Raw genomic sequence first — 72,089 nt, forward strand, 5'->3', positions numbered from 1 at the left:
GAAAATATAAAAATGCAGTAAGTGAAGCAGGCAAAAAGGAATACAAACGTTTCAAAAATGAGATCGACAGGAAGTGCAAAATGGCTAAGCAGGGATGGCTAGAGGACAAATGTAAGGATGTAGAGGCCTATCTCACTAGGGGTAAGATAGATACCGCCTACAGGAAAATTAAAGAGACCTTTGGAGATAAGAGAACGACTTGTATGAATATCAAGAGCTCAGATGGAAACCCAGTTCTAAGCAAAGAAGGGAAAGCAGAAAGGTGGAAGGAGTATATAGAGGGTCTATACAAGGGTGATGTACTTGAGGACAATATTATGGAAATGGAAGAGGATGTAGATGAAGATGAAATGGGAGATATGATACTGCGTGAAGAGTTTGACAGAGCACTGAAAGACCTGAGTCGAAACAAGGCCCCCGGAGTAGACAATATTCCATTGGAACTACTGACGGCAGTGGGAGAGCCAGTCCTGACAAAACTCTACCATCTGGTGAGCAAGATGTATGAAACAGGCGAAATACTCTCAGACTTCAAGAAGAATATAATAATTCCAATCCCAAAGAAAGCAGGTGTTGACAGATGTGAAAATTACCGAACTATCAGCTTAATAAGTCACAGCTGCAAAATACTAACACGAATTCTTTACAGACGAATGGAAAAACTAGTAGAAGCCAACCTCGGGGAAGATCAGTTTGGATTCCGTAGAAACACTGGAACACGTGAGGCAATACTGACCTTACGACTTATCTTAGGAGAAAGATTAAGGAAAGGCAAACCTACGTTTCTAGCATTTGTAGACTTAGAGAAAGCTTTTGACAATGTTGACTGGAATACTCTCTTTCAAATTCTAAAGGTGGCAGGGGTAAAATACAGGGAGCGAAAGGCTATTTACAATTTGTACAGAAACCAGATGGCAGTTATAAGAGTCGAGGGACATGAAAGGGAAGCAGTGGTTGGGAAAGGAGTGAGACAGGGTTGTAGCCTCTCCCCGATGTTGTTCAATGTGTATATTGAGCAAGCAGTAAAGGAAACAAAAGAAAAATTCGGAGTAGGTATTAAAATTCATGGAGAAGAAATAAAAACTTTGAGGTTCGCCGATGACATTGTAATTCTGTCAGAGACAGCAAAGGACTTGGAAGAGCAGTTGAATGGAATGGACAGTGTCTTGAAAGGAGGATATAAGATGAACATCAACAAAAGCAAAACAAGGATAATGGAATGTAGTCTAATTAAGTCGGGTGATGCTGAGGGAATTAGATTAGGAAATGAGGCACTTAAAGTAGTAAAGGAGTTTTGCTATTTGGGGAGCAAAATAACTGATGATGGTCGAAGTAGAGAGGATATAAAATGTAGGCTGGCAATGGCAAGGAAAGCGTTTCTGAAGAAGAGGAATTTGTTAACATCCAGTATTGATTTAAGTGTCAGGAAGTCATTTCTGAAAGTATTCGTATGGAGTGTAGCCATGTATGGAAGTGAAACATGGACGATAAATAGTTTGGACAAGAAGAAAATAGAAGCTTTCGAAATGTGGTGCTACAGAAGAATGCTGAAGATTAGATGGGTAGATCACATAACTAATGAGGAAGTATTGAATAGGATTGGGGAGAAGAGAAGTTTGTGGCACAACTTGACCAGAAGAAGGGATCGGTTGGTAGGACATGCTCTGAGGCATCAAGGGATCACCAATTTAGTATTGGAGGGCAGCGTGGAGGGTAAAAATCGTAGAGGGAGACCAAGAGATGAATACACTAAGCAGATTCAGAAGGATGTAGGTTGCAGTAGGTACTGGAAGATGAAAAAGCTTGCACAGGATAGAGTAGCATGGAGAGCTGCATCAAACCAGTCTCAGGACTGAAGACCACAACAACATGGTATTAGTTGCAGAAAGTGAGCGGACAGTGAATAACGTGCTGAAAGATCTGAATGAAGCTCGTGTGGAATATGGGATGCAAATAAACACAGCAAAAACAAAGAGTATGATCATCAGTACAAGACGCAGACTGTCCAATATTAAAATAGGACAATCTACCTCTAGCCAAGTAAGGGCATTTAAATATCTTGGAAGCACAATAACTGAAGACTTGAGATATCACTAGGAGGTGAAAATTCGAATCGCCATAGCGAAGGAGGCATTCAAGAGAAAGAGGAGAGTCGTATGTGACAAATTAGATAAAGGACTAAGGAAAAGGCTTGGCAAATGTTTTGCCTGGAGTGTGGCACTATATGGGGCAGAAACATGGACGATGAGACGAGAGGATTAAAAAAGTTACAAGCATTTGAGATGTGGATGTGGAAGAGAATGGAGAGAATAAGCTGGATGGAAAGAGTGAGTAATGAAAGAGTATTGGAAAGGGTTGGTGAGAGAAGATGCCTGCCGAAGGTTGTAAGAGAAAGGAAAAAGAACTGGTTGGGACATTCATTGAGAAGAGAGTGCTTGCTAGTAGATGCTTTGGAAGGATTGGTTTGTGGGAGTAGACTGACAGGAAGAAGGGGATACAAGATGATAGACGACAAAAAGGGAAGAGGAAATTATGCAGACCTGAAGAGGATGGCAGAAGACTGGACAGCCTGGAGAATTACCAAGTGAAAACCTGCCTTTTGGCAGAACACTGATGATGTTGACGTAATTCCTCCAGCAGAATTTTAGGTTCTATTTCGCAATATATTTGAGGAAGTTTCGGCCGGTTGTCATGAAAGAGTTGTTCTATGTATGTTTTCCATGTTTCTTTAAGCTCATCTTGTCCAACTATTATTTTTCCTTCATTATTCACCAGCCTGTTTCCTGTCCTTTTTCTGTAATTTCCTGTCACTTCCTTGACTTTTTTATGAATATTTAAACTATAGTGCTTGAATTGTAATTTCTCTGTTCCATTGCACTGTTCCCGTATTTCTCTTTCTTTAGCTTCTCCTATCCGTTTCCTGATCTCCTTGTTGATATTATTGTATTCATCAGGATTACTTTTCAGGTTCTTTCTTCTTTCCATCATTTTAAGTATCTCTTCAGTCATCCATGACTTCTTTTTTGTGACACTGAATTTCAGATGTTCTTCTTTAACTGATTCCTCTATAGAGTTTATGTTTTTAATTTTCTCTTGTGTGCACAATTTATTTGACAGAGACTTAAGTTCATTATTAAGAAGGACCCTTGAATTTTCTCTTATGGAAGATTCTTTCAGTTTGCGTATAGCACATGTTTTGACTTTTTTCTCTTCATTCTGATTTTAAAGACACCAACTAGGGGAACGTTGTCTGAGTTAATGTCGGCACGTGGATGGGTTTTCATTGAGCGACAGCTGTTTCCATATCTTTGATTTATCAAGACATAATAATCTGATACCGGGTAATATTTTCGTCTAAATTTCTTGGGGACTTCCAGGTGTAAAGACGTCTGGGTGGTACTGTGAACAATGTGTAGTTATTACGAATCTCCACTCACCCGTAAATGCTCTGAGTAGTTCGCCTCTCTCATTCACCAAGTCCATAGTGACCTTCAATGTCGCCTTTGGATCACCTTCCTATTTCGGCATTAAAATCTCCCATAGTTATTGTAACATCTTTCTTCGGTAGTTGTTGCAAAACAACTGAGATTTGGCAATAAAGTTCTGCAAATTCTTCATCGCTATGGTCTATTATTGGAGTGTAGATCTGAATAATTTTCGGCTCTGCAGGTAGAGCACTTATTTGCAGTTGCATCACTCTGAAACAGATACACAATTAGTGACACATTCTGCGATTGCTTTCGATACTATAAATCCTACTCCAGACTTATACAATCCATTAGATGTTCCTGAGTAGAACGTTTTGTGTTCATTGATGTAACAAGAACCTGAACCTGGCCATCGAATTTCACTAAAGCCCATGATCTTAATGCTCATTCTTTCCATTTCTTGGATTGCCCTGTTGATTTCTCCAGCCTGAGCCATAGTCTTCACATTCCATGTGCTTATCTTTAGATAATCTTTCAACGATAATCTCCTCTTTTTGACAGCGTTGCTCAAAACTGTCCCCCCTGGAGATCCGATCGGGGGACTTGAAACCCTGGAAAATTTGGTATTGAACACAGCCATGATGTGTGACTCTAGAAATCCATAGGATCATTAATGTGGTGGTTTCTCGTTGCCTTCCACGTTCTGATGCCATTGACCAATCTGGTTCACCCGCCTTCAGGGACGAGTTCGTATCACAAGGACGACAGAGTGCCCAATCCTTTACCCACTCTTCCACCCTCCATGGAGACCGTTGGCCCTTGGTAGAAGGGGACCACTTATACCGGTGGTCACTCAGTTTTGGATGCAGTTTAACGTCATCTCTGGGATGAATAAAGTATGCTAATTCGCCCATCTTGAGCTACATTACTTTTTCATCTCCACCACAACCCCTTTCCTAGGGAGGTGGTTTTTACCAACGTAGTGATTCTCTCCAGACAGTAAGTGATATCTGTACTAAGTTTGGTTTAAACCGGTTCAGTGGTTTAGGAGAAGATGCGGCGCATCCGTTTCTATAATACGTTTGAATTTATACCAATAGTTTTTTGTTTGTTTTTCCTTTCTTTCCCACTGTAGTATATTAGACCAAGGAGGCAGGTGACGAAATAATTTGTGTCCCGCGTACATGTAAGATATATTTTAAAGGCGAGATGAGAAGAGAGATAGGAAATATTTTATAAGATAAAATTTAAATGAAAGTGCAGTGCAGTAATTGTAGAAGTGGTACTCTTTGCTATGCTGTGTGTGTGTGTGTGTGTGTGTGTATTTGTGTGTGTGTCAGTGTGTGTGTGTGTGTGTGTGTGTGTGTATCTGCATCCAGTCTGGTACATCATTTTACATCAAGATATTTGATCTTTAATGGAGGTATTGGAAACCACGCAGCTTCACGCTATTTTATCACAACGTTTTTATATTATGGTAATTAAATTCAAAGTTATGCACATGTATTTTATGTATTCGAGTTTAACAGAAACAAAGCATATATGTGATCTGTACGGCAATTCAAGTGAAGGCTATTCAATTTTTTACTGCATATCTCCGAACTTGACGCAATTTTCGCAGAATAGATTGCCTCATTGTAATACTTCATTGATATTGGCTGACGAGGGAGAGGAGAAGTGGAGAGGGTAAAAACCACAACTGGTCTAGTCCCACCATCTTGAAATCGTTTTCAAAATTTCCCGCTGGCACAACTGGGCTGTCACTGTCATCTTGGATTTAGTTGGCCGAGAGGGGAAAGGGGAGTGTGTCTTCATTGGCGTCATTGACAAGAATGATGTCACAAGAGTTCCACTTCAGGTAGACTACCTGCATTAACATCTACAATTTTCATGACCATGTGGTCGCCGTCTCGGATGCCGATTCAGTACAGCATTTAAAGCTAATGTGTGCTGAGATGCTCTTATATATACTATTTATGGGCACCAACCAAGACCGAAGAACAAATTTCTTTATATATTTATGGCGTTGCTTCTATTTTTATCACACTTAAATACATACTTCATTAAACAATTGCCTGTATTACGCCAGTTTGAAAGGAACTGTATTATGAAGGCTTACGAAAATTTTTTACTGAAATTTAAGGAGATGCAAAGTTAATCGATTCTGGAAACTGGTGGAAGTCACATTATTTGAGGAACATATTCAGTGATGGAAATGGGAAATTGTTACAACATAATCACTTTCACCAATCGCTAACAAATTTGCACTGTGGTTATCCATACCTGTGCGATCGCTGATTAAAATTCCATTCTTATTCGAACATATTTACAGTTGAGCTGGCTCTAGTGCAATGAAACCAGAACGAGTAGTTACGAGACGGACTGGGGACAACAGCGTGGCATGGTGAAAAGGCACGAACTCATTCCAGAAAGGCTTCACCGCGAGAGGTTCGTAGCATTGTTCGACTGCTTCTGACGAATACACATGTGAAAACAGCTGAAATCGGGCATAGGTACACCATGAGTCACTGAGAACAGATTACTGGAAGTTGGACTGAGATCTAGAGTTGCCACACTTCGCTTCCCACTGACAACACGTATGACACCGTACCACACACACATGATGCAATGGGGAGCTGTTATATTTTACAACATGACTGCAAGACACCCCACTGCAACCCACAGCTCAAACCCCTAAGGAATTTATGGACATTTGCCTGACCAGTCCTCTCTTTTGTTACCCTTATTGAATTTTAGGCATGTGATGGGAAGATGTTTTCAGCTAGATGTCTTAATGAACTGACGCAGGATATGTTTCTTGAAGAAGACATTCGGTGGTGGTTTGATTCCCTTGCATAAGGTGTGCAAGATTGTTTTCTTGGCCATGGTGGTCAGACCTGATACTCATGTTGGTGAGAGACATCAGTTTTAGTTGTGTGAAAGTTAAATCACTTGTTATCTGTTTTGTAATGAACATCTCCAAGAAGTCCAGTATCGGACTGATGCTTCATGGTACAGCAGTTTCCATTCTTCATCTGGATTTATGGCGCGGTGACCTCTTAGATCAAATTTTTACCGCACTTGTGGTTTAATGTGGCATCTGTAATACTGAACGGCTAAATCGGTACTCAGTGTCAATTACAGGTTGTCTACCTATCGGCTTACAGAAGAACCAGAAGTTTAATTTGCAATATGAAATGCTGTCATAATCTACTCATTAAGAGGTACAATATTACGTTAGAGGTTTAACACAGTACATTAAGTGTTAACGTTAGTAACATTGTACATGTATTGAGGCACGTAAGATATACAGACTATACTTATGCGATACCGGTATTTGAAAGTGAGAGCCTCTATAATCTTCCAATAAACACTTAATTTCAAACCTTTAAGAGACATTTTCTGTCTCACACTCTACACAAAATAATGAAAGCAATAAGGTTTCTCGAATACTGCAGAATCGCTAGTCAGGCAGTATAACTCCAACATAAGGCATGACGTTTTAATTTACTAATTCTTTACTGCTCACAACACATATTGCAGGCAGTATCGATATATACCCATTGAGGGCCTCGCAAAATTGTATCACCTTTAACACATAGTTCAAGAAATATTAGGTTACAAACTTTGAGATGCGTCAAGAACTAGCTTTTTCTTAGAACGGAGCGCAAATGGTCGGGGTTACTGATCTATCTCCTAACGAAACAGTTGGTTAACGAACAGTATAGATGCGACGCAGAGGTACCTGTAGTGTTGAATTTCAGAACAGTAGTGCAGTATATTGTCCCCAAGCAACAACAGTTGTATCCATTTATTTTGAAATAACTGCATTGGACCTCACAGATAAAGCATTTGCCATGTACATAGGTTAGTACTTAAGGATTATTACAGCCAATCAGCGCTTCTTCTGCAAGGAAAATAGAAGAAGTAAACTGAGTTTGAGGGACTGTTGCCACAAACAGACCAAGGCCAGTTCAGGATTCATCACGCGTAACTGCTTTATCCTGACAAAAGCTTTCTGTTTAGCTTTCTGTAGAATTAGTACAGCATAAGGAGGTTACCAGTAACCTCTAGTCTCTCCAGATGAGTCTGCGTACGTCCTGATATTAAGACACGACACCAGTGACACATGGCGTCGCACGATGGTCCTCACTCTACTACCAAACTACACTCCTGGAAATTGAAATAAGAACACCGTGAATTCATTGTCCCAGGAAGGGGAAACTTTATTGACACATTCCTGGGGTCAGATACATCACATGATCACACTGACAGAACCACAGGCACATAGACACAGGCAACAGAGCATGCACAATGTCGGCACTAGTACAGTGTATATCCACCTTTCGCAGCAATGCAGGCTGCTATTCTCCCATGGAGACGATCGTAGAGATGCTGGATGTAGTCCTGTGGAACGGCTTGCCATGCCATTTCCACCTGGCGCCTCAGTTGGACCAGCGTTCGTGCTGGACGTGCAGACCGCGTGAGACGACGCTTCATCCAGTCCCAAACATGCTCAATGGGGGACAGATCCGAAGATCTTGCTGGCCAGGGTAGTTGACTTACACCTTCTACAGCACGTTGGGTGGCACGGGATACATGGGGACGTGCATTGTCCTGTTGGAACAGCAAGTTCCCTTGCCGGTCTAGGAATGGTAGAACGATGGGTTCGATGACGGTTTGGATGTACCGTGCACTATTCAGTGTCCCCTCGACGATCACCAGTGGTGTACGGCCAGTGTAGGAGATCGCTCCCCACACCATGATGCCGGGTGTTGGCCCTGTGTGCCTCGGTCGTATGCAGTCCTGATTGTGGCGCTCACCTGCACGGAGCCAAACACGCATACGACCATCATTGGCACCAAGGCAGAAGCGACTCTCATCGCTGAAGACGACACGTCTCCATTCGTCCCTCCATTCACGCCTGTCGCGACACCACTGGAGGCGGGCTGCACGATGTTGGGGCGTGAGCGGAAGACGGCCTAACGGTGTGCGGGACCGTAGCCCAGCTTCATGGAGACGGTTGCGAATGGTCCTCGCCGATACCCCAGGAGCAACAGTGTCCCTAATTTGCTGGGAAGTGGCAGTGCGGTCCCCTACGGCACTGCGTAGGATCCTACGGTCTTGGCGTGCATCCGTGCGTCGCTGCGGTCCGGTCCCAGGTCGACGGGCACGTGCACCTTCCGCCGACCACTGGCGACAACATCGATGTACTGTGGAGACCTCACGCCCCACGTGTTGAGCAATTCGGCGGTACGTCCACCCGGCCTCCCGCATGCCCACTATACGCCCTCGCTCAAAGTCCGTCAACTGCAAATACGGTTCACGTCCACGATGTCGCGGCATGCTACCAGTGTTAAAGACTGCGATGGAGCTCCGTATGCCACGGCAAACTGGCTGACACTGACGGCGGCGGTGCACAAATGCTGCGCAGCTAGCGCCATTCGACGGCCAACACCGCGGTTCCTGGTGTGTCCGCTGTGCCGTGCGTGTGATCATTGCTTGTACAGCCCTCTCGCAGTGTCCGGAGCAAGTATGGTGGGTCTGACACACCGGTGTCAATGTGTTCTTTTTTCCATTTCCAGGAGTGTATTACACTATCGTGGCGGGTGCACATTATCTGTCGCGCTGCTTACATATAAGCTGCACGCACTAGTCGAGAGACTAATTGAGCTTCAGCCTTCCATTACCAGTTCAGTACCGTTTCGTTTTTTAACGCAGGACAGGATGGCACATAAGTGCGCCCCACCTCCACCGATGTTTCGACATGGGAGCTATAGGCTCCACTCGTGAATCATAATAGTGTATTTTCATTTATAATGTACACTGGTGAACAAAACTTAAGGACGAAAGTAAGTTTCGCATGATGTGCCACTATCAAATAACGCAGTTCGATGGAACTTGGACCATACACAAGAAGAACTGCTAAGTGTAGTAGAGAGGGTATCTGAAAGAAATACTCAACGAGACGAACAGAAACGACATTTTTATTAAAGGCGGTAATTACACTGAAGTCACCGTGATTGGCGATGGTCGTCCGGACATTAGAAACGGCGGAATATGGTTCTTAGTAGGGTTTGTGGTCACCGCGGTCGACAAAGCATGCTCTGCAACGTGCTCCCAGGTTGGCCTTAAGGTCGATAAGAGAGTCCTGGGGTAGGGCGCCTCCACCATCGTAGTTGACAACTGTTGGATACTCGTTCCCGCATGTGGACGTGCTCAAATATGTCTGTCACATACATCCCACCCTTGCTTTATGGGATATGGGAATTAACATGGGGGAAAGAGTAGGCCAGTCCATCCACTGAAAATCCTCTCGTTTCAAGAGCTTCTCCACATGAGAAATTTGCTGCGGTCGCATATTGTCAGCCTTAAACATAAAGTCGGGGCTGAATGCACACCTGAAAAAAAACACATATGGGAAGAACTACAGGGTGTCCACAATGAGACTCCAACATTTGAACTCATAAAATCTGAGAGGAAACACAATTTATTGACGAACAAATACAGGGAAATCATACAGCAGCTCATCAAGTTTTCATTCACATGTGGACGGTTCAGTACACTTGAACATAGGCGCCACGAGTAGCGCGAAGAATATCAAGTCTGTAATCGATTTTGTGCCATGTGTTGCGGAGCATCTGTTCTGTGACAGAGTTGATGACATTTCTTATGCGCTTTTTCAAGTCTTGTAGGTCCTTTACTGGTGTAGCGTACACCCGGTCTCTCACATAACCCCACAAGAAAAAATCGAGGGGGTCTATGACGGGCGAACGTGGCGGCCAAGGAATTGGACCTCCACGGGCAATCCATGGTTGCGGGAATGTGTCATTTAAAAATTTTCTGACAATAAGGCTCCAATGGGGGTGGTGCACCGTCCTGTTGAAACATCACATTTGGCTGCAGGTCTGTTATCTGTGGCACGGAAAATTGTTCCTACATGTCCAGGTAGATGGCTCCATCCACAGTTGGCTCCTGAAAGAAAAACGGCCCAACAATGCGATTTATCATCAAAGCACACCACACATTAACTTTCGGACCACCGCGCATGTGTTCCCTAGGTGCATGTGGATTTTTGGACCCCCAGATGCGCACATTGTGACGATTGACAGCCCCTGACACGTGAAAGGTTGCCTCGTCAGTAAACATCACGCGTGATAAAAATGTCTCGTCCACGGCAATGCGATCTAACATGACTCTTGCAAATTCTTCTCGCTTTGGTCGATCACAAGGCTCAATTTCTTGCACAACCTGCACTTTATATGCGTACAAACGTTATCGCTGATGAAGCACTTTGTGCACTGTTGAACGTTTTATATGAAGTTCTCGTGCTGCCTGTCGCACTGACTTCTCTGGACTTTGTTCGAATGACCGCCGCACTTGTTCCACATGATGTTCACTGATCCCAGGCTTACCACCACCATGCCCTTTCGCAACACTCCCAGTAGCCAAAAACTGATCACACCACTTCTTTATAGTCTTGAACGACGGGGGCGCTTTGTTGTAAACTCGACGAAAGTTTCTTTGCACTCGGATCGCCGATTTTGAGTCTGCATACCACCAGAGCACTTGTGCACGATCCTTCATGTCCTCCATTTTGCTGAAACAATTGAGTGCAGCCCCACTACGGCCACTTGGCATATCAAATTTGCACACCACAAACTTGTTGAGTTCCTCTGTCTGCCCCTTCAGGATTCACAGCTCCACCATCTGAAATGAGAAACATATATGACATTAAAATGTTGGAGTCTCATTTTGGACACCCTGTACATTGTCACGATAACATTGACCGGAGAGTGTGCCGTATTCAAACGTTTGGCCAGTGCATCCATGCGACATTATCCCTAACAATACGTGTCCCCACTTTTCGCCATATGAGAGTATGTCCACCATTGACAGCTCCTAGATTGCCTGAATCTTCCTCAGGGCTTCCGCACGTCATCCTAGCAACGCTCCAGTCAGCAATGGTTACTCACTCAATCCACCTCCCTTCTCTCCAGATCGCGTCGCTGAGTGCAGCAAGCACCATACATAGTAACAAAGTGACGAGGCACCTTAGGTTAGACACAAGACTTATTCAAGAGGGGAGGAGATTAAATTCCTGTCCGTTCACCAGATTATCCGTAGATTTCTTAACTCATAGAATATTAGACGTATGCCAGGATTGTTTCTTCACCGGGTTACTGCCAATTTCCATGGTCATCGCCGCCATCTCGTCAAGGCAACCATCTGTAATGACCACGATGTAGACAGAGCGTGAAACTTTCCTTACTTTCTTCCTTCCGTCTTTCTTTAATTCATTTTTCTATCCTTCCTTCTTTAACTCTCAGAAAGCTCAGGGGACTTATGTCACAGTTAGTGGACGACAGAATGACTACAGCAAACAAGTTTAAGTCCCTATTAGTTTCGATGGTGATGAAGTGGTTGAAAGAATGTGCAATGAGATAAAGTAATTCATCCAAGTCGTTAACGGAGAGGAAAAATTGGTTGTGCTAGGTGATGGAAATATACACAAAGCTAAATTTAATCATTGCAAACACATGATTAAAGACGGCTGCAAATTTCGAGGAGACCTGTAGACACCAAAGGTTCCCGGTAGACTGTATAACCTTAAGACAGAGACATAGAAAGCAGGTTTTCAACTGAAAGACATATCCGGTGGCAGATGTGGATTCTGGCCATAATTCATTCGTTCTCGAACCGATATTAAAACTGAAGAACTGGGAGAAAAGTTGGGAATTAAGGAGGCGTAACTTAAGTAATCTGAAGGAACGAGAGGTTGTCGATGGTTAAACTGTCACAAAGTAAGAGTAGGAATACCGTACAAATCTTATTATCAGATCAGCTTCTCTAGATGAAACAACGAAGGCAGCAAATGATTAAATAAAAAGAGGACAATGAAAGGCCTTGCTGAAATTCCTCGATAAACTGAATTTAGTTGGTGAAAGGAGAAAATATAGCAAATAACAGTGAAAGAGGTCAAACAGACGAATAAAGAAATTCTCACAATAAATGTAAAATTGCAAAGCAAGAATGGCTAGAAGTGATATGGAAAGATAAGAATGCATTACTATCGGAAGGAAAGTTGCCGCCCATAGTAAATCAGAGACCTTCGTAGAAAAAACAGGCCGTTGTATAAATATTACGAACACGTGACAGTAACTAAACAAAGAAAGAAAAGCTCTAAAGGAGGAAGCAGTATGTAGAGAGACCACACAAACGAAACGAACTTTAAGACAATGTTATGGAAAGCTTATTCGAAGGAGATATGGATGGAATGGTAGCTACGATACTTCGAGAAGAATTGACAGAGCGCTCAGACTGCTAATTCAGAATAATTGACAATCTTAAGACAACATATTATGACAAAATATTTTGCCTGGTTTGCAAGATAACGAGGCAATCGAAATACCATCAGAGTTCAAGAAGACGGTAATAACTACAGTTTCAAATATGTCAGATGTCCACTGATGTGAATATTACGAAATTATCAGTTTAATTATCATGGTGGCTAATTATGCAACGAATATTATTTACAGAAGAATGAAGAAACTGGTAGAATAAGACCACATGGATGATCAGTTTGCGTTCCACAGAAATTTAGGGGTGCATTAGACGATACTGATGCCATGATTTATCTCAGAAGAGAACCTGAAGAAAGGCGATCCGTTTATAGCATTTCTGATCATGGTTCAGGCTTATGACAATGGCCTACACGCTTTTAAATTCCGAAATAAGCAGCGACAAAAGCCAGACTGAAATAATAAGAGTATAAGGACATGAAAGGAAAACACTACATGAAGAGGAAGAGACAAAAACACTATGTGAAGAGGAATAGACAATGTTGTATATTCTCTCCATCTTTTATCAATATGTGTACTGAGCAAGCAGTAAGCTAAATAGAAGAGAAATTTGGCAAAGATATTACATTTCATGGAAAAAATAAAAGCTTTCAGGTTTGTCGATGATATGGTTAATCTGTTACAAGCTGCAAAGGATTTGTCAAAGCAGTTGAACAGACTGGGTCATTTATATGTAATGTAGCTAATTACCTGGCATCACCCGGGTATGCATTTATTCCAGTCTTCTACTAGTCCATCTCTTCCTTCCGTCTCTCTCTCTGTCCATGTCGCCTTCACCCACTCTCAGTCCATCTCTTCCACCACCTCTCTCTGTCCACCCCCTGCATCCGCCCCTCCTTCATCCCCAACTCTCTGTCACCTCTTCCTGCCTCTCTCCCCACCCATCTTCTCCTACCTCAATTTGTGTCCACTTGCCCCCCCCCCTCGCCCCCACTAGCTCCATCTCCTGCTCCCCCTCTCTGTTCATCTTCTCTTCCTCCTTTATCTGCTCATCACATCACCTCCTCCACATCTGTGCCCATCTCCTCATTCCCCTTCACCTGATACTGCACCCTCAGACATTCACCATTTCCGATTTCTATCGGACGACCTTCACGGACTTTCCTTTTCGAATGAAAGCATGCTTCGAGCATGGCTCGAATTGTTCTTCGCCTCAAAACCATGTGATTTCTGCAGTCGCCGAATGGAAAAGCCATATCAGCCTTGGCAGACTACTGTAAAAAGTGAATGAGAATATATTATTCATGACTAAAGTATCTGTAATGTGTATATGTTGTATTCCTTAAATTTGTGGAAAAACGGTATGAACTTACGCACCGACCCAGTATTTAAAACATTTCAGATGCGTTTGTATACGTATTTCACATGTATCACTGGTGAATTTCACACTACAGTTTCATTTTCACGCAGTTAAGTGTTTATAAAGTCGTATCCTAAGATACATGTGACGTACAATGACATAATTCGTAGGTACAACCAGCGACACTCACTATGTGATCAAAAGTATCCGCACCCAGCCCCCCGCCCCACACACACAAAAAAAACATACGTTCTTCATATTAAGTGCATTGTGCTGCAACCTACTGTCAGGTACTCACCTCAGTAGTCATTAGACACCGTGAGAGAGCAGAATGGGGCGCTCCACGGAACTCACGGACTTTGAACGTGGTCAGGTGATAGGGTGTCACTTGTGTCATACATCTGAAAGCGAGATTTCCACACGCCTAAACGTCCCTAGGTAAACTATTTCCTATGTGATAGTGAAGTGGAAACGTGAAGCTACACGTACAGCACAACAGCGTACAGGCAGACCTTGTCTCTTGACTGAAGAGCCCGCCGACAGTTGAAGAGGGTCGTAATATGTAATAAGCAGGTATCAGTCCAGACCATCACACAGGAATTCCGAACTGCATCAGAATCCACTGCAAGTACTATGATAATTAGGCGTGAGGTGAGAGAACTTGGATTTCATAGTCGAGCGGCTGCTCATAAGCCACACATCACGCCGATAAGTGCCAAACGACGCCTCGCTTGGTCTAAGGAGCGCAAACATTGGATGACTGAACAGTGGAGAAACGTTGTGTGGACTGACGAATCACGGTAGTTAATGCGGCGATCCGATGGCAGGGTGAGGGTATGGCGAATGCCCGGTAAACGTCATCTGCCAGGGTGCGCAATGCCAACGGTAAAATACGCTGGCTGTACTGTTACGGTATGTTCGTCTTTTTCATGGCGGGGCCTTGCACACTTTGTCGTTTTGCGTGACACTATCACAACACAGGCCTGCATTGATGTTTTAAGCGTCATCTTCCTTCCCACTGTTGAAGAGCAATTCGGGGATGGCGACTGCATCTTTCAACACGATCGAGCACCTGTCCATAATGCACGGCCTTTGGCCGAGTGGTTACACGACGATAACATCCCTGTAATGGACTGACCTGCACAGAGTCCTGACCTGAATCCTTTGGGGTATTTTGGAATGCCGACTTCGTGCCAGGTATCACGGACCGACATCGATAGCTCTCCTCAGTGCAGCACTCCGTGAAGAATGCGCTGCCGTTCCCCAAGAAACCTTGCAGCACCTGACTGAACGTGTGGCTGCGAGAGTGGAAGCTGACATCAAGACAACACCATACTCACTTCCAGCATTACCGATGGAGGGTGCCACGAACTTGTAAGTCGTTTTCAGCCAGGTATCCTGGTACTTTTGATCACATAGTGTATGTGGCTACTCTTCGCGAAATACGTTGCGATTATTGTTAGGAGCAAGGAAGTAATAAACTAAATCGTCATGCATTATGCAACTGTTTTTACGCATCTCAGTGTTTGTGACCTTATATCTCCTGAATTATGTATCGTGTAATGATATGAGTTTTCTGCACTTGCAGAGGCATGTGTTAATAGTTTCTGCAAAGTACTTCGCGAATAGAATTACTAATAACGAAGTAGTAAATGAGAACTCCGTGCCTCATGAGGTGGTTTTACTGCAGGCACTGTGAAAATACTGTAAACGATTAACATTTTTCCTTTCAATTTGTGGATGGTTCCAGCGATAAAATGTTTCATAAAAGTTTGAAATTATGTGTAAAATCTCTTGCATGTTATTAAGTGTTCCCATTTCCAAATATTGGATGAATAATTTATGGCACATGCCTGTCTACACCACGTTTTTACCTATATATTCGCCTCTTTGAGAGGTACGTGGTTCTTTTAAGACAGTACGTGATATGCTTACCAAGTTTGGTTAAAGTAGGTCCAATGGTTTAAAAGGTGATGTGGAACACCATACATACATTTCTATAATATGAATGGATTTATTGAAGTTGCGGATCACAATATTTTTCATTCGGTTATTAATTTCAGTTTGTGATGACTAACTTTGGATCTGAGTGTGAACGACTTTTCAATGACATTGGCACGATATTAGGCAGTTGTACGAGTTTTTTTGCTCTTCAGTGGTAACAGCCAGAGTAGCGGTTTTGAAAAGAAAAATTTGCTAACATTAAATCTTCTGGGGATTTTTGTATGGATTGTAACTTTGTACTGACATGAAACATAGACGATAAAAAGTTCAGACAAAAAGAGAATACTGGCTTTCAAACGTGGTGCTACAGATGGATGTAAAAGATTAGATGAATAAATCGGATAACAGACGAAGAGGTACTGAAGAAGAGCAGAAATTTATGGCATAGCTTTATTAAAACAAAGGACTGGTTAATAAGATACATTTGGAGCATTAAAAAATAGTAAATTTTGTAATGGACGGAAGTTTATTGGGGCAAGGGGAATTGAGGAGGGAAACCAAATGCTTGCACGCAATAACCACATCCATACGGATGTGAGTTGCCGTAACTACGGCGGAAGTGAGGAGAACTGTACATGTCATGGAGTGAAGACCACAAAAGCAAGAAGGGCTACAATTGCGGTTTTTAGTAACATGTCTGCTTTCATGGGCCATTACACAATGGTGTAACAAAGCAGACACCGGACCGTTGTCTCGTTATTTGCAACGTTTGTAACCAGGCTACAAGTTTCAGTTAATCCTTGTTCTGTGTCTAACTTTTACGAATGTAGGATTCCAAGGCCTGTGACAGACATGAAAGGTATTGGAAGCAATATATATAGCTTGTAGTTTCACGGTGCAGAATTTACTGAAAGTGTGTTTTCATTCTAAGATGTTATTTCAATCCTTCTCCATTCCTAAGCCTTCGGTTTCCTTTGGAGTTAAAATTACACAGATATACTACCAATTCTATACGAACTTCTAAAAAAATTCGTAACCGCTTTCTCTCAGCAATGCAGCAAATTTCGCAATTAGAGGTGAAACTTAATTCCTTTGCCAGGTTCCGTTTTAGGGCTCCACTGGGGAGACCGGATTTCGAGTGATTCCCGGAATGGAGCGTCCGTACGATGCGTGGCGAGAAATTTAATTAATCTTTTTCTGCAGTAGCCTGTCACTTCAAGATGGAAACGGGTGAAGAAAGAGCAATTACTCGTACGTGCCTTTTCGCCGTCCAGAAAACTTGGTCCGCAATGTTTCGCAGCAACTGGACGGAAGCAGATTCTTCGGTGACGGCAGCAATTACTCTGGAACGCACTAAAGAGAATCCTCCAGCCCGTCACAAACTTTCAACCGTAACGAGAGCCATACGAAAGTTTCCAGTAGACTGGATTAACTGACAGCTGCTCCCTAATACACGACTATCTTACTGAGAAGTTCACTTCTTTTGAACTACAAGCAAAAATTTTGGTTAGCAGTGAAGGGAAATGCATCAGCGCTCGACAAACTGCTGCCGCGAATATAGGAAGGGAAAAAGAAGGTTGAATGATAGAACATAAGTAGTCACATAAGCTATCTTTCTTCCAGTAAACTATATACTTTTTCGTATTTCCCCTGGTTTGTACATAGTGGATGCAAATGAAGGCATCGACAAGATTTAATAGCTAGTCTATGTTTCCACCAGACCTCTGGGGAATAACACCGAGTGTAGTCAATAATAAAAGACGGTTCCTAGATAATTCTGATATAAGGTAAGCTGCAAGAATTAAATACAGGCAATGTGTGATTGTTGAAGGTACTGACATAGACTATCCTGAGGATACAGTTTTATTACTTTCGTAGAGATATAAAGTGGAGAACAGAAGATACCGTCCACGATAGGAAGGAGTGTCGAGTTCTGCTACACTATCCGTTACAGAAATTTGAATGTCTGATGCCACAAGTACGAACGGTTATTTCTATTAACTTCATCATCAGTAGGCGATTCTTCATAAGGAACGCACGGATCAGGCTAGTGTAGCGGGATTCGGACTAATATCTCATCTTTAACAAGTTACTTGAATTGACGGCAGAAGAACCGGATTCGGCGGATCATGAGATAACTGAAACACGAACTGCTGACTTAACGGGTGATAAGTTCGAAGAACTGGATTTTTTTGGACGACTTGTACGAACGAGCTCTAAAACTGCTAGATATAAGTGCATGCTCAGATCAGCTGACAGTGCAGATCATTAGGTTTTAGTATCCAGTCGATGAGGGGTTCGCTGTATATGGAAGATTGATTTGGAAGATTTTCTGAGCATTTCGAAACAGGTATTCCCCGATCTCCGGTGGCTCGTTACAGAGCAACTGATTTTTCGTTTCGTTTTTTACTGTCATTTATCTTCATACGTCTGTTGCACAGAAAATACACTCCTGGAAATTGAAATAAGAACACCGTGAATTCATTGTCCCAGGAAGGGGAAACTTTATTGACACATTCCTGGGGTCAGATACATCACATGATCACACTGACAGAACCACAGGCACATAGACACAGGCAACAGAGCATGCACAATGTCGGCACTAGTACAGTGTATATCCACCTTTCGCAGCAATGCAGGCTGCTATTCTCCCATGGAGACGATCGTAGAGATGCTGGATGTAGTCCTGTGGAACGGCTTGCCATGCCATTTCCACCTGGCGCCTCAGTTGGACCAGCGTTCGTGCTGGACGTGCAGACTGCGTGAGACGACGCTTCATCCAGTCCCAAACATGCTCAATGGGGGACAGATCCGGAGATCTTGCTGGCCAGGGTAGTTGACTTACACCTTCTAGAGCACGTTGGGTGGCACGGGATACATGCGGACGTGCATTGTCCTGTTGGAACAGCAAGTTCCCTTGCCGGTCTAGGAATGGTAGAACGATGGGTTCGATGACGGTTTGGATGTACCGTGCACTATTCAGTGTCCCCTCGACGATCACCAGTGGTGTACGGCCAGTGTAGGAGATCGCTCCCCACACCATGATGCCGGGTGTTGGCCCTGTGTGCCTCGGTCGTATGCATTCCTGATTGTGGCGCTCACCTGCACGGCGCCAAAGACGCATACGACCATCATTGGCACCAAGGCAGAAGCGACTCTCATCGCTGAAGACGACACGTCTCCATTCGTCCTTCATTCACGCCTGTCGCGACTCCACTGGAGGCGGGCTGCACGATGTTGGGGCGTGAGCGGAAGACGGCCTAACGGTGTGCGGGACCGTAGCCCAGCTTCATGGAGACGGTTGTGAATGGTCCTCGCCGATACCCCAGGAGCAACAGTGTCCCTTATTTGCTGGGAAGTGGCGGTGCGATCCCCTACGGCACTGCGTAGGATCCTACGGTCTTGGCGTGCATCCGTGCGTCGCTGCGGTCCGGTCCCAGGTCGACGGGCACGTGCACCTTCCGCCGACCACTGGCGACAACATCGATGTACTGTGGAGACCTCACGCCCCACGTGTTGAGCAATTCGGCGGTACGTCCACCCGGCCTCCCGCATTCCCACTATACGCCCTCGCTCAAAGTCCGTCAACTGCACATACGGTTCACGTCCACTCTGTCGCGGCATGCTACCAGTGTTAAAGACTGCGATGGAGCTCCGTATGCCACGGCAAACTGGCTGACACTGACGGCGGCGGTGCACAAATGCTGCGCAGCTAGCGCCATTCGACGGCCAACACCGCGGTTCCTGGTGTGTCCGCTGTGCCGTGCGTGTGATCATTGCTTGTACAGCCCTCTCGCAGTGTCCGGAGCAAGTATGGTGGGTCTGACACACCGGTGTCAATGTGTTCTTTTTTCCATTTCCAGGAGTGTATAATCACAGATAAGTGAAGCGTTTGGAGTCCGTGTAACATGGGACGGGTACACACACTACCGGCAACAACTTGAACATTATGTGATTGCCTTATCATTTAAAATCATTCACTAGTCGAGCAGTCTCTCGGCAACAGCTGCAGTTAGCAAATAATGTTGCGAGGATGTAAAAGGTGAACGTCCTGTGACGTAAAGTGTTTATTGTCGAAGCGCCATCAGAGATGCAGTGAGTTACTGACTTTGAAAACCGCGGCGCGAAAAACGGACAGAAGAAGAACCCTTTTACCCATTCTTTTGATGTACGAGACATTCTCGATGAACTGTTACTCAGTTACTCATTTTTTCTCTTGTCTCTTGCAACTTGTGTCGGACGCGCATGTCTTACCGCCGTATTATCATTGTTGTTAAAAATAATATTATTTTAGTGTAAAGTAAAAGTGCAATACTCCATAGCAGTACATTTACTGTGCGACGTGTATGTGAGAACGTCAAAGGAATTATTTTCATTACGAGAAGAGAAGTGCCAGTCACAACGGCATCCATGTTAAATCCTTCATTGCAGTGTAAGTTCATCTGTTAATTCACATAAATTCAGAGTTAAATCGAACTGGTGTGTGGACTACGTATTCATTATAGAATCTATGTCTCACTCCTTCATGAAGTTATTTAATTTTCTGTATGTTTCTGCCAAATAGAGAGTTCACAGTCACAAATTCTTTCGTCGAAATCGGACGGAAGTTGCATGCGGCGAAATATTTTCTCCGCGCGATATTCTACTGGTAAATGCATGATAAACTACAGTCCCTTAGGAAATTCATGTTGAGCTACCGAAAAAAAATTATATTTTGAATAGGCATTTACTCTCCTCTGCAATGCAACTTCCGACTGATCAGACGATCCAACAAGAAACAGCCGGTCGGCGTTCGCAAATATATTTTCACCGCTGATTATAGCTATATGTTACAGCACAAAAGTAAACATATTGTTATAATTAGCGACTACGAACGGGAACATTTATAACTGTATGTTTATGTATACACATTACGTAAACATATCTATACAGGGTGTTACAAAAAGGTACGGCCAAACTTTCAGGAAACATTCCTCACACACAAATAAAGAAAAGATGTTATGTGGACATGTGTCCGGAAACGCTTAATTTCCATGTTAGAGCTCATTTTAGTTTCGTCAATATGTACTGTACTTCCTCGATTCACCGCCAGTTGGCCCAATTGAAGGAAGGTAATGTTGACTTCATCAACACAGGTTTTCTGTGAACGTTTGGGCAGGCATTGTTGCTGATGTCTTGATTGGGCCCCATGTTCTTCCACCTGCGCTCAATGGAGCACGTTATCGTGATTTCATACGGGATACTCTACCTGTGCTGCTAGAACATGTGCCTTTACAAGTACGACACAACATGTGGTTCATGCATGATGGAGCTCGTGCACATTTCAGTCGAAGTGTTCGTACGCTTCTCAACAACAGATTCGGTGACCGATGGATTGGTAGAGGCGGACCAATTCCATGGCCTCCACGCTCTCCTGACCTCAACCCTCTTGACTTTCATTTATGGGGGCATTTGAAAGCTCTTGTCTACACAACCACGGTACCAAATGTAGAGACGCTTCGTGCTCTTATTGTGGACGGCTGTGATACAATACGCCATTCTCCAGGGCTGCATCAGCGCATCAGGGATTCCATGCGACGGAGGGTGGATGCATGTATCCTCGCTAACGGAGGACATTTTGAACATTTCCTGTACCAAAGTGTTTGAAGTCACGCTGGTACGTTCTGTTGCTGTGTGTTTCCATTCCATGATTAATGTGATTTGAAGAGAAGTAATAAAATGAGCTCTAACACGGAAAGTAAGCGTTTCCGGACACATGTCCACAAAACATATTTTCTTTCTTTGTGTGTGAGGAATGTTTCCTGAAAGTTTGGCCGTACCTTTTTGTAACACCCTGTATATACTCCAATTCTCTGTGACAGGTAGAACCGTGACCCGAAAGGATGGGTGTTGTTCGTGTTAAGTGCTGTTACCAGGCCTTGTTGGGTTTACAAATGGGTGTTAACACCGCCACGTGTTGAGTGATCACAGTGAAGAAGATGCCGCAAACTCGTGTGAAATCCAGGCTAGGTTATTTGAAGTAACGGCGTATACTTGTGGCATCAGACGTCCGTCATTACAGAATTTGACCGATGGTCGAACCGTGCAGTATACAGCCTTTTGGTGCATTTGCATGAAACAGCGGCCCAATTTTGGACTTCAAGTGAAGTTTCATATCAGCGCACACTCCGCTGCAGAGTGAAAATCTCATTCTGTAAACATCCCCCAGGATGTGGCTAAGCCATGTCTCCGCAGTATCCTTTCTTTCAGGAGTGCTAGTTCTGCAAGGTTCGCAGGAGAGCTTCTGTAAAGTTAGGAAGGTAGGAGACGAGATACTGGCAGAAGTAAAGCTGTGAGGACCGGGCGTGAGTCGTGCTTCGGTAGCTCAGATGGTAGAGCACTTGCCCCCGAAAAGCAAAGGTCCCGAGTTCGAGGCTCCGTCGGGCCCACAGTTTTAATCTGCCAGGAAGTTTCATATCAGCGTACACTCCGCTGCAGAGGTAATTGGGGGTAACAAGTGAATTATAATACCGAAATCCTCTGAAAATATTTCTGAGGTGCCTCATAAATGTGTCGTTTACTCAGGGTCACCCTGGCTCCCCTGTGAAGGGGCAGAATAAATTGAGTGATAAAAATTTTTAGTCTTATCAATCCACATTTTGGTTTAGACCAAGGGGCTTAGCTAATATAGGGAGCCGCCATTATGCCAGAGAAGTCAAGCCTGCCTTCGCCGTATCGGTGAGTCTCGACGAAGTGACCGTATTGCAGTGATACTCTTCTATCCCACTTAAAACAGGAATAAAACGTTCGGCTGTTGGAACGCGATGCACACCATGCTCGATGAGTGAGAATTTGCGTTAAATAATTAAGTTCTCAACAATGTGATGAGTACTCACGCACGAACGTAGATGTTCAGAACTGAGTGTCAGTTTAAGACTTTAACGCTAGTAGGACAGGTTTAACACGGGCATTTTACAGAGAAACAGCCTTCTGAGACCCTGCAGATGGCGGACAGGCTTAAACTGACGTCCTTCCTCGGCATAGATAACGCCACCTCACTTCTATTTTAACCTCCTTGTTTAAACACTACTATACTTCACCAGGCGTGGTCTTCTTGGGAGTTCTATGCCCGTGCCTTCCTTCGGCTCAAACCAGCTAGAGTGGAACCTACAGTTTAAAATGGGATCCAAACCATGACGACGTTCCACATTTGTGACATAAACAAACGCAGCCATCAGAGAAAGAAGTGTTAAGGGATAGGCAAAAATACAAGGATCAACCGGAGATAGGACTAGAGTCCTTTGCATCTACAGTCTCACACAGAACCACTGATCCGTCAAGCAACACGACGTGCATTTATGTTTTGTGCATGCCCTTTAGTTTAACCTTTATTGCTACAATTTGGTTAGCGTGACACAACGTTTACGAGTTGAGTTCTGGAGATAATCTCTTGCTATTGAGAACCGACGAGTTCCATACTCTTCGGGGCCCTTTGTGTGTTAGTCGTAGTACGACTGCAGAACGTTTGTTACTTTGGGCGCCACAGGGACGCAGACGTAGACTGATGAAAGTGTCGGTTAACACAAGTGTTTGGTCGTGGAGCTGGCCTTTATCTGCTCGAATCAGTATTGCACTGCGAAGAGTCCTGCGACAAGGGACTTTCACAATCGTCTGTTCAAACTTTGGGAGCTAAAATATTGTACTGTGAACAGTGGTGCGACAAGGGAAAATTCGCGACGGATTGTAGCTCACTATGAAAGTCACAGCGAAAGTCCGCTTATATTTCGTGTGTGAACAGACTCTCAATAATATACATACGTGTTACATGAAAAATGACCTGGTTTAATTTCATAAAATTATAGGAGGATTGGGATTTATCGAACTTTGGTAATAAATTGGCAAAGTCCAACATTGATTTCGTGAAATATTTGGTACTTAATAATAATAAGCAATTACGTGCCGAGACTCATTAACAATTGAAGGATATCTACTCACTTGTTTCAAATTTTACCAGTTTTGCCAAATACGACCACTTCAATACACGTAACTTAAAATTATGTTTCTATTGTTTCAAACGTTACTCACTTTCATTAGCTCGTTTCATTTACTTTAATTTTAAATTGGTGTGGCTGTTTTGTCATTATTAAGGAAAATAATGCACCTGCGTTTGTCACCGCTAGGCAGAAAACGAGTGTATTCGTCATACATTATCCCCCTGCCACAAGTGCTGCAGACGCAAGTAAGCGACTGAAAATAAATTAAATAGTACCTGTCATTTCGCTTAGTAGAAGAAAAGAACTTAAGATTAATTATTCTTGTCATTTAGTTTTCTACTAACATAAACATACAAAAATAATCTTAAACAAAACGATCATGTAGGGGATAAAATGCATTGTGCATTTCAATAGACGTAATTGCGCTGTTATGCAATCAGATTCTGACTAAATCAACAAAAGCCGGTGTTGTGGCTCAAAGAGACACAATCAGAAAATAGTGTACCTCAAAATTAAGGAAAACTACGATTGTGTGCCACGCTGACGTAAGTGATGGCAGTGAGATAATGCTGTGCGACAGTTGTCCATATGCGATCGACGCAGAATTATAGACGAATACCCTTAATATCGGTTTGCTGCAGAATTTTTGAACATATTCTAGATATAATGTAATAAATTTCCTTGACTCGGGAAACTTTCTGTCCACAAATCAATACGGTTTTTAGAAAGACCGCCCTTTTTTGACATGATATCCTGCAAATCATGGATGACGGGCAACAAGTCGATTCCATGTTCCTCTGTTTCCAAGAAGCGCTTGACACCTTGCTCCACTGCAGAGTATTAACGAAAGTACGATCCCACAGAGTAGTTTCAGATGTGTGTGATTAGCTCGAAGACTTCTCAAGTAATAGAACCCAGTACGTTATCCCTGACAGTGACTGTTCATCACAAAAAAGGGAATCGTCAGGCGTGCCCCAGGGAAGTACGATAGGACCGCTATTATTTTCCATATACATAAATGATGTGACGAACAGAATGAGCAGCTCTCTGCGGATGGTTTCTCATGATACTGTGGTGTACAGGGAGCTGTCGTCGATCGGTGACTGTAGGAGCATACAAGACGACTTAGATAAAGTACTTCGAGTGACGAGTGGCAGCTACCTCTAAATGGAGAAAAATGTATTGTAAAACAGATGCTTAGGAAAACCAACACCTTAATGTCCGAGCAGAAAATTACTAGTGTGCTTCTTGACGCAGTCATATTGATTAAATATCTAGACGCAACGCTGCAAAGCAATATAAAATGCAATCAGCGCGTAAGGATTATATTGTAGCAGGGAAGGCTTACAGTTGACTTTGGTTTATTGGTAGAATTTTAAAAAAGTGTGGTTCATCTGTGTGGGAGACAGTGTGTAGAACACCAGTGCGACACGTTCTCGAATTCTGGTCGTGTGGTCGAGATCACGAACAGCTCGTGTTAAAGGAAGACGTCGAAGCAATTCAGAAGTGGGCCGCTATATTTGTTACCAGCAGGTTCCATCAACTGGAATTCGGAAACTCATATGGGAGTTCTTGGAAGGAAACACTGCTAAGAAAAATTTAGAGAACTGTCATTTGAAGCTGAATTTAGAACTTTTCTACTGGCGCTAACATACATTTCGCATAAGGACCACGAACATAAGAGATATTAGGGCTTGTACGGAGGCATGCAGACATTGGTTTCTCGCTCGGCTAATTGCGAATGAAACAGGACAGGAAGCGACTTGCAGTGGCACAGGCTACCATCCGCAACACATCTTACGATGACTTGTGGAGTATGTAGATGTAGAAGTAGACGTAGATGTACACATAGGTGATGTTGAGACTTGACAGATAAGCAGATACTTCACAGAAGTAGTCTGCAGTGATTTCCGCTGGTCGTTCTCGCATAACTTGACTCGTTCCACATTCACGTTCGGTAAAGTCACATCACCACAGCGTCACACGGGCGAAAAAAATTATAATAACTTGAAAATAAATGATAGTTTCATAAGTAATCGTGCGATTAAAATACGTATCAAACACGAGAAACAGCTGTAACTACCAAGGCATTCGCACGGTGCGATGGGAAGAGAGGAAAGATGAGATGGAGGTCACCGACATCCTAAACTAAACCAGTCAGTACATAAGCGATGTCGTCTTACTATTTTGTAGGAATTTTTGTACATTTGAGAGCTGTTGCGAAGGTGGAAGACCTTGACAGATTTAAAACATTCTTTTATCTAACGCTTCATAGTTTAGAGTGATTACACTAACACTGTGATAAGTTAAATAATATAGACAGGTACGTTAGTAAACATTTGATTCTTTGCAAATTTCCTCAGTATTATAGCGCACCCTCGACTAAAGTGCACGAGTCGACCTCATTTTTCTACCTTTTTTTTATCTTCCCAATTAGCATCTTTTCCAACAGCATTAAGATTTGAAAACCAGAATTTGAAAGTTTTCGACCCACACTAATGTATACGTTTCGATGTTATATCATAGCACGAACAAATGAGGTAAGTTACAGCGCTTCACCTGGCTGTCAATAACTTTACTAGCAGAAAAAATGTTCTCATTAGTCATTTCCTCCTTTTGGAGAGATTACGTTGTCGCAGCGGATTACGATGATGTTGGAAGGTGTTCAGGCGCGGATTGCCAGACGCGTATGTGAAAAGGGCGATAGACAGGAAAAATTTAACTTTGTCCTGGAATGAGGATTCTGTGGCTACGGTCAATCCTGGTCCGTCAGTATCTCGAACCGCAGAAAACAGTTATGCACGTTTCCTGCACTTCCTTTCCTGGAGATAAAACGATGACGATAAGGTCTTTCGGCGAGAATGTAACCGAAAATTTCAGATATGCTCTCCAAAACGACGAAAGCTTTCTCCCGTTGCAAGGGTGCGTGGCGTTCAAGATGTGTTTTATAGATTAGATTGAGATTTTCGTTCCATAGATCTGTGCTGAGGAGATCCTCGTGGATGTGGAACTTGCCAATTTTTTTAAAGCTGAAATAACAATACTAATAGTATTAGTATAAACAATACATCATTTTTTTAAAGCTGAAATAACAGTACTAAATGAGTATATGCAATACATCATTTGTTTCTATTAAAAAATTCGTCAATGGAGTCGAAGTTGGCCACTAGTAAGCCTTTCAGGCTCCTTTTAAACTGATCTTTATTTGTAACTAAATTTTTTATGTTTGCTGCCAAATTATTGAAGATGAGTGTTCCTGAGTAGTGGGCCCCTTTTTGAACTAAAGTAAGTGCTTTTAAGTCCTTGTGCAGATCATTATTGTTTCTGGTATTGTATGTATGAACTGAGCTGTTTGTTGGAAAAAGAGGTATATTATTTAGGACAAATTTCATTAAGGCGTAAATATGCTGAGAGGCAGTAGTTAGTATACCCAGTTCTTTGAAAAGGTTTTTACAGAACGTCCGTGAATTTACTCCACAAATAATACGTATTACACGCTTTTGGACTCTAAAAACTTTTGTTTCACTTGAAGAGTTACCCCAAAATATTACACCATATGTCATTATGGAATGAAAGTAAGCAAAATATGCCAGCTTTTCAATTTTTATGTCGCCAATGTCTGCTCTTCTTCATACTTTATGCATATGCTGGGTGGAAACCTCTCACAAGTTCTGAATTGCATATAGTGAGTCTTTTCAAAGTTTAATGTCAGTGAGTTGGCTTTAAACCATTTATTAATATCCCTGACAATATCATTAGCAGATCTTTCTAGAACTTCACTCGACCTACTATTTATTACAATACTTGTGTCATCTGCAAAAAAACCAACTCTGCTTCTGGCGGTGTGACTGATGAGAGATCATTAATGCACACAAGAAAAAGCAATGGTACTAAGATGGATCCTTGTGGGACACCACATGTAATTTCTTCCGATTCTGATGATGACTGATGACTTAATTCACCAGTCCCTCGCACTGACACCCTTTGTTTCCTGTTAGTGAGGTATGACTTGAACCATTTTGCAGCACTGCCCGTGACACTGTAGAATTCTAATTTATTTAAAAGGATGTTGTGTTTCACACAATCAAATGCCTTTGACAAATCACAGAAAATACCTGCTGCTTATAATTTGTTATTTAATGAATTAAGTAAATTTTCATTGTAGTTGTAAATAGCCTTCTCGATATCAGAACCCTTCATAAATCCAAACTTGATAATACGTTATTTGTGGTCAGATGGTTGCAAAGGTGCCTGTACATTACTTTTTCTAAAATTTTTGAGAATGCTGGCAAAAGTGAAATCGGTCTGTAGTTTGATGGTATCTCTTTATCCCCTTTCTTGAATAGAGGCTTAACATCTGCATATTTTAGCCAGTCAGGAAATGTCCCAGTTATAATTGACTGGGTACACAAGTAGCTTAGAATTGTACTAAACTCACAAGAACATGCCTTAATTAACTTTGTTGATATTTCATCGCAGCCACTAGAATGCTTTGTTTTTATATAAGAATATACAGCCTACAGTTAAAAATTGTAAAAAAGATTTCTTTTTAAAGATTTTGCTATGGAAGTTATTTCTTTTGGTGAAGTGAGTGACATATTCATGTACCTGAAGCTATTTTAGAAGGCTAGTTTCAGATATTCAGGGGCATTATTTACTTATCTTGACAATCCCATTCTATCAGTAATGGATATAAAGATCTTGTTAAATAGATTTGCCACACTATTCCCATCGGTTACTAATGTCTCATCTACCCTTAAGGTTATTTGCTCCTGTTCCTTTCTGGTTCTACCAGTCTCTTCTTTCATATATCCCATATTGTTGTTATTTTGTTCCCTGCATTGCTATCTTATTCTCATAGTGCATTTGTTTAGATGTCTGAATTACTTTCTTTAATAATTTAGAGTATTCCTAAATCATCAGCATTGGAACTATTCTTGGTCAACAGATAAATTTTCCTTTTTGTCTTGCAGGAAATCTTTATTCCTTGTGTAATCAATGGTTTTATTATAGACTTCTGTTTAATTTGAGTAACAGTTTTCAAACATGGTACTGACATTGTTCATGAAGGTGTTATATTTTTCATTCATGTCATGAGCACTATAAACATATTTCCAGTTAATATGTTTCAGCAGTTTTCAAAAACACTCGATCTTTGGTTGATTGATGTACTCAAATTTAGCAGTCTTAGAAATCTGCTTAAGAGTTTACATCTAAAGCAAGGACCTGCATGTCATGATCTGACAGTCCATTTATTACAGGTTTTATGATATGATTTTGTTCCTTTGATTTTTCTATAAAAATGTTATCAATGGCTGTCCTTGAGGATTTAGTGATCCTAGTTGGAACGTTTACACTGTGCGTTAGATTGAAAGACAACATTACTAACTGCAATAAATGTTTACTGGAAGATTGCATTAGAATATCCGTATTAAAGTCATCAGCAATCAAAATTTCTTTGTTTCTTCCTGTTAAATAACACAAAAGAGTTTCTAGATGATTTATGAATAGATTATTATTTCCTGCAGGTGCTTAGTAAGTAGTTATTATTATATAGGATCTGTTACGGAACTCAACTTCTGTTGCACATGCTTCTAGATGCTCCTCTTAACAGAATTTATTAATGTCAATGTTCTTGAATTTATGGCAGTTCTTAATAAATGTGGCAACTCCTCCTCCATCCATATCTGCTCTGCAGAAGTAGGGAGCTAGCTTAAATCCTGAAATGTCTAACATATCTATTCCAGTGTTCAATTGATGTTCAGAGAGGCAGATTATGTCAATTTGGTTAGATGAATTCGTTTCATGAATACAAATGAGAAATTCACCAACTTTATTTCTGAGTCCCGGAATGTTCTGGTGTAAAAAGATAACTGATACTGCATAGTAATGGGATTATAACTACTTTGGCGAAGATGATCTGGCAGTTTCTGATTACTTTATGTTAAACAGTGTTTAAATGAAGGTTGTATGCTAAAGTCTGACCATCTGTTTTCTCAAACTGAGTGTGTTTGCCAATCTCTCTTACAACTCGTTCTCTTTACCCCTTCCCTATCCTAAAAAAGGCATCCCTCTGACACATGTGACCACTGGTATTTTATCACTTGTGACAGTGTCCAACCTTAAGTTTTCTGCAATCAACCCAGACAGTTTTCCCTTCCCTTTCCTATTGAGGTGAAGGCTATGCCTAGTGTAGTCCCACCTATATCCATCCACAGGAATCAAACCAATATGGGACCCTATATCCATCCTAAGCAGCCACTCCAACTCCAAGTTCACCCTCCCGACGGAAGAGTTCAAATGAGGCCGATCATGGCGTCTCAACACAGACATAAATCCCACACTCGTATGCTTCGTTGCTGATGCTATCTTCACCAGGTCACTCTCTATGGAATATTTAGAGTCTCTGTCAATGCTATTTCCCGGACCACCCACTATAACAACGGCATCCTCCTTTGTGAAATCCTTGCATAAAGAACCTACATCCTCTGTTACCTGGCCCAGATCTGCACTAGGCTTGAAAAAGTTTGTGACTTGGTATTCTGGACCTAGATTTTCCTGCAGTAGTTGGCCAACACCTCTACCATGGGAACTACCTAAAAACAGAACTTTCTTTCTCTTTACAAATTTCCCTACCTTTTTTAAGTCCTTGAAAGCTTGTTGTGCCCTTTCTACAGCTTCAGCTACATGAGGCTCATCCGATTCTGAGGTAACAGGTCAAATCTATTTTCAAGATTTATGACAAAGTTGTCTGATCCTCTCCTTTGCCTGTTCCCCCTATTAACTGTTGCCACTTCCCACCTCTGTTCACCCTTCTCCCTAGTTAACCTGTCAAGATCCTTCCTTGCCTTGTGTAAATCAGCTTGAAGAGCTGCAATTTTCCCTTCCCGTTCCAGTATTTTCCTATCTCTACTGCAGATCCTACAATACCACTGGTGAGCCTCATTTATGTCCCCATTTCCCACGCCACTACATTCGCCCCAATGAAAGAAACTATAGCACCCATCACACCACACCCCGGAACTAAAGATCCTACGGCATGTCACACACTTCTCACTCATGGCAAAAACATATTATATTGGAAAGGAGTCGTTTTCAAATAAAAACGTTTGTTCTGCATGACTGCGAAAATGGATTTGTATTGGAGTACTTAATATACACGGGTACAATGATACAGTAGCTATTGAATGTTACTTAGAGTAACTGGACACATGGTTACAACACATCTGGAATATTATTTGGAAAGAGGACGCTGACCGTACATTGACGGATGGTATACGAATCCAAATTTGTTACAGTATTTGCATTAGGTGGAAGTAATGAAGTAGGTACAGTTCGCGTGACTGGAAAAATAATCCAAAGTCTCGGGCTCAAGTTGCTCAAAGTACGACTGGAAACTTGAAGTAGCGCTGTGAAAGAGTGGTATATGTGTTGTCTACACGCCGTATGGTTCAAATAGAGCGAAATCAGAGTTCAATTACAAAATACTTTCGAAAAAACATGACATGCTATAAAAATTTCTTTTTATACACTATTTAATCAGTCAAATTACCTTCCATTAGGAATGCGGGTGCACTCAACGACTGTGACATGACTTTCAAATGGTAGAGCACAGCAATCAGTCGTCCCTGAAAGATGACGACTGACCCCGTGTTCCGTCATTTGTGACTATTTAATTAATTCTGATGTTATCACCCGAAATAAACAGTCACTTACAGACTTTCATCTTCTCCGCCCCGTTCACAGTATCCACCTGCTTCTCCCTTTCTCTGCATCCACTTCTTGCTCATCCTTGTAGAATTAAGAAATACAAATAGCTGTACTTAATATATTTTATTTCAATTAGGCGATCAGTTTCGACATGACGTTAGTGTCATATTCAGGCCCGTATGCAAACTGAGTACTAAGACCTAACCCTCTGTGCATTCGGACACGTAACATGTATGTTCACTGGTTCATGGAATTCCGTTTACACGATACGTGCTCTCTAGCCACCTAACAACAGTAGTTCGCACTTCATATTATTTAATATTAATTTCCTATTTATTTGTGCTTTTCAATGTTCTTAGTGACTAATGCTTAGCATGGTTTATTGTTACTTAAAGAATTTATTATGGGCACAATGCAACAGCGCACAAACAGACCCCTATTGTAGCAGACGAGTCACTAAATTTACGAAATGGTTGTGTGCTTGCCCACGGTACAAGATAATGAAGTTTTGATATCCAAATGCTTAAGCTACCCAGTATAGCACACAAGCAGATCAGATGTGCGTGATAACTATTACGCTTTCGAGCAAACAACGACTAACGTCATTTAATATTACTTCAGAACATCGTGTCTCAGAGATATGAAAAAATTAACTCTATGCAAAGGGCTTGCATATACTCAAGTATAAGCTCTTTGTCACTTAAATTTATAGATGATACTCTCACTAGTGAGAGAAACTGTTTGTAAGTCACTTGGATTTACATATAATTAGCACAGAGAAAGATTCCGATCACCTCGTGTCCAACTGAAACCATGAACAATGATCCACTGTCTGTACCTGTTGTTCACATACAAAAAACAACGCGTAAAGGACACGATTTTACGTAACTTCAATGTTATCCGGGTTCCCATTAACAGGAATGCAGCTGGAATGCTCCCTGATTACCGCAACCTCAACATTACGTAGAATATTGCTGGTCGAGTGCTTCTATATAAAACCCAAGACGAAGGCCTGAATACTGTCTGCTACACCGTGCTGATAATGGTGAAGGATGAGACGAGAATCAACTTTGTATTTCTGAAGTAAGACGAAATAAACCGAAGGATGCACTCATCGTGCCCTGATTGGTCTACTCCAGTCAAAACTTTTGCGCTGCAGTCAGAGGGTCCCTGCACTTCCCTAGGCAGAGATGCGTAGCTCTCGCAAACAGAGAAATCAACAGTTGTACGATGCTTCACTGTAGAGCACCCACCTTTAAAAATGAGAACCAAGACCTTTTTCATTGAATAACAGCTGAGAACCCAGCGTTGCCCAGGTATCTATTCATGCATGTTCTATTAGTCTACCTTCACCATCCTCTCTCTCTGCCCATCTTCTCCTCTCACCCCTCTACGTCATCGCCACTTGACCATCTCACTGTTCATCCCCCTTTCCTTTCTATTTTCTCCACCCATCTTCTTGTCCATCTCACCCTCTGTCCTCTCATTCCTTCCCCCAGTCTCTTTCCATCTTCTCCTCAGTACATTCTAGGTCTATTCTCCCGCCCCCCCCCCCCCCCCCGCTTCTGTCCATCTTCCTCCCTCCCACCCCACCCCACCCCTAATTCTGTGTTTATTTCCTCTTTCACGCCTCTCTGCCTGTCTCTTCCTTCCCCCTTCACTCTTCACCTTATCATACCCAGCTAATAGGAAGTTTTTGGTTCTTATTCCTACAGCATTTCTTTCCAGATAGTAAGTAATATGTTTACCAAATTTGGTTGTAATTGAGCCAGGGGTTTAGGAGATGCTCTTTACCCACAGCTTTACCTGCAAACTTACATTTTTAGACTAGTTCCCCATCTAATTGGGCTCGAATTTCCATCCAAGACCTACTTTAATAAGAAATACAACTTCGGCACTTTCATGTTGAATTAGGCAATTGAGCTGTTTAGCACACTGCTGAGATGCTACATCTCCTGTTCCCAGTAAACTACACAAATTTGGAGTGCCCCGTAAGATCATGGAAATCAGAAGGAGACATGATTGTGCAACTCATAAGGTGTAATTAAATAAAAATTACCTGAGGTGGCCCAGCTAAGCACGGAAGTACGGCTAGCACCTTTACACAGACACTTTAATCAAGGGATCCATCAAACTACGAAACATATAACAATGTGGTGCATTGCCAATAGACATAAAGAATTATTTAGCCACTCATTCAAAAACACAAAATTTAAGAAAATGGACAAGAGATAGCAAATAAGAAGCATAGCTCTCGCACGGATGGGTGTATACATAAAAGAAGTACGTAAAATTGTGTCATGAATATGGCCAATGATTTCAGAAAGGATTAGTAACTTAAAAAATGTTCTGGGAAGAAAATGAACGAACACCAATACCCTTCCCTAAGTGCACGGTGGCTGCAATTAGCTGGCTGCGAAATTTAGGTTAGCGAAATGAAACCCTGATGCAAATTAACTGACTTCATGCTCTCCTATTCTCAGTGGATACAATGATGGCACAAGCTTGCCATCATTAAGCTGTGGAAATGTAGAAACTGATTGTAGTATGTGCTTGAAATTCTTTGTTCTGCTCAGTCTCTGTACTCTGCTCGAAGCTGGCGACATTCCTCTCTACAGAGTGTTCCAGATGACATCCTTGAGGCAAGTGTGTTCCGATTTTCGTCTATGAAACATTGCTGGTCCTGCCAGCACATGAATCTTCCACCAGACCCTATGCGTTCTCACCAGCGATAATAAACAGATTTTGTCTTGGTTAATCTGTTTCTCCTCTGGTGAACCGAAGAGGGCAGGAAATACCTCTCACTACATAATGGATATTCTGTCATGGCCAGTCAAAAGACACGCACTTCCACACAGGCAGAAAGTCACTCCCTCAAGCAAAATATTTGCTATGAGCCGAAAAGAGAAACTCTAACTGGAATCTGAACAAACATTCCAGCAGGCTGCGGCTGGGTTTAATGTCTTCCCTCATTCTTCGTAGCCTCTTTTTTCCTCATGTATTTCACATTACTAACTTAGCTAGAAAGGATCTCTTGTCTGTCTCACAAAATTACTTTTTATGGTGAGTCGCCCAGCATCCTCAACGCCTCTGTTGGGCTGTGATGGCTGCAGAGAAAATGGCTTTTAGCAGAAAGCAACCAGACAGCTGTTCCATTCCTCTCGGTGAACTTCCCTTTCGTGAACCAGCTTAAAGACCCAAGGCTGCTTAAATGATGAACTTCCTTAGCGTACCAAGAGAAATGGATGCATAGAAATAATTAGAAATGCAATCATTGGCACTAACAGATATTACTTGTAGTTTTCAGGCAGCGTTATTTATTTGACTTTAGATGTTGTTGGGATCTGCCTATTCAGTTATAGTTAATGGACATTTTGGGAATAAATTGCGATGCAACACATGTTACAGTGTGCTGTGCAGTCGTACCTTTTGATGGAGATGTACCACATTTAGAAGCAACACTGCACTCATCTCTGTAGTGAGATACGAACTGCTTCAAACACTCATGGATCATGTCGTAAATCTTGGCAAGACTGGTCAATTACATGTTCCAGTTCTTCGACCATATCTACAGCAGTATTGTACTCTTCCCCTTTGTAGCGATGGCACACAGAAAAAGTAATAGGTTTGACCTCAGGTGGCCTTGGACACCGAGGTACAGGCCCTTCTAGAATTATCCACCTTGGAACCATATTGGCAAGTTAGATGTCGATTTATACTACTAGTGCTAGCTATGTGGCCGGGCCCCATTATGCCTGTACCATGTTCCCCAACGTTGTGCAAGGCGAGGTAGGTCAAGGGTGAAAATAGATGATCTGCTATAGAAATTTGTATATACTACTTATTTTGAAAGAAGTAACTGTGCATTTACACGGCCACTAGATATATATTTATTTATTATAGTCTTATCTATAGCGCAAGGAAAGGCAACACATTAGGTAGAGAATTTTTTTTGGGGGGGGGGGGGGGATGTTATAGAACTGCCCTATGTGCGTGGTGAACCAATCGTGTTCTATTGTACACCTGATCACATGGCTTTTCTCTTGCTGGCTTTTTCTTCTTGATTTATATATTTTTGTTTCATTTGTCAGAAGTCCATTGTACGACTTTGTTCTTCACGTGAAAGTAATACTTCAGCTTGGCGCCGACTAAGAAATTCATGTACGTACGACTGTAGAAAATCTAGGCACTATTAGGAAAATGTTATAGTTAGGAAAATGTTACAATTACAATAACCTGATACATTATATTTTCACTTGTCCTGAAGCATACGAGGGATGCCACGCGCAACATTTTGTGTGTCTGTTTAAGGACGTATGAGACGTAGCTGGTTAATTGCTCCTGAAGCAGGACCGGAATGATGCAAGATCCGAGTGCTGCATTACAGCGTACAAAAGTAGTCTTGTTTTCGCATTAACCTGCAAGAGAAGGATTTGCCACGAGCTGCTAGGATATGAGTCGCTTCTTCGGCGCTTGGTGCTGTTATATAACCAGAAACCCGTACTTGTGGTATTTCCATTTCGAAAAATTGTTAGGTCGTAAACTCTCGATTATACACATGTCGTAGTAATAGCTGTCCTACTACTCCTGTTTAACACCGCTATAACCGAGAGGGGTATCCTGTGATGGCACAGGAATGCCGTGTGCTTTTTTCATGAAATCGTACCTTACGTACTCATTACTAAAGCAAGTATTAAAACAAAACACGACACGGGTCGGAGCTCTTCGAAATTCGTGCGTAGTTTTAGGGTCCAGAAGGGTGATCTTGGATATGTTATCAGAAATTTAAACTGGACGGTGGCATGTGTCTGCTACACTCTCAGTTACACTGTTGAGCGAGCAAAGCGGAGCTCGTAGACGACGGAAAAGACCCGAGCGGCTCCTTTGAGGTAATCTCATCTCTTCTCCTTGTTATTGTTGCAGTAATTCCTGCGCTAACGGCTCCTAACTGTTAGCTTCTCAATCCCAAAATAATAAATTGCGGAACGCGAATACCACATTTGAGTTGTCCTAACAGTATACACATGGCACTCTCTTTTAGGATATTCCACCGTCATTCTTCCTACTTCTCGTTCTTCGTCATTCTTTCGATATCACCTGGATCTGCTCGTGTTAACAGCTAGTTTCTTCATTTCTGCATAGGCTGACTCCTGCACTACGTATAACTTGTTTCATAACTACTACTCACAGTCTTCTTTAGGCTGTCTTCGTTATGTTCCTTGTAGGTTATGACATTTACTGGGAACTGATTGTGTTGTTATTATGTGACCAGTCCACTAATACTTTCTTCGATCTCTTGTTTCCCTAAATTACGTTTCTTCGGCAGCTTTTTTAAAGGACTCTCTGGTTGCCTGTTTTATCCGTGCACTTTATCTGTAAGAAGCGTCTCCAACACCACACTTTAAATGATTTAAAATGCGGATTTTAACCACCTCTTCCCTCACTTCCATATTTATGTTATATGAACAAACCTTTTTCTTTGATTCACGAATATTTGCTTCTCTAATTCATTGTTTTATGCCTTCTTCTCTGCTTTCGTCTTCAGTTACGTTGCTTCCTAAACACCTCATTCAAATTCCTCTAACTTTGATGTTTATTTCTGTGTAAGTTCTAAGACAATCTTGTAGATTTATTTCCGTATGGAGCTATCTATTCCACATTCAAACCTAAGCACGTGTATTAATCTCCACTTATTTTGACTCATCTACAGTATTCTGTGCAGTCATTGACTGCAAGCTCAATGTAGATGCTGAATAGCAATGGAGACGTTACATCAATGTCTAACACATATCAGAATTCTAGCTTCGATTTGATTATTTCTTATTATGTTCAGAATTTATGACTGACTGCGGTACTAGTTCTTAGTATGTAAATGATAACGGTACTCACGGCTAATCTGTTTATTGGACGAAATTATAGAGGTTGTTTAAGGATACATTGGAAACAACGAAGGGAACGACATTTTTCATCTCATGTTTTGATAATCAGAGATACTTGGTCGATTAAAGGTCATGTGCACCAGCCCGGAAAGAGCAGTTGTCTTGTCAGCCTATCTTAGACAAAGCTGACTTTCCAGAACCCACATGCCGGGGTATAATAATTAAAAGCGAAAACTGGCACCAGTGAAAGCAGTGAAAGCATACGCTAACAGAAGTAAAAACAAGCCGTTTACGAGGTTCCTGCAGGCCCCGCGCTATGTGTAGCAGCCTAGCTGGCAAACGTTGCTGCCCCATGGAGCTGACACTCCATTTGCTTCAGAAAGGTTGCTGTCTCAGTCCACGTCATTCGCTATTAGCCTCGTATGGCTCCTGGGTCGCTAACATCAGAGTGCCGTATGAAATGCTTATAATAACAATGTTCCAGTTAATAGAGCAGTCTTGATTCCAGGCCCGCCGCGGTAGTGGAGAAACCCTCCCACAATTCGCCTCACTTGTGTCATTGCCAAGGAAAGTGGCCACCCAGTAACAATGATGTCAGTCTGCTGTAGCAGTATTATATGTTCAGTATTTCTCCCGCCCACAGTGCATCATATATGCAACTAAATAGGAAAACAGTTAATCCTTTAAAACGCTGTACCATTCGACAGTTGGAAAATGTATGTTATGTTGGAAACGTATTGACAATATTTGAGAACAACAAGTTATTTATTCAAGAAAACTGCCAATTATCAAGATACTGAGAGGTATTTCGGCACAAGCAAAAGATGCTTTTATTAAATGAGGACTAATATCTGTCAAAAAAAATTCTTTATAATGCAAACCATTGTTGAGAAGGCCCCAAACTTCTGATACACTCGCTGCCTGTATGTTTTCAGCTTTGCAATTTTTTGTGCATAACTAGGTGGAGAGACTTATTAAAAACAGCAAAATACCAACTGCAATATCTGCAATATTTTCCTTCAATCTAAGTCCACTCTGTGTGGCTTTAAAAATTTAGATATTGGTTTCTAAATCAGAAAGAAAATGACTGTCTTATTCAAAATTTCTTATCAGCATGCCAGAGTGATCTAATCAAAGCACCGGAAAAGATATAGACAAATGCGCAATCAAGCAGAAAAAATTTTCAAGATTCATCAGCATTAGAGCCTAATATAATACTTACAATGTACAGCAAGGATAACTGAACGTTAACACAATGCTAGAATCGCTTTTCAAAGCTAACAGAATTTTACAGTGCTAACAGGATGACTGACATAGTTGCTGAAAATGCCAAACACTGTATAGTAGTCCTTGCAGTGAAACACATACCACTTTCAGACAAACTTTTGGAAATTTTGGAGAATACAAGAGTTTCTTCAACACTACATGACTTATATTCATGTCTCATGATAGGTAATCAAAAATGCCAGGAACTTGGATAAGTTATCAAACTGAGAGTGTTCTTTTCACAAAAGAGTGCAACAGCTCAGAGTGGTTTTAATTAAATATTTTGTATTGTTATTCTGTGTAGTTCATAACATCATCTGTAACAAGCTGAAGTACCACAAAACATGTGCAAGATGGGTGCCAAAGGAGTTGATGTGGCTACATAAGGAAACAAGGTTTAGAGTGGGCATAGAGCTAAAGGAATGTTACGAAAGAGATGAGCACTTCCTTCACAAAATTCGAACATGTGTAAAAACTTGGGAACACTATTATGAGAATACACTGTAGTAAGGAAAAGCTCTTAACATAAGCTTTCAAGTAATAATATGGAAAAGAAATATATGAAATAAAATAAAATAATATGCATGTTACTATAAAAGCAATTGTTGACTCATATTATTTTGATGTTTATACAGCAGTTTATACCTGTATTTTACTACTATCCCTTCTGTAGGAAGACACTGAAATGGTGGAAAAATGTTTTCTTTCACTTATTTCATTTAGCAATAATGAATAGTTGGGTTGTGTACAGATAAACAAACAACCAGAACAACAACATCTCTGGTGTGCTTCATGAAAGCCTTAGGGCAGCAGCTAGCAACTCATGCTAAGGTGGAAGGCTTTCAGAACTCACAAGGTGGAAAATTACAAAGTGCAGACGGTGTATTACGGCAACACTTCCAAGAAAAATTCCCACTACAGGACGTAAACAAAACGCAGCAAGGTGCTATAGAGTGTGCAAATAAACGGAAAAAAGGTACTGGGAAAAGAGTAAGGTGAGAAACACCATTGCAGTTTAACCAGTATAATGTGCGTCTCTGCGTCCCAGACTGTTTCAAACGTACCATACCTGAATAAACTATGTTTGACAAAAACAGGCTGTATTCTGTATTGAATTTCTTATGTAGGCACATTTTTTCCTTCAATACATTATATTTCTTTGGCATGCATACTTCTTTCAAAAATTAAAAATAAAGAATTTCAGAAGTTAGAGTATTTCTATTTTGGAAAAACTTTCGACTTCCAAATTCTAGAAAAAATACAATTTACATTCAGAAAAAAGTTGTATAACAGCATTAGAAACAAAATGCTTCAAATTTTAATGTAATTGGTTTACTATCTTTATAATTTTTTCATAACTATAATTAAAATTCCATGGAATTGGTAGTTTCAGTCCACAAAGACAAAACGTATCTAAATGGGTCAGTGTGGAAAGTCTTAAGTAGTATTGACAGTTTTTTGAAAGATGTACAAAGAAGATAGAGAGATAAAAACTGCTGATAATTTACTCATAACATTAGGTATATCTGTTGTGAAAAAGATGACTGAATATGTAATAAAAAAGAAACAGGTTCAGGAATAAGAAAATATGAAGGAGCGTTTCTTGGCAGCATGATCATATCTAGGAAATACTTGTTCACTAGCTGATTGAACAGTTGGAATTCCAAAAGCTGTAATGGATAAATAAGAAAATGTAGAATCAGAACAAAAAGAGACATAATGTAGCAAAAGCTCGTGCTTGAATAAAATATTGCAAAAATATCTCATATCCATCCTAATGCATTCAGTAATTTTGATGTAGAAAAAATTTCTAAACAATTAAAAAGGAAATATTTCTGTGGTGTCTTTATGACTGGTGAATTACCTAATCACCCTAGAGAATATTTATCTGGAATAGTTAATTTAGATACATATTATCGTTCAGACTCACATTGGCTCCATGATTTTAAGAAGAAAGATGAAAAGATTGTGTTTGAGTCACTTGGAGGAAATGTTTCTAAAGAAGTGGTTAAATATCTTGGCTCAAGTGAGTTGTACTATCGTAGACAAAAAATACAAAACTTTAATTAAGTAATTTGTGGCTATTTGTGAATATTTGCTATAAAACCGATGTCTGATAATTATAACTTTAATGAAATTTTGGGTATAGTCGACAGATATTTTCTAAAATAAGATAAACAAGCAGAGCACTGAAAAAATAAAGCCAAAATTTGAAGTATAATCTGAGGCTCTAGAAACTTGTGGATCAAAAATAGAAAATTATAGGTAATGAATTATGAAATATTGATCCAAAAATAGATAACTTAATTAGACTATTTCAGAAAGAATTAGGTAAGGTTTTTAAAGCAACTACGGGTTACATTGACTTTAAGCAAGATTAATAGATGTAGAAGATTTTGCAAATGGTTATGATGCTATTACTTAAGAATACTAAGGAAAAGAATTAGCCAATCCGGTTGCCTAATCTGAGCACTCAACACATGAATATGTCACTACAAAATTTCTTAATAATAAATTAAATTAGATTCTTCAAGATAACTGTACCAGTTTAACACATCTTGAGGAATATGTGAAAAGCATACATACAGCTTCTTCATTTAATTTAGATAGGTGTAATACACTAGAGAATATAGTAGGTAATAAACAAGTAACTGAACGTACTTTTAAGACTGCAGACAAAATGCTACACAAAATTTGGGTACAATTTCAGTGTTAAAAGAATTATTGTTGTTTGTAAGAATATAAACAACCATTTGAAATTTGTTGATGGTGATATCACAGTAAATATATCTGATACGCTATATATTGCAAATAATAGTAATCAACCAATATTGGCACAAAATCAAATTTTCTAACTGAAAGATCAAAATATACTGATGCAACTAACTGTACCTGTAGATATAATGTTAATTATGTTTGATGAAATAATTTAAAATTTAATAAATTTTGTTTCTATACAAAGTAATAATCATTCTGATGCTTGTAGTGCAGAAAATTTACTGAAATCCATCGTCTTCAATGAGTTACAAATAAAACTGGAAGACAAGGAACTGAAGGAATTAGCATAGTATGTAAAACAAAAAAATGTGAATTTGTTAAAATAATTATAGGTGTAAGAATGGGTGGTTCACCTCATCGGATGTTCTTAATGAATTACATAAATCATTTTAACAGAAGAACTATCTCTTGGTATAAATGAATTATGCAAGTAGATTTAGTAGAAATAGATTCAGGTAATTTAAAAGACATTTCAGAAATCAATCAAGGATATGAGTATTTGTTAACTGTATTACATTTTTTCTAAATCTGCTGTGCTATTCAAGTTAAACATAAAACTAGTAATAATGTAGCTCATGATTTTGAAACACTATTTAGAAAGAGAATGCTACAAAAATTTTTAACAGGTAATGGTAATGAATTCTGCAATAAGGAATTTCTAGAACATTATAAAAAATGTAATATTAATAATTATTCAACTATTACTAAATTAAATGCATCTGTTGTATGAAGATGTAATACAATACTTAAAGAAAAATGCTGAAAGAATTTGAATTACCATGAAATTATAAACAGATTGAACTAATTAGAAAATGGGCTGATAAATATAATAAAACAGAACATTCAACAATAAAATGAAGCTAATAGAAATTAATGACAAAAATTATAAAACAGCAGTCATTGTATCTAATGCTAAACCTGAATCTAAAGTCGGCAATAAAGCAAGAAATTTTTTAAAAGGCTATACAGCTAATTGGTCAACAGATTTTTTTAAATTGAAGATGTGATTCTTTCTAATCCAATCACATAGAAAGAAAAGGCTTTGGATGGAGAAAAAAGAAAAGGCAATTTTTTATGAGTATGATCTACAGAAGACAACATATCGAAATTTGTATCTAGTTGAGAAAGTTTTATGAAAGGAAGGAGATACAGAATGTATAAAGTGGATGGGATTTGATAATTCTCACAATATTTGAGTTTTAAAGATGATATTATTTTATAAATCATTTGGATTCAAGGCCAAATATTATGTTATGGAGTGAATGATTTGTTCACCTATGCATCACTATACATTTATGAAGTTTTTCATTATAACTTAGATCTGCCAAATTGCTGCATCTTGATATATTTTGTGAATGACTTATTACATCTTGTAGAAGATGTTGCTCGGAGAATCCATTAATAACCAAAGGTAATTTGTGTTAAATTAATATTTTGATTCAGTTCCTCTTTCATTTTATTGTACAAGTTACTCAAGTTTGTTTTATATTCTGTTCTTATTATTTCTTCACAGTGTGGACAAATGTATTTAGGTACATATAACAAAGTGTCTAGCTTTCTTCTTTAGCATCTAATTACATAGTAAACATACTCAGTCATCATCAAATAGTCACACAATAATAAACTTTTTCTCAAATCCGTTGGCACAACAACATGTGGTTGCATTTCAATAATTTGTTATAGAGGCAATTCTTGTATTTTTAAATACCGAATTTCTTCTCTTCGTTTCTTCTGACCACACAGTTTCTTGATCAGTTTGTAGATTTTTAATTTGTTCTTGTAAATTTTCGAATGTTTCTTGTAGTTTATATTGACCATGTTTTCTTATGGATGTTTAAACCACTTTGTTTACCCAACCTTGGAATTTCTCAGCTTGTTCATTTTTTTTCTTGATCAATGTATGTAAACCTGATTCATTAACAAATACTGTGCTGGTATATGCTGGCGCGAGCATACCATGAGGTACAGAGATTACGACCAATGACAGAATTGCTGGAAACGCGCTGGCAACACCCTCTTCGCCACCAGTATTTAGGCAGCCGCCGAGGACTGGAGGGTTGCAGTCTGTCACATCAGTGTAACCAAAACAGAGCTGCAGTCACAGCCTCTAGCTAAGAACCAGAATAGTGAAGATAGCGAACTTTGTACTTCAACAGCAGGCAGGCTAACGTCAACAAATTGAACAGTTTGTGACACAAGTTAAGTAGATTTCTTACTCTTGTGAATAAACAACTCTATTAAAGGTTGTATGCAGTTGTGTTATAGAACAAGGATCCTGGCTATCAATAAACATCCTCTCTTTGTTTCCCATGGCGACAATGAGGATTCACAGTGGCGATCCGAATTCTTCATTGAATAAGAATTTGCATCCTTCTCTTTGTTTCAAATTGCAGTGGTGCTCGTATTCACGTAGTGCTTATTTTTGTTGTGTTCTTGCACGTATTCCAGGAAGGGAGCAGCAGAACTAAACAGATTTCTCTTTCCAGAGGCCTTATTTGCTTTTCCTTTCTTTTGCTAAAACGTATTTATGTAAATTGTGGCTACCCCGGCCCCTCCATCCCCCTTCCCCCCGCCGCCGCGACAAAGCCCCAGACGGCCAATATAATGGATCAGACACAAGATTTTCAGTTTCACAACCAGCAGATTGCTGCCTTGCTGACGGTATAACATCTGACTACACAGGCTACAGCAGCCACCCAACAGACTGACAGACAAGGCCAAGTGCCACCAATCAACATTCCAGCGTTGTGGCAATTTAACGACACTAAATATGCGAATGCCTGACACAGTTTCCTGCTCATTCTGCTGTTCCTTGCGTTCAAGGTACTGTGAAGCTACAATATATTCTTTCGATTACGAGGTTCCCATTGTTCAAGTTAATTCAAAAGCTATTCCCAACTGCATCTCTGTACAAACTCAGTTACGACGAAGTCATTGCTGCAAACTAAGTGCTATGAAAAGAATGTTCAAGCAGACGCAGCCAGACATTAGTTTTTTCGTTTGCAGCAAAAGCCGAAAGAGACTCAAAATCAGTGGCATACAGAATTAAGGGGTGTGACTAGCAAGTGTAAATGTAAGTGTAGTTGTGGAAACTTTTAGAGTGACTTAATGATTAGGGATGCTGTAACATTCAATGTCCCAGATATTAGAAATCGGGAACAGATCCTAAAGTATTCTGATCCTTCACTCCCTCAAGTGTTGCAAATCTTAAAGCAATATGACTCAGGTCACAGCAGCCAATAAGTTCGACAAGGTCACAGTTTGTCTGGTCGACTCACCCCTTGCTCGTGACCACCCAAGCAGCCACAACAGCCAGATCATTCACAGCCGCACGGACAGCCACGTAGACATGTAAACAGACCTGTGAACTAAGTGGAGTCATGCCCTAGATGTTTTTCTCGCCATACAAGAAAGGATTGCCTATCACGTAAAGTTGTTCTGTTTGCTATACAGGACAGGACTGCCAACCGCGTAACGTTACATGTATGACAAGAAAGGCCATGTCCAAGCAGTTTGTCTGCATCTGCACAAAAACACCAATTTTGCCCACTCTCATAAAACACAGGCTCCTGCACATGCAGTGAATGCAGTGTTTTCGAAACCTACAACAGATTCTGACAAAAGTAAGCTTAAGGTTGTGGGTCGTTCTCACCCTAGTGTTGTGCAACGACGTTCTAACAAACTATTTGTTGCCGTTCTAAATCTAGCAGGCACCTCACTGCGTACAACGGACAGGAAATTCCAGTGCTTGGACCGTGTAGTTAGCCTGCCACTTACAAATCTCACACTAGGACAGCCAATTTTACTGTGCTGAAATCAAGAGACAATCAGAACATTTTTGGTTTAGATGCGTTTGATCCATTTGGCCTTAGCATCCAAGAAAATGCACTTTCCATATCGGCTAGAGGTCCAAAAGACAGTGTCGCTAGCTTACTTAAAAAATTTTCTGAGCTATTTTCAGAAGGAATGGGAAAATGTAGTAACTTCGTAGCGCATGTTACATTGAAAGACTGGACAGCCAATGTTTTTCTGGGTCCACCCCGTTCCAATGGCTTTACGAGACAAAGTAGCCAGTCAACTGAAAGATTTGCAAAATAATGGTGTAATTGCTCCCATTCAACCTAGATAATGGGCAAGTCTTCTTGTTCTGTTTAGTAAGGCTTCTGGTCGAATTTGCGTTTGTATTGACTTCAAGTCTGCAGGTGGGCCACAGACAATAGTTGACACTAATCCGTTACCTCGTCCTGAGGAACCCATGGACAGGCATGATGCAGGATGCTACTTTTCTGATTTGCGTGGTGCTTACTTGTAAATTCCATTGGATAAGGAATCAAAACTGTTTGTTGTAAACATACACTTAGGTGTGTTCAAGTATTTACGTTTGCCCTTCAGCAGTGCTTCCACACCCACAATTTTTCTAAGTGGCTTGGAACAACTGACTGCAAAAGTGCCATTATGTTAAAGCTGTACACTTTTTCGAGTGTTGTCAGAAGCAAGACTCCAGCTCGTCTCTAAATGTGTGATTTTTTTCAAACTATACTGCAGTACTTAGGTCATGTGATAAGCAGTCAGGGTGTGCACCCCTCCAATCCGATTTGATTGCGACCCGTGACCTGCCCGCTCCTCGCAGTAGGAACTGCAGGTAGTACTAGGCAAGATGACGTACTACATTCGTTCATACCAAATGCCACTCAGATCACGACTCCAATGCATCGCATACATCGCAAAAATGCATCATTTGTGTGGACTAAAGATTGCCAAGAAGCATTTCAGAAACACAAAATCTCTTTGCTTAGTGACAGATGTTTAGTCCATTTTGATCCTGACAAACCAGTAGTTTTGCAAGTCGACGCTTCTTCTTATGGTATCGGCGCTGTGCTTTAGCACAGAATTGGTGCACAACACAGGCCTATTGCTTTTGCCTCGAATTTGTTAACTCAGACTAAGTGCAATTATTCTCAAATTGAAAAAGAAGCTCTCGCTATTGTGTATGGTGTGCCTAAATTCCATCACTATTTGTGTGGAAGCAAGTTCTATTTAGTGACAGATCATAAGCCTTTGCAGTCCTTGTTACATTCATCAAAGCCAGTTCCTCATGCACTGTTCAAATACTGCAACGCTGCGCTTCGTTGCTTTCACGGTACTAGTATGAAATTGTGTGCAGACCTACTGCAAAGCATGGCACTGAGGACGCCCTATCTAGTCTTCCGATTGGCCCAGACTCTGATTTTGATGCATCTGCCGCATCTTGTTGCCAAATCGATGCGCAGGTCACTGAATTTATGGAATCTTTTCCCTTGCACTACACAAAAGTTGCACAGATGAGGGAAGCAGACCCATCCCTCAAGACTTTGTTGCATTATATTGGCATGTTTTGGACTCGTTCATTGAACAGTATCCAGAACTCATTTGTGCGTCGATATTTTGCACGTCGGCATAGCCATTTAGTTCAACAAGGTGTGATTCTGCTTCAAATTGACAGTGGACACTCCCGAGTGCTTATTCCAAAAGTGTTGCAAAAGGATGTGTTGCGACTGCTCCATCAATGACATTGGGGGATTGTTTGCACTAAATAGTTAGCTCACAGGCACTGTACTTGGCAGGGCAACGACGCCCACATTGAATACATGAAGTCACAGTGTCACAACGCGTGGAGAACTAATCCGCTCCGCCACAGACATTCTCAGATTGGCCTAAGATGGTAACAAGTTTACAGACTTTGGAGGACCATTTTGGAAAACTCGTTGGCTCATAGTTGTAGACTCTTTTAGTAAGTTTCCATTTGCGTTGCCTATGAATTCTACCACATCAAATAGCACCATTCAAGGGCTTTCCTCCATATTTTCCAATCGAATGTTTTCCAGAAGCACAAATGGTCAAGCTTCGCACCAGCCACACACCGTAACAGGCATTGCAACTCTTCCTGCCTCCTATCGCTCCCACCCACGAGACGGACCATCACAACGGAACTTCTGCACGACCGCCGTCGGACACTGCTACCCTTGCTACACCCACTGCAATATCCGGAGTCGCCAATGGTCTGCAAGTATCACTCTGCACCGTACGATATGGTTCTTTCCAGGGATTATGGCAGTTGTGGGCTCTGGCAAAGAGGCGCGATCCAGGAACGCATTGGCTCATATATGTACTTAATTGAAGTTTCCAATGGTTTGTAGTTCACCCAACTGAACCGAATCCATGCATGTAGTTTTCCCCGTATTCTGCTGCTTTCCTTTCCCTAGATTCAAGCTTACTGGGATCTCGCGGCCTTTGCAACTGTCCGCTGGTACCGCTGGCACACCCCAGGGCAAGCGGATGGATGAGGTGCTCAAAATCTGAAGCAGATGTACTTTGAAATTGGTTCCATTTAATACAAAACCATTTTTATTACATTTTTATTTTTATAAATAAAATTTTTATATGTAAATGTATTGTACAATATTTATGGGAAAATTAAAATTTCATATCTTCTATCTATATGTTATCCTAATGGTAATATATCAACAATCATAGATAAATTAACTGATGAGAATGTGGATTATTTATGGCCTAAATGGAGAAGAAGTATCATTGTTTTTGAATAATTTTATAAAGACTAAAATATTTATTCCACTCGATTTCCAAAAGTTCTTTACTAAAACTAAATGTCTGGTAGCCCAGTATAGTCAAGATTGTAAATATATAAAGAATGTAGTAAATGTCCTTTTATTTTCCACAGCTTTCCTGTCTCTGGGATGCCAGACATTGATATAACATGATGAATAAAACATGAAATGTCGTTAGTGGTCAATACATTTTTCTGTTGAAATATCTGTTTTCTAGAAACAGTTTCATATTCTCCTAGTAAAAATATTTCTTATGAACGAGTAGCCTAAAAGTAAGTGCATTAAAACTAGAGTAAAACAGTTAGGAATTGTAGGTGGTACTAAATTTAGAAAACAGCAGCTTACTGATCATATTAATAACAGTCCAGAGACAGCTACAGTGTACATAATGCTTCTAATATGAACGAACTAAGAGCTGAAGTGAAAGAACTATTAACTAAAGGAAATCCTAGACCATAAAAGGAAAACTTTTTGCACCAAGTATAATTTAGAAAAGTTGTGTTTTGAGAACTCACATGGATTATATTCAACAACTGCACATATAGAATTAAAATCGTTGATTATATTTAAAAGAATAATCTGTATAACAATACAGAATGTAAAAATATATCTGAACATTTTGCATATCATTTAATGAGAGAATTTTAAGACAAATTAAATTGGAATGCAATATCATATAAACTTCAATAAAAATTTCATATGTGAATTTGCAGATAAATTATGATGGAGTATTATATAAAATAAAGAAAAACTATCTGTCGATATTTTAAGAGAAATTCAGGACAAAATTAAATAGGATGTTATATCAAATAGAGAAAATTTAACTTCAGATCTTATTAGAGAATTTCAAGATGGCATAACCGGGAGTAAACCATTATAATTCAAACATACTGAAACGTACATAAGAGAATTCCAAGATAACTTAAACTGGGCTTATTTATTTAGGAAACAAGTATTAACAGAAAATTTTATAGACAACATCAGAAAAAGTAGAGTGCAGCAGTGAATCAACATATTAAGAATCATCCAAACTCTTCATGTGAGAATTCCAACATAAATAAGAGTGGGAATATTTCTCAGTTGACCAAGAATTACCAGAAGCCTTTAAACAAGGATCTCATGATTAATTAGATTAGGATAATATAGCATATAATCAAAAACTATCTGAAGATTTTATGAGAGAATTTCAGGATAAATGAAATTTAGATGATATGTCACATACACTAAGATTGTCTGAAGATTTTATAATAGAATTTGAAGATACAGTTAATAAAGAAAATACTTTAAGCTGTCAAGTTATCTGAATCACTGATAAAAAATAAAGACACCTTATCAAATAATGAAGCACCCTGGAGGTTGTGAATTTCTGAATGCTTAAATGATCAAGACAATCAATTAGTAAAAACTAATGTTATTATATTTTTCATACAGAATGTATTAATAAATGGTTATCAGATACAGATCATTCAATCTGTAGATATGATATTAAAACCTTACACCTAATGAGTTAAGAATCGATAGTTCTTGTGTGTAGTGATCTAAAATATTAAAATATTTTTGATAAAAACAATTTTAAAGTTTCCTTCATTCTTTGGTAAAGATTTACTTATTTAGTATTATAATTAAGTATCAACATTTCTTCACAATTTGGGCATCTGTCATCCATCCTATACAACTGCCAATGTAAATTTTTTCGTTGTGTTCTGATAATAATTATGTTCAAAATTTTCGCCAATCAATTTTAAAAGAACAAAATTTGAGCTTCACTTCTGATAGAATGTCTGATGAAAATTGTGAGGCAACAAAATATCTGTTCCTCTGACTCTTTCTCGTACTATTCCTAAAGCATTAGCAGTTAATTTAAATTTTCTGTATATCGATCCTTAATTTTGTTTATATTTTCCAAGTCAGTTGTTTGATCTTTAATTTTGTTTTCTCGAAGATCACCTATTGATGGTAAAACTTCTTCACAAACCCAAACTTGAAAATCTTCCGCTAATCTCATTTTCCTTTGATGATTAATGAATGTAGATCAGGTTCATTAATGAAATTTGTGTTTGGATGCAAGAATAACGAATCATTACCCTTTTAATCTTTCTACTTTTTCCTACATTTTTCTCCAATATGATCTAATATTGCCTTTCTTGTGTTCGCATATTCTACAAATTTAGCTACATCTTCAACTTTAAACCATGGATTATTCTTTTCATCAGTACTTGCAAACAATTTTATTATTATTATACATAAACTTTTTGTTGATGTGGTAAATGACTAACCCCATATAATAAAAAAAATGTTTGCTGGAATTTTTCCTAATATAGGTTTCATATTTAGGTAGCACCTTTTGTTATTCTTCAGCTATTTATATCTGTAATATTTTGCTCATAATAAATGAAGTTACTTTTGCTATTTTTTGTGAAAGTAGTAGTTGCAGATAGTAAGAGTAAAGCTATGAAATATTTGAATGGTTATGCTTACTTAGATAATCACGATGATACAGAACTCACCTAAATAAATTAAATGTTTACTGAAACATTAGTGATATTTCAGGACACTTGGTGAGCTAAGTCAAGAAACTTTACATTTTATGAATATAGCTTCTATGTGTTTTAAAAGATACAAATAGTGCCTATAGAACTGTTATGTATAAATTTAATAAGAAAAATATAAAATCTAGTTGTAATGGTGCAACGATAAATGTCTTACAGGTAACAAACACTGAATTTCATTTTCAGCAGAAGTATATTAACATTAAGTTTCATCCTGATAACAACCATCCTGATATATTCATTACAAATTTTTCCACTATATAAATAATGATTTTGTGGAAATACATATGAATGATGGAGAGTTGTGGTGCTTGGAGATTGATTGGAATACACTAAAAGATAAATCAAAACTATTTAAAGTTTTGGTTCATGAAATTGGTAGTACCTTAGGTATAGAATACATCAATGTTGGTGGAGCAATCCGTACTGTAATAGTTTACATTTATAATTATGTCAAGATGATATATATGCCATTCAAAGCTTGTATGCCAAAGAAAATATTTCCATCTGTAAAAAAAAAAAAAATCCAGTGTTTCTTCTGAATCAGCTGAAGCCTCATGTCGAATTAAGAAGTTCGATTACTTACTATTTGTGAGCGAAATTTTATACATTTTGTATCAGAAGTGGATTTGAATAGGTATTGATATGAAATCAGTATTTACAAAAAATTTGTTGGAATATATCGAAGACCAGTTAGTCAAACTGTTTTATTTCTTGACTCTAGGGTGTATATCATAAATCTGTATACATTACAATTAGTTCCACGATATCTTAAGCCAATATCTAATACAGAATTTCATCAAGATTTTGAATTAAATGCTGCAGCAAACACATATACAGGAAAATCATTTTTATTCTGTAATGAACTTTTCTATGTGTTCATCGATGAATGCAAATTTTAAATGTAAAGGATGAGGTGTTATAACTAGAGAACTTCAAAGAGTGCCTATTGTAATAAATTCTGCATTTAGGTACATTTACGAACTGTTGTATTTTTTCAAAGATAATATGTTATATGAACATAGTAAGTTCAGAAAAAAGTAGTTAGAGCTGATACACCTCGTTTATCTTTATTTGGTACTGATCGCAATATACCTTCAGTATTAGTTCCTGAGGTAATAGAGGGTTTAAAAGATACATTGCAAAACTATAATATTATACTTTTTTCCTAATAATTATTTTCTATATAAATGGAAACTAAACTGTATAAATATTGTAAAACTGAGAAAGCAATTGATCAGTTTACTTCACATGAATATACAATAGATGGTTACGGGTGAATGTGTAGAACATGTAGAAGTGAATATCATATAAGGGTGCAGTATAATAAACGAATTACTTGTTTGTGTCGAAAAGATATTCCTATTACTTGTTATAAAAATTACTTACAATAATTCCGAGTGAATAACAGTCAGCTATTGTTGTTGATGAAAAATGATGAACAGACAGTAGGTTCAAATGGTTCAAATGGCTCTGAGCACTATGGGACTTAACATCTATGCTCATCAGTCCCCTAGAACTTAGAACTACTTAGACCTAACTAACGTAAGGACATCACACAACACCCAGTCATCACGAGGCAGAGAAAATCCCTGACCCCGCCAGGAATCGAACCTGGGAACCCAGGCATGAGAAGCGAGAATGCTACCGCACGACCACGAGCTGCGGACACAGACAGTAGGTAAAACATTTGTTGATTAGTAGGAAATTAAAGATTTAAATTGTTTTTACCCAATTCCATCATGTAAAGGCAAACATAGAAGTAGATGTAAAAAATGTACCTGAGAATGTATAAAAAATAAGAACGCTGGTGAAGCTTTTTCAAATTCTTTGATATAAATTTTGTTCTTAAATTAGAGACAAATATGAAAAAATTCAAAACAACCCTAGTTCATCATTATTGTATAAGAAATTATACTACTGATTAAAACAGATTAAGTAAAGACCAATCCATTCATTTAATTACATTACATAAACTAGAGCTAAAAATCTTTGTATTAGAGGCTACAGTTTGAAAGATATCTGAATTAATTAATTTAATAATTTTACAAGGTTTTTCATTTGATCAAGAGTTATTCCACAAGATTAAGACAACACCAAAATGTGTACCTACTATAAATTGATGATGTTTTTGAAAAACATTGACCACCAAGACAAGTAAAAGTAGTGACATTAGATCAAATTTATCCATTCAGTAATAAACTATTTAAGCCAAAAAAGAGAACAAACTGTCAAAACGATTTATTTGAGATTAAAGGAGTAAAATCTCAAATGAATGAAAAATTGAAAGATTGGTCTGTTGACTGTAAAATTGTCTTTCATGATGCTAATACCACTATACTTGATATCATTAGTGAGAAAACAGGTTATAGAACAAAACCACTTAATTCTGTGGTAGATGCAGCTCCAAAACTTATTTTAGAAAACGAGACAAGGTGCGTATATCAACAGCAAACCCAAAAATATTTCATCTATTTTCTTCAGGATGTAAGGCCTCATAATAATAATCAGGCTGTTCAAGTTTTATGTGATGAACTCAGAGATATATTAACATCTGATGATTCTCATCACATACACAATACTACATTTAATACTAAAATGTTAGTTATTCGAAAATGTAGCAAACACAGAATAACAATAATTTTAAGTGATGCAATAGTGGAATTAATAATAGTAATAACCTGTGTTGTCCTAGAACAGTAATAGCTGTATTAACATATCACACATGTTTTGCCTGTGGTTGAGAAAAAAACCACAGGTGATATTAAGAAAATTGTAGATGGGCATAAATGCAAATTACAAAAAGAGCTACCCAGCACATTATATAACCAATTAACTGAATACAATGAAGAAGGATTTACACTAGACAATATTAAAAATGGTGACCAGTAACTGAATATTCAAAAATAAATGTTGCATATGCTGTAAACTAAAATCCAGTTAACTGTAATGCCTGAGAAAGCAATAAAATATTTCAGTATAAAAGTAGTATCTATTTTGATATAATTAATAATATGTTAGCATTTTTAGTATCATCATATTTCTGCCATAAATGTGGCAAAGCATGTAGCAAGAATGAGCAGAAAGGCAAGATGGAATACATAATAGGTACATTAGCCAATAGCATACAGCTCAGTATTTTGGAAAATAAGAGATATTGTTAAAAATGTAGTAGATACTGTCAAAATCAACAGATCTGAAACAATTAGCAAGAACTTTGTGATCCAGCTCATAAATGAGAATGATGTAAAAGGATTTGTTTGAGATCTAAAGAACATATATGTGGCTTTGAAATATGTAGAAACTGTAATACAGAAGAAGAAATTAAAAACCAAATGTGTTACACACAATTCAAAATACAGAAAGGTTGTGTAGAAACAGATTCACAAAGAGAATACCTTGTACCTACACTGAATACATGTGGTATGATTATGAAGCTCAAGAATTGTTGGAGTTTGTTTGGCAGTGTACAGTGTTAAATATTTACCTCATAGAAGAGTTGATCTATTACATAAAGAACAAACGAAAATTATAGTAAGGAATCTGTAGCTTGGTCAAATAATTTAAACAATAATAATATCCAATGTGCTCTTAATGGTGGTGAAGTAAATACAGCTGCAGCTGAAACAGGTGGCTTTGATAAAGAAACCCAAACTATTCATCAATACCATGGTGCTTTTGGCATGATTGTAAAAATGGATTAAAACTGGAACGATTAACAACTAAAATCGAGACTCGGTGCATAATTTATATAAAAAAACATTAACAAGCAGTACAGAAATACGAAATTGAAGATATAATTTAGTAGCAACATGGAAATGTAATTGGGTTAACTTAGCAGAAATTACCTGAAGTTGTAAAACTGCTGAATCCTAGAGATGCTTTTTATGGTGGTCATTTAACTACAACTAAATGGAGAGCTAAAGCAGATGACTTTAAGGAAAAACAATAAGATATATTGACATGAGCAGACTGTATCTGACTATATAATATTATTATTAGACAGTAGGTCGTCTGACAAAAACATATAAGCCAAGATATTACTCCAGAAAATGGTATTGGCTAATGATATTTAAAGTTCTGGGATCTAGAGGATTGTATCGTCTGGTTTTACCAGTGCAAATAAAAATTCATAAAAATGAGAAATTGTTGATTCCTCTATGTGCAATATGTGAAGATGAGATAATAATTCAGCATATCACAACGCTAATGAAAGAAGTTTTAGTAAAACGTGGACAACTGATGATGTAAATAATGCTATAGAGTAATGGTATAAGATTTGAGATATCTACAAAATGTGTAATTTTAGAGATAACCCCATGATTTTCAAACCAGTGAAACATATATCTACCGAGGTAAATAATGATTGAATATTGGCTTCGATCCTTATAAGATAAAAGAGGATTCAGGAGAAAGAGCTGTTGCTAGGATATGTCTTAATTCATTTTGACAAAGAAAAATATGATTAAAACTGAGAATGTGACAGAATTACAGCAATTTTCCAAAATATGTTTAGATGATCAATTAGATAATATAGATATAAATTTTATTAATGAGCATATGATACTGATGAAGTACAGCTTCAAGGATTGTTATGTGGAAAATAACACAGCTACAAATATTTCTGTAGCAGTATTCACTACACAAATGAAGGACATAGGTTGTATGATATGTTAGATTAACTATGAGAAGGTGTTATATATTTTGTTATTGGCAGTGTAGTATACATTGATGATACTAAAAACATTGTAGAAAAAGGATTATGTTAGGTGAATGGACAGATGAATTATGAGATTGTAGATGGATTACAAAATAAATTTCAAGCGGACCTAAGAGTTAAAACAGCTGTAATGATGGTAAAAGGTTTCAATTTTAAATTACAAGTACAGTCAAAAGTTGAATGGCGAATCTATTATGAGATTAATTCACAATGTAGCAAAAGAAAACATGCAATTCGAGTAGAACCAAGTAACTGGAGGTGTAAATACTAAAAATTTAACCAACCAACAAGCCAAGAAAGATTCCCACTTCAGTATTCCTAGAAAATTATGTATGTTAGCATATTGATTTTAAATTTTATTAATAAATTTTTATTCTACGTATGTGGAAGCCTTACTGAAGAAGTTTACCAATGATACAATTATCAATTTGTTTAAAAAGATTAATGATAGCTAGAAAACGTTATATATGACATTACCAGTTGGGAATATTTGAATACTAGGGATGGAGAAAAAATATGCTTGGAACTAAATAATGAATTTAAAACCGATATCTGAAAATGCTGGGGCGCTGATCCACCTTCAATGCATCGCTGAACTACAGCCAGTACAACAACTGAGCAAGAACAGTAATGAAGCTTAACAGTGGTGCAGCAGAAGTTTCTTTCATGAACTGCCACAAAGCAGTAATGCCCATCAAATACAGAGCTCACCATGGTTCCTACAGTAGGCCAAAGTCAACCATAGGTTGCCACATCCACCAACCAAGGCGGCAGAGAACCCCACAAAATAAACTGAAACATGTGATCTGCAATTCCCAACATGGCTCCATCCAATGGCCAACTCCCTGCCAAACTCCAGCCAATCGCCCTCTGAAGAGAAAACCTAGCTGTGAGCTTTGTGTGCACTGAAACTATCCTCGCATTGCTACTACAGCACCACTACAGGGGACGACCAAGAAGCCAAACTTAGCAAAGCAACTAGATTGATTCAACTAGCACCAGAATGGATATCAGAGCATGATCAAACCTCACATGTGTTATTATATCATTTGCCTACAGTCGTTTGCATTTTTGTATCTCTTTAAGACTTGTATTGTCAACTTGTTCCTCAAATGTGGTTTTTAATTATTTCTTTGTCCATTCTTGCAGGAAAAGGTGGACGCGATGCAGATGTGCATTAACATTTAGATATTCGAGAATTGGGCATTAATGGATGATAAAGACTGTCTGAACCATTTGCGTCCATATGTTAGAGTATGAATTTGTAAAGTATTTGTTCGACATACATGTCAATTAAAACAGCAATAGCACCATGCCTGAATGCACAGTTTGATAACTGTCAACCTGTCCTCAGAAACACACGCATTTATGCCTAGTTGGTGACTGATAAAATTATGGACTGAGTACTTTTTCAAAGCCGAGTTTATCAGGACTTGTTGCAGATGAACATTTGTCCATCACGAATTGTTAAGCAAAGCATATGCCACTGCCCAAGTAGAAGTATATTTCTTGGCAATTAAGATATTATTGGAACATGGTTGTGTCTTACATGCTTAGTTTTTAAGAAACTACTAAATACCTGCCTATAGTCTTAATTATTTAAAGAGGCCTTTTTTTGTATTCTACAACCGAAAACGATGTTAACATATCTACTCATCACCCTTAATGGCGTGACCAGCAGTGGAAGAGGTCAAAATGCAAGAATAAATTAATTTTTAGAATTAGCCTTCTGACATAAAGGTGACACATCTCCTGTTGGAGATGGATAGCTTTCGTTCTGCCAGCCAGCTAGTCTCTCTTTGTCGTTAGTGATGGCGCTTTCGCACTGAGCTTCACTGATGTCACACTAATGAATGCAGGTTTGTAGCCACAAAGAAGGATGGGAGCACTCCACTAACGACATCGTGGCTTACAACTAATGCACTTGCATTTTTACGAGGACTGGAACTTTAATAGGGGCACTTTTTATTTACAGGTCATACAAGATAGATAAGTGTTTCAAAAGCTTACTGACGTTCAACGTAGTCACCAGCATTGTGTATAACCGGTTGCCAACGATGTGGAAGTCGTAGTATATTCTTAGCGGTGCCAGTTGTGTTTACAGTTCAAGCGGCGCGGTCTATTGCCCGACGAATTTGTACCAGTTTTGAAGCGAATGCCTTGAAGTGTTTCCTTCAGTATAGAAATCGAGCTGAACTCCCGAAGGCTTAAGTCGGGGTAGTGCAGTTGGTGGTATAACATTTAGCTGCCCCGTCAGTCATAGAAACCTGTAACAGCTTGCACTGTACGTGCTTGAGCATTATCCTGAAAAATGATGGTCAGATAATTTTGAATGTGTCATCACTTCTGTCTCTAAGCTGGTCGTAGGTTTTGTTCCAAAAATGAACAGCATAAAGAGAGAAGTGGTGACACTTTCTGCAGGATCTGACCATCATTTTGCAGGACAATGCTCAAGCACATACAGTGCAAGCTGTTACTGATTTGTTTGACTGATGGTGCTACCAAGTGGTATACCACCTACTGCACTCCCCCGACTTAAGACCTTGTAAGTTCAACCCGACTTCTAAACTGAAGGAAACACTTCCCGGCATTCACTTCAGAACTGCTACAAATTCGTCCGGCAACAGACAAGGTCGCTCCAACTGTTAACACAAGTGGCACTGCTAAGAATATCCTACTACTTCCACATCGCTGGAAACGGGCTATACACAATACTGGTGACTACTTTAAACTTCAGAAAGTCTTTGAAACACATATCTATTTCGTGCGAGATGCAAATAAATAGTTGCCTGTATTAAAGTTCCAACCCTCGTACTTTCAGGGATAAGAAGGGAAATTGATGGTGTTGAATTCGAGTGCACAAGGAATTTGGGAACACATCCAATCACAGAATATCTGCCTCTGCATCAGTTTTCAACCTGAATGCCTGAGAAAATGCAGGCAGGTTCAAAGATGGGTCGCTAGATGGCCTTGTGATGCATCATAACGAACGCCAACAGGAACTGATTTCAGTTCGATGTGCTGTGGATAGTAACCTACATATTCAAGGAGTGCTGGAGAAAAGAATGAAATTGTGCTGGATCAGTTGGTGTGGAAAGTTCCCCACATGTCAGTATCAGGCAAACATCTGAAATTTTGTGCACATTGAAGGGAGATGTTTAGCTAGCATTAGCTCTGTGTACATCTACATCTACATTTATACTCCGCAAGCCACCCAACGGTGTGTGGCGGAGGGCACTTTACGTGCCACTGTCATTACCTCCCTTTCCTGTTCCAGTCGCGTATGGTTCGCGGGAAGAACGACTGTCTGAATGCCTCCGTGCGAACTCCAATCTCTCCAATTTTACATTCGTGACCTCCTCGGGAGGTATAAGTAGGGGGAAGCAGGTTATTCGATACCTCATCCAGAAACGCACACTCTCCAAACCTGGACAGCAAGCTACACCGTGATGCAGAGTGCCTCTCTTGCAGAGTCTGCCACTTGAGTTTGCTAAACATCTCCGTAACGCTATCACGGTTAGCAAATAACCCTGTGACGAAACGCGCCGCTCTTCTTAGGATATTCTCTATCTCCTCCGTCAACCCGATCTGCTACGGATCCCACAATGATGAGCAATACTCAAGTATAGGTCGAACGAGTGTTTTGTAAGCCACCTCCTTTGTTGATGGACTACATTTTCTAAGGACTCTCCCAATGAATCTCAACCTAGTAGCCGCCTTACCAACAATTAATTTTATATGATCATTCCACTTCAAATCGTTCCGTACGCATACTCCCAGATATTTTACAGAAGTAACTGCTACCAGTGTTTGTTCCGCTATCATATAATCATACAATAAAGACTCCTTCCTTCTATGTATTCGCAATACATTTGTCTAGGTTAAGGGTCAGTTGCCACTCTCTGCACCAAGTGCCTATCCGCTGCAGATCTTCCCGCATTTCGCTACAGTTTTCTAATGCTGCAACTTCTCTGTATACTACAGCATCATCCGCGAAAAGCCGCATGGAACTTCCGACACTATCTACTAGGTCATTTATTTATATTGTGAAAAGCAATGGTCCCATAACACTCCCCTATGGCACGCCAGAGGTTACTTTAACGTCTGTAGACGTCTCTCCATTGATAACAACATGCTGTGTTCTGTTTTCTAAAAACTCTTCAATCCAGCCACACAGCAGGTTTGATATTCCGTATGCTCTTACTTTGTTTATCGTCCGGCAGTGCGGAACTGTATCGAACGCCTTCCGGAAGTCAAGGAAAATAGCCTCTACCTGGAAGCCTGTATCTAATATTTTCTGGGTCTCATGAACAAATAAACCGAGTTGGGTCTCACACGATCGCTGTTTCCGGAATCCATGTTGATTCCTACAAAGTAGATGCTGGGTTTCCAAAAACGACATGATACGCGAACAAAAAACATGTTCTAAAATTCTACAACAAATCGACGTCAGAGATATAGGTCTATAGTTTTGCGCATCTGCTCGACGACCCTTCTTGAAGACTGGGACTACCTGTGCTCTTTTCCAATCATTTGGAACCTTCCGTTCCTCTAGAGACTTGCGGTACACGGCTGTTAGAAGGGTGTCAAGTTCTTTCGCGTACTCTGTGTAGAATCGAATTGGTATCCCGTCAGGTCCAGTGGACTTCCCTCTGTTGAGTGATTCCAGCTGCTTTTCTATTCCTTGGACACTTATTTCGATGTCAGCCGTTTTTTCGTTTGTGCGAGGATTTAGAGAAGGAACTACAGTGCTGTCTTCCTCTGTGAAACAGCTTTAGAAAAAGGTGTTTAGTATTTCAGCTTTACGCGTGTCATCCTCTGTTTCAATGCCATCATCATCCCGGAGTGCCTGGATATGCTGTTTCGAGCCACTAAGCCCAGAATTTCCTAGGATTTCCTGTCAAGTCGGTACATAGAATTTTACTTTCGAATTCACTGAACGCTTCACGCATAGCCCTCCTTACGCTAACTTTGACATCGTTTCGCTTCTGTTTGTCTGAGAGGTTTTGGCTGCGTTTAAACTTGGAGTGAAGCTCTCTTTGCTTTCGCAGTAGTTTCCTAACTTTGTTGTTGAACCACGGTGGGTTTTTCCCGTCCTGCACAGTTTTATTCAGCACGTACCTGTCTAAAACGCATTTTACGATTTCCTTGAACTTTTTCCATAAACACTCAACATTGTCAGTGTCGGAACAGAAATTTCCGTTTTGATCTGTTAGGTAGTCTGGAATCTGCCTTCTATTACTCTTGCTAAACAGATAAACCTTCCTCCCTTTTTTTTAAATTCCTGTTAACTTCCATATTCAGGGATGCTTCAACGGCCTTATGATCACTAATTCCCTGTTCTGCACTTACAGAGTCGAAAAGCTCGGGTCTGTTTGTTATCAGTAGGTCCAAGATGTTATCTCCACGAGTCGGTTCTCTGTTTAATTGCTCGAGGTAATTTTCGGATAGTGCACTCAGTATAATGACACTCGATGCTCTGTCCCTACCACCCGTCCTATGACTATAACATGATGAGAAAATTTATGTGAAATGTATTCCAAATTTTCTCTCGCTTGTTCTGCCACTAATGCTGCTGAGTAGGGAGGTCGGTAAAAGGAGCCAATTATTAACCTAGCTCGGTTGTTGAGTGTAACATGGGAACTTTATGAGCAGCCAATCCTTCCAGTGACATCCTGACAATCATGGACGATTAAGACATCTGTTCAATTACAAATTACCTGCTTTATTATTCTAGCGTGGAGATCAGATAGGAGAGGGAGTCTGTAAAAAGATTTGAGCATATCTGACAAATTTAAATAAACCAATGCTAGAGTGTACCTCAGTTCTGAGTATTTTTTCATGTCATAACTTACACATTGACAGAGGCGGTAACAACGTAAATCTACTATTAGATTATGTACACAAACTCTTGCTCTTCTTACTATGAAGGTGATGTATATGGCTTATGCTCACTCCTAAGAAGTTTACCGAATTAGCTCCCAGAATGCTGATATATTGCTATCACAAAAATGAGCAATTAAAGTCAGAATTATAGTGTATGAATATAAATCATTGCAAAACTTAGCTATAGGCACCACAAAACATGCTTTATAGCTATGATATTGTATGGTAGACAACTCATCTCTCTCAGGAATCATACAAGTAGCATAAATGTAGAGGTATTGTACTACATGCTCAGCATCTCACATGACATCTCAAAGTCCAATTAAAGATGTGGATATACAGAGGTTCAACAGTGAGTGTGGAGAGTTTTGTTATAAGATGTTAATTTCACTGCATTCTCCAATGCTGGAAAAGTATTAACGATGTATTTCAGAATCATTGCTTCACCCAAACTCTTTGCCCATCACCAACAGCTGCACATGTGCATGACATGTGTGTGCTGGCACTTGTTGATACTGAGAAAAGTATGTGAATATGAGGTGTCAGTCTGAGTATGCTTATGGCGATGGGGTGAGTAAGCATCCTTGTTTATGAAGTGACAACGACACACAATCACCATTCAAAGTCTTCTTTCCCTCTAAATGAACTGCAGGAATGTATGTATTTATATCTACAAACATTTAATGCACATACTACAGACAGTGCTTATATGACTATCTCCTGGGTGATCTGAATGCTCTTACACTTGTGCATGATCAGAATAGCAGCATGGCATCACTGCATCTTAATGATGAAGCTACAGTTTGCCTAATGCTTTATTTGCAGAAGAGCAAATGGAAGTATGAATGTGTGTGTGTGTGTGTGTGTGTGTGTGTGTGTGTGTGTGTGTGTGTGTGTATGTGTGTGTGAGTGTCTTAAATCCTTTACATTCTTGTATGTAATACTTCTGTGTCTCTGTCTTTTCTATAAGTGTTATCGATATCAATTTGCCACAGGCTATGACACCGTTTTCCTTGCACAGCTCATGGGGCTATGTCCCAGATGTGGAACAATGAATCCAGGTCACTGACAATGATCTGTTGCAACCACAGACCATGACACCATTTCCTAGTCAGAGCGCTTGGGGGATGACTCTAGTTTCCAAGAGACAGATACCTGAGAATTTCTACTACTACTTCTTACACCAAAATCAACAATTTACTCTTGCATACGGTTATTATGATATCTTTTTTGTTCGTTTTCGATGCTGTTGATGACAATATTGCAAGGTATGTAAATTCCAATCTCAGAAATAAGATCTTAGAGTATGATGGCAATATCTACTAATGGCAGTGATGTGTGGTTGAAAACACTTATTCTCCAGGAGAAACTTCAATGTAAGTATCAGAAATCATTATTATTATTATTAAGTGTATGTGAAATATTTATCAATCTCAGTTCTTTCTTTGGAGTTGTACTGGAGCTGTCTGTAGACAGACTTACCACATTGCAGCTTGACCTGCCAAAGATGTGCTCATCAACAGCCCAGGTGGGGCCATGAAACTGGTGCCCACTAATAAGTAATCTTTGTGTGGTGTCACCGCCAGACACCATTCTAGGTGGTAGCCTTTAAATCGGCCGCGGTCCGTTAGTATACATCGGACCCGCGTGTCACCACCATCAGTGATTGCAGACCGAGCGCCGCCACACGGCAGTCTAGTCTAGATTCCCCAGCACTCGCCCAGTTGTACAGCCGACTTTGCTAGCGATGGTTCGCTGACTACAGACTCTCTCATTTGCAGAGACGTCAGTTTAGCATAGCCTTCAGCTACGTCATTTGCTACGACCTAGCAAGGCGCCATATTCAGTTACTATTGATATTGATATTGTGAATCATGTATCGTCAAGAGAGACGTTCATCATTAATGGTTTAAAGTTAAGTATCAAACTACTTACGTCCGCTTTCTGAATTCTAATTCCTTTTCATGTTACAGACCTCACTTCAGTATAGTTCTTCCCTACTCACGCCAGCCTGCCTGAGCTAAAACGCGTGCATTTCAGCCTCCTCTAGTAACACGGTGTTGGCTCTTCTGCCAACACAACTCTTTGAAGGATCAGCGGTGGTACTGACCGACCGCCATGTCACCCTCCGCTGATTGGCATCACTGTATATGGATGTGGATGGGCATGTCTTCAGCACACTGCTCTCCAGGCTGTTTTTTCTGAGCTGAGCTGCTACTTCTCAATCAAGTAGTTCCCCAATTGGCTTGACAAGGACTGAATGCACCTGACCTACAGAAGTGCTGGCCAGGCCAAAAAGCCCTTAAGTTTGGTGATTAACAGGAACTGTTGTTACCACTATGGAAAGGCCATTGGTGCCCACGAACACTGCATGCAATAGCCCTTTCACCAAAGTCCAGCTCATCATGCTGGCCGAGGTCACTGCATGCAACCTCATTGCCACATGCACTGCATGTGGCAGCCCTCTCACCCCAACTTGGAGCACCATGCTTGCCATGGTCACTGCATGTGGAGCTGTCGCCCCAGCCTGAATTTTGAAACTGGAATGGACCATGAACTTCAGTATGTTTGCCATGGTCCCCTCGTATGACCTCTTTACCCCCAGTCTGAACGGTTGGACTGTCATTTCTGTCATGTGTGCTATGCAGTCAACCACCACCATTTGCATGACGCTGACCTGGGTGTAGCAGCAGCAGCAGGTGTTACCAATTAAACTCTTTTACAGATTAGTAGGAAAACAAGAAGGTGAATTTTACTGCTTCGTGGTTGCTGGTGCTTTCATGAAGAAGACCTTGCAGTCTCACATTGATAACACTAATGTGGGCTATCGAGGCCCTGCCACAGTGCTTCATGCTAGGTGATCAGTGTTGGAAATGGAGCTACCTGATGTATGACCTGTGGTAGCCCCCATTAGGTGTGAAGCAGTTCTGCAACATAAGCTGACACACTGCCTCTCATCCTCCCTTACAAAGAAGGCAGCAATTCTGTCGAGAAAAGCATTGTCAACATTATGGAGATACCAAGAACATAATAGTAACCTCATTTTCCAGTATGCAAGAAGGAGGGTCTGAAAAAGCACTCAGCAATGTACTTCACATTAATGTGTACTCGCATGCTTTGATTTATTTGATTCAGTCATAGGATCCAGTTTCATCCCTCTTCCGAAAGATAGTCCTGCTAAAAAGCATGTATTAATGTACAGAATACCATTGCCTCGGATGGAGGCATCTTGTTTGCGATCACTGTATTCATGCAATGGTTACAGCATAAAAAATATGTAATATCAACGGGAATGATGACTTTCATACCATCTTATATCCCAGGACAATCCCACTACTGCAATTTGAGAGGCAAAATCCTAATTATGTGGTTCACAGTTGACGAAGAAGGAAGCCAGATAGAAGATGTAAAGCCTAAAGTAGCTGGACCTCCTTCTACCCAGTAATCGCCACAAACACATAGATTTACTAATACTGTCCAAAGGTGAGAACATCACTAATTCTGAGTCAAAAATATGTCCCCTTTACTTTCCTCCAAGCTTACTAAACATAAAACGGCAACATATTTTTTTTCCACAGATGCTTCAAAGCTATATCCAGAAAGACATCTAATTCATTGATTGAGCCTGGAACATTTACGTGAGGATAAAAACTCTTATAGTTCAAGGTCGCCTATCATAACGAACACTGACTTGTAATTGCTGCCTTTTGGATGCTTATTAGTTCATGTGGAGCGTTGTGAATGTAATCCCCGAGCTTCCCACCACTTTCATGAAAACACGTTCCATTTGTGGCATTGTATCAAATTGTATGCTCGTGTGACTCAAATCTCAAAGATTTCTGACCATATGTCAGGTATAATGCTGCAGGATGTTTGCTCCCTGAGCTCTAAAAGTGCTCAGTGTTGATGTTCTCTGTTGTAACAAATCTTCTATGACGAAATCGCAGAAGAATTATGTCTTATACGAACAGGTATTTCTACATCATATTTGTGGGTTTCATGTGGATAGACACGCGGAAATCCATGTGAAGCCCCATGTCATTTACCAGGAAAGTTCTGCAGTGTAGCTTACAACTCATGCAACTTGAATTACAAACGGCCATGACAAATATACATCTTCTTCCATAGTTTAAGCAGGTGTGATACTCGATTTCTGATTGAGCACTTGGGTGATTTTGGGATGAAGGATGATAAGATCAGTGTCATACATGACAATGTAGAAAAGGGCATTTCATTCGCCAAGTGAAACCCGCCAAGAATACACTCTTCGTCTTGGATTAATTACAATTCATGCAGGTAACTCTTCAGAAACCTGTAGAGACAATGTGCAATAGAGATATGCGTATCACTGGAGCTGAACATCTCGATGATGTAAAATTTTAGGTTGTGATGAAGAAGGGGATCTTTCATTAAGAATATTGAGATGTTGTAGAGAGAGCCCATTGAACCACTTTTCTCGACTGTAACTGCATTCACCAGCAATCTCACAGGCACTGACATAACGGTTGCAGAGTATATGCATGCAATGAATATTTGACAGGAGTTCAATATCTCTGATATAGAGCAACATATAACTTTTATATGGAGATAGACTTGCACTTGCTAGCAGACATTTTTAGACATCCTGTAATGCATGCCTAGGCACATACATTCATGACCATACCTTCTGTTGAACCTTAAAAGGAATTTCGTGAGATACAGTGTCAAAACAGAGAATTTTCAACATCAAATGTTGACTGATATTGATATGTGACTTTTTTCGAACATTGTGTTCGTGAAGGCTTTGCTACAGCACGCACAGGTACGCCAAGGTGAATAACCGCCAAATCAGTAAATGTCTCTTTACAATCTGTATGCTTATGCCTTGCAACAGTCTCTGCTATTTTGACCATGTCAAATGCTTCTATGAAAATCAGTCACCATATTGGAAAAGATATCCAAATTGTGGCTTTGGACACTAGTGAGGGATATGTGTCACAGGCAGGTCTGTGGAACTGCCTGCCGAGTACCATGACGTGCACAATGGCTTCCCATTGTTTCTGAATTGCCTAGCCCCGTCAATTGGTTCCATCCTCAAACTGATGACAATGTTGGTGGATAGGCAGAGACGCATCCCTCATAATAGAAACCTCCATAAATGTTTCATATTGGGAATTCAGACCTGTAAGAATCAATGACACAAGAGGTCGATTAATACCAAATAGAGGATCCTTGGGATACATGATTCTCAAAAGGACTTTCATAAATTAATGAATATTCCTGTTGTTAGCAGAACCATGGAGAAAGTCAGATATCAGTCCAAAATTAATTTTATTTACCGTTGGAATGGGCATTTTGGCGCAATATATTCAATTGCCGGACCAAATGATGGACTATTCACAATGAAGGTTTCACTGGAGTTCATGAGACCTATCAGTATTGGTATGTATATTCTGGGCCTCTCCAAGCTTCAAGTGTACTAATAATTCCATTATACATTTGTGAAACTTTGCTGATCCCAAGTGAAGTTCTATTGTACAAACAGTTTAATCAACTGGGTAAAAGGCTCAGATAATTCTGAAATATTTTGGATATATGCCTGACAATCTGACTAGCATACATCTCAAACAAGAAGGTTATCAACCTGATGAAAGATGAGGCAGAAGGGGTGTTGATTATTGAGTTTGTGTAGCTGAAGTGTAGCTAGGTTGTGTAGCTAAATGTATGCATATCACATGGATTCAGTTGTCATCCAAAGATGGCAAAGGATGTGCACTGTGCAGCTTCATGGGTGCTTGGGACCGAAGCCTACAAGGAGTGTCTGCATGGTGGTGGTTTTTATCTTTCAATCGTTACATAATGAGCTAAATGCTGCACTATAGCTGGATAGTAGCCTATTGCTCCATGCAGACATTCAGCTGCTGTTAGCTGCTTAAGCGTTATATAAAACAATGTATTCTGTATCAAATCCTTCTCCTCTTCTTTTAATATTTGTGTGATGTGTCTTTGAATATATAAGCAATGAGATGCTGCTAGTCATTTAAGTACTGTATAAAGTAATGAACTGTATGTATGATCCTCCTCTTTCTCTCTTAGTATTACTGTGATATGTATCTGCATATAAGCAATTGCCTGCTGTTACTCATGTAAATATTACACACACAGGAAGGAAAAAGTGATCTGCATATAACATCCTTCTTCTCTTGTTATTAACGTGATGTATCTGCAATATTTAACATACGCTCTAACGACTGAAAAACTACTTGGTACACACTTGTGGGTAAGCACCACCACCATGCAGACACTCCTTGTAGTTTTTGGCCACAAGCACCTGTGAAGCTGCACAGTGCACATCCTTGCCGATCTTTGGATGACAACTGAATCTATGTGGTATGCATACTTTTTGGATATAAGCAATCTGGTTTTGAAAAATACAATAATTATTTTGAGAAAAGTACTGGAAATAACTCTGTAAAATGTATTGTTTCTGACTGATAGGAAAACACAATTTAATTTGTTATTTCAGCGTTATTTTCGTAGAAGTTATTGACCCAGTCACTCTGAAAGTTATTGCTGATAGGGTAAGACCGAAAAACGTAAGAATTCGTTGTAGAACATGTTGTATTTACACATATGGGTATATAACAGTCATTCAGTTTTGCAGTATTGTCTAAATAATTGTTTTCAATATGCTTTGAATTTGGCCTGAATTATATTCTGACCTATACATGCAATTACACACATAGGCAGTCCTTTGGTAAATTCCACTTCCACGGATTTTTTGCTTACAGGCTTTTAACATCAATATTTTGTTGCTGGATGAATACAAGCTCTTATACACTGCTATAATTGATTTATAATCACACTGTGCTCATGAAAATAGTCGATGAAGTCACAGTACCCCATTTTAATTTAAGGATGCCAGTGTCTCAGTCTGTCCGCTGCAACCAGTAAATTATTGTGCAGGTCCTTTAAATACACCACACATTAATGTTTAATGTTCATGACTACACTCTCGTATTTGAATTCAAGCACTGACCCTCCACACGTATTGACAACTGACACCTCACATACCGATGTTAGAAGGAGTATATGACAGGTTGTGTTTAGTCATCATTTTTCTCTCTGTGGACTGTATCATTCTGCATAAAGAGTACCATTATTCTCATGCATACTAGTGCCAAGACAATGAACATTTTTATATTTCATTCATCATGTCGAAGCCACTTTTGGGTGCTAGGCTTGCAGTCAGATATTTAGATCCACTTGCAGGCGGATTGTACACATTGGCAAATAAGAATATTCTTCTGGAACTCAGCTGTGACTGAATTTCTCGCTGCAGCTGTGCTATGTCATAGCCAAATGACTGCACGGATGGCAGGTCAGGAAAACACAGCATGGACTGTGACTGCTGCTGTGGAGGTTCAGGCAGTAAGATATACACAAATAAGCACCAAGTATACTGACCTACACACATACTAACAACAACAACTACAACAAGAAGAACAGTAATAACAATAATAGTAATAAAAGTCATATGGACAAAATACTTGCAGACAGCCTTCTTCTTCCCAGCTGACTGTTACTACTGGCAGCATATCATTCCAGTCATCCCAAAACAGCGTTCATGCAATCGAATTTCAAAAATTAAAATTCCTCAAGGGGTTGGGGCTGAGCTTCCACGCCACTGGTCAAAACATCATTCGTTTGATGCCTAATCTCGGTCCTAACAGTGACTGGTTGAGAGCATGATGACGGCAGTGCATACACATATCATTCCATTGGCCATGGGGAAGGGAGAGAAAAGTGTGGAGTGGGAGGGAGTTGCAGGAAACTGCAGATGGGAGAGGAATTTCAGCAATGCTGATGCTGATGTCAATGAGTCCAAGAATGCTGTTGTTGACATCAGCAGTTTTTGAAACAGAATCAGTAGTGCCCTCCTACTCTTAGATAGTTACTTACTAGTACAATCTGTTTAAAACACGTTAAAATCCTTTTCGCAATAGTAAGAATTCTGGAAGTTAGTCTTTTCCTTGAAACAATTTACTACGAAGCTGAGCGTGTGGGGAAACGCAATATACGACTTCTTCTTCCAAATACTATCCCTACTCTTTTAACCACTGCAGTGATATTTTTATGGAATGTGTTCAGAAAAAGATTCCATTAAAGGACAAAAAATTATAGACAGTGGTAACAAGTAGTTAACAAGTAGCACGGCAACAAAGAAGGTCGATGTTTTGTCCTTAACATAGATGTTACGATAATTCACAGATTTCTGCATTGATATTGAAACATTTTTGTCTAAACTTCCAACATCGATGGTTTGTAAATAGCGATGATCATTGCACGTCCCTGAGGCTGTGACTTAGTCATTCCACTGTAGTATAGTGTCTTCCACTACTGCTAGTCCAGCATGGTGTGCAAGAGTATTTCTACGAGTATTTAGAAGGTATAGAGAGGTACTGGTGGAAGTGAAACTGTGAGAGAAGGGATGAGGGACGTGCCTGGATAGCTCAGACGGTAACAGCATTGCCTGCGATACGCAATGTCCCGGTTTTGACTCCTGGACCAGTACACAGTTCTAATTTGCCCAGAAGTATCGTATCCTAAATTTGCTCAACATGTCAAGCGAAAACTGTTAGATTCTTAACAGTAGGCAGTGAATGTCACAGATAGCAGCTTAACAGTCCGGGTAACTCGAAGAAAAATGAGCTCTTCAGGATGGGTTTACGACCCCAAACTACATTTGCAAAGTCTGCCCCTGTTACATTCACCTACCGGTGACGCACACGCTGTGAAAAGCTGTATGGCCAGCTGTGGCAAGTGACAGGAATTACCAAATGAAAACAGTCGATTCAGTCAGTTGTTGAGAAACAATCGATTCATTGGTTGTAGAGCCTTATACGTGGGCTGGACTACTCATTCCTTCTTTTAAGTGAAATCTGTCTATGGGAGCAATGGAATGAAAATACTCATTTAGTCCCTTGTAGTCTTAAACGCGTACGTAGGATTATTATTCACTCATATCATTCTAATGCAACCACTGTGTAGGAGCTAAAGTCGAAATGTTCTGTCATTTTGCCATTGTTAAATCTTCATTGTTGACTGCACTTTGTTAACACCTGTCGTCATTATTATTGTCGTTCCCACGTTTGCTAATAATTTAATGAGAGTAATTGACTTTTAGTTTTCGTTCATGTTTATGAATAGGGATTACCTTAATAGTGAATTTTGTGTCTGGAATGGATCAGAATACCGAAATACTCTGTGGCACAAGAATAGAACAACCCATATGGTTAGATAAAAAGTGATTCTTAAAGTAAATTCAATGCTATATGCAGTATTTAAAAGTACATTCATTTTATATTTAATCATATAAAATAAAAAAACACAATATTTATTGAAAAAATTCGTTACATAAGCGAACATCCCTTCATTTCTGTACAACTCACTTCCTAGATTCAAACATTTGAGGTATATGGTCACCAAGTTCAGAATTCCCATGTTATCCCTTCCGCAGGCCATGGGGGATGTATTTCCCGCTAAACATATTTCCTTACAGCGTTTAAGCGAATATGTGTGACCACTTCTGCAAGCTCCTGGCATCTAGTAACAGTCCGCTGCACCAGCTGTAGTTTCTGTTTGTTGTGAAATATAGCCTTCAGTACTTTGGGAGGTATGTATCCCACCAAACAATGGTGTTTTAAAGATTATTGGGAAGTACGATTACCACCAGTGTAGTTTCTAAATAGAGCTTGGGAAGTATACTTACCACAAAATTAATCTGTCATTTGTGGTCCTTGGGAAGCGTACTTACCACCAACTTAGTGGTGTCTCTAAGGTTTCAATTCACCATCTCTGTCCATGCCTGACTTCTTGTGGTAGTACACTGCACGAGGTGTATGAAAACTGCTGCAACAATGAGTTTCTGTTTTTCATGGGATCACTACTGTTGTCAGAATGCATTGCTTTACTTTTGAAATATACATTATTATGACCTGTATCAGCTCATATCTTTATTGTGTGATAACATTCAAGGATTGTTTTCACATTGTGATAAGAAAACTTTAATATAGGTAAAATATATTTATTAACTAAAGAAACAGGAAACATAAAATACAAACAGAAAAGACTGTTCACTACGTTTACGAGTAATGGCAACACATAACAGCACACAAACCATCAGTTTTAATTCCTCACAAAGGTACCATATCCTTGACTAGCGGCAGCATTGTGGCAAGGAATTCGAATTCCTACAGAAGGGATTCCTCTCCTCTTTCTCTGGATGGCTCCCTGTAATCTTCTTAAAGCCTCACAATAACTATTTACATTGATCTAGGGCTTATGGCATGAAATCCGCCAAAAGAACATCTTCACGATCCCAAAAATCGGTTGTCATGACATTTTGTGCTCAGAAAATATGACTTTCCTCGGTCTTTCGGTGATGAGGGAAGATGCCACTTAAATAATTGCTGCTTGCTCTCTCAGGTTATGTGAGACACCCAGCTGTCAGCACCAGTTAATCCGATCAAGGAAGTTTTGTATCATCTCATTGCCACTGTAGAATCTTGTGCCATAGGAAGCAAGGGATGTTGTCTGGTGGCCAGTATCCTCTTTCTACAACTGCATGTGTGTATTAACAGGGTTCTTTATAAACAGAAACGAAAAGCTACTTTTATTTAAGCAAGTGGTTGTGGTAAAAGTTATTCT

The sequence above is a fragment of the Schistocerca piceifrons genome, chromosome 7, assembly GCF_021461385.2.
Source record: "Schistocerca piceifrons isolate TAMUIC-IGC-003096 chromosome 7, iqSchPice1.1, whole genome shotgun sequence".
Taxonomy (NCBI): Eukaryota; Metazoa; Arthropoda; class Insecta; order Orthoptera; family Acrididae; genus Schistocerca; species Schistocerca piceifrons.